Below are 72,089 nucleotides of genomic sequence, written 5' to 3'. Positions count from 1 at the left end.
CTTATTAGAATTACCTGACACATATAATTACAAGACTAGTTCCTAGAAAACAGGTAATGTTCTTGTGATAAATGCAGTTTGTGTGATAGAGTATTTCCCTGTGGTTCGGAAGCAGAAGGATATATACTTAAGAAAATAGAGAACAGCACAAAGAGAAAGCATGAATCCATGTTAGACCTGACTACCATCCTGGAAAACTGACTCTCTCTCTGCTAAACATTTCCTACATACTGCTGAATAATGTAAATTAAACTGCAGCCATACATAACTGTGTTCCTAATGTTAAGCATCCAAAGAGAAATCTTTCAATTCAACTCTGATGTGAGTTCATAGTTGAAACTGAAGACATATTGAGTTAATTTGATAATGTAAAAAGATTCCTGATGTCCTAAACTGGATAGTAGGGGTTTTTTTGTCTTGTTATGCTTGTGAAAATGAATTCAATATCATGAAAAACATTTAAATACAGATTTAAAGATTTATTAACTTAATATTAACAAATTGAGATAGGTTACTTTTTTGGGCAACCGCTCGAATTATCACCTTTCTCAAGAGGACAAATATTTACTTGGGGAAAGATGTTAACCATATCCTATCCTTTCAAACTATTTATATTAAAAACAAAATAAAAATAAAGCAAAAACAGGAACCTAATTTTTTTTTAAGTGTATGAAATAATATAGTCTATACTTCTAGTCCTCCAAGCCAATAAAGCATAATTATGAACAATTTTAAAGTAGCATGAATTTTGTCTTCACTGTACTACTAAGCACAGTGTTAAGTGTGAATCCACTGACATACATTTCGCATTCAATACTTGCCGTAATGTGCATTTCTGAAGAGGAGGGGGAAAAGTCTTGTTAACTAATTGAATGCCATTGTGATATTGTGGAATAATGAATAATCAAGATTTTATTTTAGTTCTGAATCAGAAATAAGAAGAATGAAAAATTTTTATAAGAGTAATTTTTTTCCTTTGTAAAAAAAAAATTCTTTAGTAAGTGCAGCTGAAAGCATTAGTGCTTTGAATGTAAATTTTGTCTTAAAACATTAAAAAAATAAATAAATAAATAAATCAGCTCCATAGTTTGAATTTTAAGATGCCTGAACAAGGAAGCTACTTTAAGTAAACCATAGGGGAGTCAAATCAATAGTTTCTTTTTACCCTGACAATCACGGATATTAACTGAGTATCAAGAGATAAAAAAAAAAAATTGACAAACTAGACTGAAAAAGCACATCAGTTGTGACAAGTAAATACAGGTGATGGCAGATAAAATAGACCAGAATATATGAGAACCTAAACTGCATGAAAATAATTATTTTTTCTTTCTCATCAGAGTTTAAGAAAGAAACAACAGAATTGAACTGTAAGAAATGGAGGATCCTAACTACAGGAACAATTCTATGTCTGTTAGCTTATTTGGATTGCTTATTTGTTTCAATTTAGATCTTGCTGTGTACAACCCAACAACTCTTGCATAGAATTATGGGGTTTGGAGTCTAAATCTGTATGTATCGAATTAATATCTAATTTCATGAATGCAAAAAACCCTGCTGACAATAAGCCAGAAATACTTTTCTGTTTTTATGAAAGGGAGAAAGAAGCAAGAAAAGTGAGAAGAAAGAACGAGAACGAGAATGAGAACAAGAACAAGAAGTGAGGGAAAGAAGTAGGAAGGCAGGAAAGGAAGGAAGGCAGGTGGTGTGACAACCTTGAAGCACACTCCTCATCCTTAGCAGAACAAAGGACCTTGTTATGCCTTAAACGTCTGTTTTTCGTTCCTTTGGGAGTAAAAGATAGATGACACCTCGTCTTATCTTTCCCAAAGTTTTATGGCCATGAAGGCAGACACCTTGTAAGACAGAGCAATTAACAGTGTTGCTGTAAAAGGTCTCATGGCCTAATTTGGATGACAAAGATGAACCATCTGTCGGACAACCAACTACCAGAAGAAAACACGAACCAACAGCTACCCCTGACAGGCAAGACAACTCACTTCTGGTCAGTACTGTGAACTTTCCCCTAGTTTGAAGACCCCAGACCCATTTCCAGAAGAGTCTTCCTAATTAGCATGAAGAGCAAGCAGAGGGAGGAGAAAATCCACCCTCTTCTATCTTGCATGCAAAAGAACTGGTTTATAAAACAACCTACGTATGATACGGGTTGGCAGCGTGCAAATTTTCAACGCGTCCTCCCCTCCAGAGGTCATTGCGGGACCGATGTACCTGTGGAGTGGTGATATCTTTCTCTCTCTCTCTCTCTCTCTCCCTTTCTCTTTCTGATATCTTAGTTTTCCTTCTCTCTCTCTCTCTTTCTTTTTCTTGAACATATAAAAGTAATACCTTTGTAAGTTCTGCTGCTAAAGTCTTGTTAAGTTTTGCATTACAGTTACTAATCATTGCAAATCCATTGTTTTCAGAAGGGCTTTTGTTGTCAATGTATTGATAAGTTTTGTGTTACTATAACATACTTTTGCCAAGTGACTAATTGCTGTAATTTGTATACAATCATGTGCTTTTAGTAAATTCATAATTGGACCCCCTGGAGTGATTGTCTGTCATTCACTTCACATTGCTGCTCAGAATCACCCGGAGTTAACTCATACCTGATCTCATCTGTTGAGTCAGGGTGTGTGTCGCATTCAAGAGTTAACTCATCCCTCATCCTGTCTGTTGGGACACGACATGGGTCAGGGGGAAGAGAATTAAAAATGATCCCTGAGCTGCACAGGTTACTAAGGAGAAAGCTAATAAAGAGGATGTGCTGAAGAACAGAGGAAGTCAATGTCCTAACATGGTTAAGAACTATGTAAATGTGGAGAACAAATTGGTGCACTTAGCTGCATCTGAAAGTTTTTAATGTAAATTGTCCTTGGCTAAGGAGTTACAAAGATTTGATACATACATTTGAGAATATATTGAAATATATTATGAGGAATTTTTAGCATATCCAGATACATTAATGAAGAGTATAAAAAATATCCAGAAAATTTAATGACTGGAGAAAGAATCTAGTAATCTGGAGAGATTTGCTCAGCTCACTGTGAAAGACAGGATCATTACTGTTATCTGAAAGTCCTTGTACAGAGTCAGCACCCAACTTCAAATTAATTTACTGAGAATTAACTCTTCACAAATCAGTAAGCAAAAGATTGATACTAATGCTAGTGTAATGTGAAAAACAAACAAACAAACAAACAAACAAACAAACACCTGTACAGTAAATACATGAAAGAGAATCGAAAAATGTGTCTGAAATGAGGACTGAAATAGAGACCTACCATCTAACAATGCAGTGCTTTCCCTTCACACACTCCTTTTCCAAAATAAGGTGGGGAGAGAATTTCAGTCAATGTAAGTCAATGTGAAACCTACTGTTTGCCAAAGGAATTACATAAAAACTGTAATGATCTGACTATTTTTTTTAACATTGTGAAGAAGAATGTGGACACTGAGAGTGCAGGCAAAACCATTAATTCAGTGAAGTTTTTTGTAGAAAATGCAGTAAATTCTAAACAAAACTGCATGTCAGTATAACTAAAATAAACCAATATTACTTTCTTAAATTTTCAGTGGTCAGTAGTGTACTACCTGAAGTGTTCAAAGAATGAATGCTAAGAGTGCTGAAAATATGACAAGAAATAAGCAGAGAAAAAAAATGCAGAATTTACAGGCTTATTATAGTATTATAGGCAACAAATATTCCAGTTTCCTTTGGGGAAGAAAAAGAAAAAAAAAAAAAAAGAGAGAAAAAGAATAAAAGGAAAAGGAAAGGAAACGAAAGGAAACAAAAGAAAATAAAAGGAAACAAAAGAAAAGAAAATGAAAGAAAAGGAAAGGAAAGGAAAGGAAAGGAAAGGAAAGGAAAGGAAAGGAAAGGAAAGGAAAGGAAAGGAAAGGAAAGGAAAGGAAAGGAAAGGAAAGGAAAGGAAAGGAAAGGAAAGGAAAGGAAAGAAAAGAAAAGAAAAGAAAGGAAAGGAAAGGAAAGGAAAAGAAAAGAAAAGAAAAGAAAAGAAAAGAAAAGAAAAGAAAAGAAAAGAAAAGAAAAGAAAAGAAAAGAAAAGAAAAGAAAAGAAAAGAAAAGAAAAGAAAAGAAAAGAAAAGAAAAGAAAAGAAAAGAAAAGAAAAGAAAAGAAAAGAAAAGAACACATAGTTTTCAAGAGTAGTTGGAGGAGGGGGTAATAACATTCTCCATGAACTAAAACATCTTTATCTCTTGGGTATATTATAAAGGAAAGGAAGAGAAAACAAAAGTAGCAGAGAGGATGTGAAAAAAAAAGAGCACAGGAAAAACTAGAAGTCTTCAGATGCAAATTAACAAGAAATTGTTTTTTCTCAAAGAGATTGAAGCAGGAACTCACTAAAGCACGTGAAACTGCAATATTCAAGAGCAGGAGAGAAGATCCAGTGAATAAAATTGAGATACAGTCTCTGCTTCATTCCAGTAGGCAACAGAAAATAGAAAGGGAGTGCCCTGTTCCCATTTAAACAAGTAAAACACAAAATGTCACACTTCCATAGGGACAGACATCTAAAAATTATTCCTATGCTTTTTGGATAAGTAGGACTCTGCAAAGTGTACTAGAAGATGAGGTCCACACCTCAGATATTCTTTAAACAAATGTTAATCACAGCAACACAGTCAGGTGTGTTGGCCTTGTGCTTTGCATATCCATTAAACTTCCAGGATCTAAGTCAGTGCTGGCTCCAAGCCATTGTAGTTACATCAGTATAGAATTATGTCTGACTGAATGAATGTCTATTGTTTTCACTAAACATTTTACACTCAGCTAATTTAGTGGGCATAAATTTAAGCAGTTTCATGGAATTACAGGGTTTGATATATAACCATTATCATCTAACATATTAGTTGAAAGTAGATCAAATTTTTTTTAAAAAAGTTGTTCTGTTAAACTGCTAAAAGAAGAAAAGTACTTTCAAGTTACCCCAGTTGGCATATATTTTTTTTATTAAGCAGAGGAGTATAACATGTACTACTGATCAAATGCAAAATGAAAGGGCACTCTCGATTCTGAGTAATGACTAAACAATTCAGAGAGGAAACTGCTGGGGCAGAATAAGTTTTGCAAACAGGTATGATGGAGATTTCATTATGTCTTTTTTCGTACAGGTAGGTATGTAAAGATGGCTAGTTTCAGATCTTAAATGTTTTGGTGGTCTGAGAGAAGTCATCTGTATAAGAGATTATTATCTTTCCTACATTGAATTCCACACAGCCTGGTGAAAGTTTTCTCTGGGAACATTGCCATATAAAACTCATGGCCAAGTCAAAGCACACGGCATTGGCAATTACATTATATGAGGTAGGAAGCCAGCACTGGTAGCTGGCACTACTTAAGCAATGTTATGTGTAGTTCCTATCAAATTTAAGAAAATATTTTTATCCAAAAAAGTATGGCACCATAAAGAATGGAGAAATATGTCTTTATTAAATAGTAGCAGAAGAATGACAATACCTATGTTGGAGAAAGAAAAATAATAGCAATAATTACGTCTATTGGCTCTTTTCATCCATCAGACATTGTTATTCCTCTTGAAAGGGAGGGAAGGAATATATTCTAAATGTCCATATTTCAAGAACTGTTAAATAGACATACATAAATTTCCCTAACAACAAATTTTTGGAGACTGGGAAGTTATTCAGTGAATGTGTTATTAAATCTTCACTCATATTTTCACATGCTTGCTTCAGTAGCTTAAGATACTAGACAAAGGAGTACTTCTGTATAACTCTTCCAGTACTTTTTTACCTTTTCTCTGAACCATAGTTGCCAAAATGGGGCAGAGGTTTCAGAAATATGACTTATAATTTAGAGTACATGTTAGTACAAACAGTCCTCCAAAATTCTCTTCTGTTTTCTAAATGAATAACCGGGAAAAAAAAAAAAAATATGTAATTTACCAAAGGTCACTGGCAAAGCTGAGAGCAGAACATGATTTTCACACACTGCAAAGCAATTTATAGTATTATCAATATAATTACCTCTATCACACAGTAATACTAACAAGTTTTATTTACTACATTAGCATGTATAAACCGAAGTTGTAATAATATTTGCATGTACAAAGCTTCTTAAGTAATCCATGAGAGCCCATTTAATTAGCCACTAAATTAGCATCAGAAGACTCAAGTAATTATGAGTTTTACAATGTTTCTGGGGAAAACTCTCATCTGAGTCCCAGCTGATGTAATCGAGTTGATTGCACTGACTTCGCTGGAGTTAACAGTAATAGACACCAGAGAGATTCTCAGGTCTCAACGTCTAAAAACATTTGAATATCTCCTTAATTTTAAGCAAATTAATAACCCTTTCAACTTCGTTATATCATGTCCCCATAGAGCTTGGGGTTGTTGTCATGATAGGTATAAACACCTTCTTACACTCTGTAGTAAGAAAATATGGATTAGGTTGCTAATGTTAAGGGATGGTCCAGCGTGGCGCTTGCTAGAAAACATACACACATTCACACACTTGTCCCACAGACACCCCATACTTGTGGATCCCTCCCACAAAACCAGCACAGGTCTTCTCCCCACCTGTTAGCCCTGCCGGGATCCAGGGTCTCCTACTCACTAGCTGGCCCAGCTTGAGGTTTGTTAGTAAATGCACATGCACTTCTACTTTGGGGAATATATAGCACTTCCTTTCTCATCATACGTAACATGACTAAATATACTCCTGTTTATTTAAAACTAGAAGTTTCTTCATAGCTGCATAAACTTATATTGTGGTTCTTGGATGCAGAGGTTAATATAATACAAAAGACTGACTAAATTTGCAAGAACTAGACTATTATCAGAAACTACAAGTCACCTTTCCTGTGTTTAGATTTGTGGCTATCAAATGGTGTCACAGCATTTTTTGAAGCTTAGCTATGGATTTCCCCCATAATTATTATCCTTATGCTACTTAGTTTGTACTATGTACTCTAAAATGCTTACAGTCAAGCTTCACTGCAATGTGGTATAATTATAAGCCAAAACCGGAAAAAAACATTTAAAGAATAAATAGGATTCAAAATAAGATATCATAAGATTAAGAAGATAGTAAGATGGAAAATCATTAATGTTGCTGCATGAAATAAATTTTTATAACAATGCAATTGCACTTTCATATAAAATTCTAGTCACTTACCTGTGAGAAAGATCTGTTCAAACTAGACCCAGTGCCAAGAATAACCATTAAGATTATCAGAGATTAAGATTTTTTTGCCCTCCCCCAGATGCATTCAAGTATCTTAACATCCTTCTTAAATTGTGAGGCCCAGAACTGCACATAGTATTCAAGGTAAGGCCCCATCAGTATAGCAGGATAATCACCTCTTTTGATCGGCTGATTATACTGTGTTTGATGCACCCTGGGATGTGGTTTTGGCTGTCAGAGGGCATACACTGCTGACTCACGATGAGTCTGCTCTCAAACAGCTCTTCCAGATCCCTTTCTGCACTGCTACTCTCCAGCCATTTCTCACCCAATTTATACTTGTGTATGGCATTACTCTGTCACAGGTGCAGAATCCAATATTTGATCTTGTTAAATTTTGTGCCATTAATCATAGCCCAGTTCACCAACCTACCTAAATCATTTGCAAGTACTCTTGTCCCTCAAGAGAGTCAAAAGCACCTCTCTTTTGAATATCATCAGCAAACTTACTAATGGTGCATTCAACTCCTGCATCCAGATCATTGGTAAAAGCATTGAATAGAGGTCTTACTAAAGCATGGGGTGCTGGAAAATTCTGCCAGAAATGCTGTCAGCCAGTGACCAGAAACCTCTGAACCCTCCAATCCCCAGATTAATACATGAGTGAAGCACTTTGCCAGCTTATTCAATTTTTCAGTAAAGTTGTCCCAACTTCACTATGATAAGCAAATATTCAAAGATATGAACACTCAGGTAACAATGAATTAAATCTGCAGTCCATAAAAGATGATGAATTACTAAAGTATGAAATCAACCTAAGAAAACTGATATTCTTTTATGTTTGTTTTTGGTTTTGTTTTTGTTTTTTTCCCCAACTATGAGCAGTTGTTATTATTATTGTGTAGGGATGCAGTCTTTCAGGAAATATTGTCTTCAGGAATACTTTTTCTGGAATCACAACTTCTGTGAATAATAAGAATTGTATTTCAGTAGAAGAAGTTTGCAAGAGGTGCAATGTGTATGCAATTTGTAGTAATTGTATGTAAAAAAAAAATAGAGAAAAAGAAAAAAAAAAGAAATGTAAACAGGTGCTGGAGTTCTCACACAAAAAGCAAATAATATTTTAATAATGATGTAGAAGCTGTTACCAGTAACCAGAAAGACAGTAAAGAAAGTAATACTGCAGTACTCAGTCCAAGCAGGAAATTAGTAAGTAACAAACAAAATGTCAGTAGTAGTGTAAGAGGTCAAGCAATAAAATGGCAGAATTTGAACTACTGGTTCAGGACATAAACCTGGATATTGCTGAGTATCAGAAATCTGCTACATTAAAAATGGACCAGAAATCATAAATTGATTGCAAGTATTGAGAAACAGAAGTTGTTCAGAAAGATAAAGGTGGATGGGCATTGATATAGAAATGTCTGCTGATAATATGCAGATGGAATATGAGAACTTCATTGTGGAGGCAGGCAGTCGCCTGAATTGATACAGTTGTGCTGAAACTTCAGTCCAATGCAATCTTCAAAAAAAAGTTTCCATTTCCGTATAGACTCTGCTCCATACAGCCCCAGCACTTATCTACTACAGAAATGGTACTGGGAGTGAGCAGAGAGATTGCCAAAACTTTCAGGAATTGCTTAATTTAATTCTGAGATTACAGTTTATAACTTGCTGTATTTTTACAAACTATCAAATTTATCTAAAGCAGAAGCCCTAATTTTCAATTTAGTGATATTCTTAGAATTGTGTATTTTTAAGGATTATATGTAATTTTAAGGATTATGTGTAGTTTTAGTCCTGTATGTACTCAGTTATCACCATATACCTTAGGTGTTCAAGGTTACAGTAACATAATTTAACCTCTAAGAGGTAAAATTGCAAGAAATAAAAGCACAACTGTTGAAACATCTGAATGTCGTGAGAATACTTATTTGAAACATTCAATACATCAATATCTGAGACATTTTTCTCTATGGTATGCAATTATGGGCATCAGGTTGGATGTTACTTTTACTCCACATTCAAGGTTTTGACAGAGCTGGATGTCTTCAGTCATGTCAACTAGCTATAGTTTGTGCATATAATCATTTTTACAGAAAAAGTGATTTTGATGGTCACTACTGAAAATGTTACAGGGTTAATGTCTGTTTCTGATAGAAAAGACGAAAAGCCAGCTATGACATAATGGCTTAGTTTACATGCAAAGTTTGAACTTCGTCAATAAAATGAAAATAATCTAGCAAGAACATGTCTTGTCCCAACAGATGAGAGGAGGGATAAGTTAACTCTGAACGTGACATGTGCCATGGCTCAACACATGAGACCAGGTGTGAGTTAACTCTGGATTAATTCTGCACGGTTATGCAAAGTGAATGACAGACAATCACTCCAGGGGTCCAATTCAATTACGAGTTTACTAAAAGCACGTGTTGGAATACTAATTACAGCGAATAGTGGCTTGGCAAAAGTATGTTATGATATTACAGAACTTATCAATACATTAACAGCAAGAGTCCTTCTACAAGCGATATATTGGTAACCATTAGTAGCTATAACACAAAATTTAACAAGAATCCAACAACAGAGCTTAAGATGATGTTATTCTTATATGTTCAAAAGGAAAAGAGAGAGAGTGGTAGAGAGGGAAGGAAAACTAAGGTATGAGAGAGAGACAGAGTAGGATATCATCACTCACAGAAGGAGAGACAAGGAAATAGGGATATAGAAGAAAAAAAGAGAGAAGGAAAGAGCAGAGAGAAAGAGAGAAAGAAAGAGAGAAAGAAAGAGAGAAAGAAAGAGAGGAAGAAAGAAAGAGAGAAAGAGAGAGAGAAAGAGAGAAAGAGAGAAAGAAAGAGAGAAAGAAAGAGAGAAAGAAAGAGAGAAAGAAAGAGAGGAAGAAAGAAAGAGAGAAAGAGAGAGAGAAAGAGAGAAAGAAAGAAAGAAAGAGAGAAAGAAAGAGAGAAAGAAAGAAAGAAAGAGAGAAAGAAAGAAAGAAAGAAAGAAAGAAAGAAAGAGAGAAAGAAAGAAAGAAAGAGAGAAAGAAAGAAAGAGAGAAAGAAAGAAAGAGAGAAAGAAAGAAAGAGAGAAAGAGAGAGAGAAAGAGAGAAAGAGAGAAAGAAAGAGAGAAAGAAAGAAAGAAAGAGAGAAAGAAAGAAAGAAAGAGAGAAAGAAAGAAAGAGAGAAAGAAAGAAAGAGAGAAAGAAAGAAAGAGAGAAAGAAAGAGAGAAAGAGAGAAAGAAAGAAAGAAAGAGAGAAAGAAAGAAAGAGAGAAAGAAAGAGAGAAAGAGAGAAAGAAAGAGAGAAAGAGAGAAAGAAAGAGAGAAAGAGAGAAAGAAAGAGAGAAAGAGAGAAAGAAAGAGAGAAAGAAAGAGAGAAAGAAAGAGAGAAAGAAAGAAAGAGAGAAAGAAAGAAAGAGAGAAAGAAAGAGAGAAAGAGAGAAAGAGAGAAAGAGAGAAAGAAAGAGAGAAAGAAAGAAAGAGAGAAAGAAAGAAAGAGAGAAAGAAAGAAAGAGAGAAAGAAAGAGAGAGAGAAAGAAAGAGAGAAAGAGAGAAAGAAAGAGAGAAAGAAAGAGAGAAAGAGAGAAAGAGAGAAAGAGAGAAAGAGAGAAAGAGAGAAAGAAAGAGAGAAAGAAAGAAAGAGAGAAAGAAAGAAAGAGAGAAAGAAAGAAAGAGAGAAAGAAAGAGAAAGAGAGAAAGAAAGAGAAAGAGAGAAAGAAAGAGAGAAAGAAAGAGAGAAAGAGAGAAAGAAAGAGAGAAAGAAAGAGAGAAAGAAAGAGAGAAAGAAAGAGAGAAAGAAAGAGAGAAAGAAAGAGAGAAAGAGAGAGAGAAAGAGAGAAAGAGAGAAAGAGAGAAAGAAAGAGAGAAAGAAAGAGAGAAAGAAAGAGAGAAAGAAAGAGAGAAAGAGAGAAAGAGAGAAAGAGAGAAAGAGAGAAAGAAAGAGAGAAAGAAAGAGAGAAAGAAAGAGAGAAAGAAAGAGAGAAAGAAAGAGAGAAAGAAAGAGAGAAAGAAAGAAAGAAAGAAAGAAAGAAAGAAAGAAAGAAAGAAAGAAAGAAAGAAAGAAAGAAAGAAAGAAAGAAAGAAAGAAAGAAAGAAAGAAAGAAAGAAAAAGAAAGAAGGAAGAAAAGGGTGAGGGATCCAGCCACTCTTACAGCTCCGCAGCGTGGTTGACAAGACTTGTACTGTGGGAGATTTGAGGGATTTTCTTGAAGTTAATGTGTGGATGGGTTTCTATTAGAGGGAGATTTGTTATTAAAATAGCCAGTCCCAAAAGAATTTCAAGGCCACCTTGGAAAGTTGAAAACAGGATGTAAATCAAGAGACCTATTAGCAGTGAGACTCGGGCGCCTGGATAGCTCATGAACATAGGCAATAACCAATCAGCTAATGCATGCTTGGAGCGTGGACACATGATCAGGAAATAACTGCAATAAATGTAATAAATGGCTTCACTTGAATGTAATAAATGGCTTCGCTTGAATTCATATTGGATTGTGTGGAGTCCGTGAGTTTTCGCCCTCACATGTATGATGATGTATGGCCTATGGTGTCCCATAGCGAGGATACTGGGGTTTGCAGTTCAGGAGTGCAGCGTTCTCTGGCATCTGATCCGGTTCCCGCGGTCGGACTGGTGGGCGAAGGGGTCCTCAGGGTGGTGGGTTCCCTGCCAGTGAGGTTTTAGGTGAGCTTTTTTATAGCCCTCCAAGCAGAGGTATTCTGGGGGGAGGGGGTGATTACGAAGATCGAAAAGTCTCCACAAGTCCCGGGCCATGTAGAAGGGTCTCAGCTTTTCCCCTTTGTGTGCCATGCTGGGCACATCAGAAGGTGGAGCTATGTGCCCTCCGGCACATCCCCCACCGCCATTATCGGTCAGCCAGCCTGGGCTGTGGCTCTTTAACTTGTCGTTGATATGTAAATCGCAGTTCACCCAATACTGAATGTGTCATCTCCTGCTACAATGTTTGAGGCATGATTCCTTTTAGCTTTTTACAATCCTGAGGCTGGAGGAACTAGTTTTGTCACAATGTTTCCACCATGATCAATACACAACGGCACATGACATAAATCTTTGCAAATGTGGCATGTTTCAGGACTAATCTTATACAGATGAAATAATATAAATCAAAGCACCTTACCTTAGAAAGGTTGTAGTACTATATTTTATTTATTATTACGTTTTCAATCAGTAGATGCTAATTGTTCATATAAAAGTATTTAAATCAATGATAAACACATGCAGAAATTTCTCAGAAAATTAAAGCAGTTTTTTTTCATCTGACGGACTTATGTTTTTTAACTAAGAAGAACTTTTTTCTTTGTTAATGAAATGATCATAAAATGAAGTCATAAAATTAAAACATATTTTACTAGTGTTGTTTAGAGTAATCTATAAGTTTTCTTTTGCCTGTGTTGCTTGGCTAAAAAACGGAAGTTTAGACTAGTTTCCTCAATTTCCATTGGTTTTCTTCTGTTGAAATTCCAATGAAAGAAAAGGTTGAAGATGAATGCAAGGACTTTTAAACTAGAAGTACATGAATGGTTCCCATTTCCTATTAAGACCAGATTGTTTCTGTATCTACATATATAAGAATAAGCAGTATTATTGCTTTCTACGGTAGCAGGTCTTAGAAAAAAAATTTGAGAAAATAACAGAAGTACTTCCTCATGACAGAACATAAACTGTTCAGTATTCTTAGAAATTCATGAAGCATCTGTGGTTTAATTTTTAGTTGACCTCAATACACTATGGATGACAATGTTAGATAAATATTTTTGTTAAGAAATCCAGAACAAAATGCCTTGGGATTTAGCTGCATGCCTCACAAATCTGTTCATGGGTTGTTGGGGTTTTTTATCTGTTTGTTTTTTCTTTGTTATATATTTATGCATATTTTAAAAGCAGAAGCTAATACAAATGAGAAATTCAATATACAAGATACCCTCTTTGTTCTTTTCTACAGTTTTCAGATAACATGTAGGGTCTATTCCATTTTCAGCTATTCAGTCCTTTGTTATCATGAAAAATTAATGCTGGTGAAATGATAAGAAGCTCACTTTGTCTTTCTCATTGCCATAATCCTTTTAAGATTATTGGGATAGATGAAATCTCTTAGAACTTCATTGGTAGAAGCTGGTTTTTGCTTAACACAAGGTGATTCAATCAATTATTTATAACCTTTGCTCATATGCTTCCACTTGACTCATGCCAGTGCAGAAGTTTATCTGGATTATTAAATAGAAAGAAATCTTAAATGAAATAATGAACTCCTGTCTTGTTTCTAAATTTTGTTAAACTATAATTACAGTAATATTTTGTGTTTCTTTGTAAGGAGGTTGCCTTTTTGTTATTTGTTTGGGGGTTTATTGTTTGATTTTGTTGGGTTTTGTTGCTTTAATTTATAGCTAACATGTTGTAAATCAGCATTGCCCTTACAGCATGCACACACTAAACCTTGCATAATTTTTACCTGTACTTCTTATGGTTTATAGTTTTATCCCTGCAGCTTCCAGGGGTTAACATTTTATTTTATTTCCCGCATTATACCTTACACAACAAACATACTAATTACAAAAAGGAAAAAAAAAGTCAGGAATGTTTTTGAATGAGTAAAAACTCCCTAAATTCAGACTGATCTTCAAAGCAGACAGAAAGAAGAAAGCATAAGATTCTCCAAGTTCAGAAAGCCATGTGACCACTGAAAAAGAAGTATGGAACTTGCATATCGCAAGAGGTTTCTGAAAATAGTTTTTGTCTTATCCTTCTGCTGACTGATAAAATAAGGATGTAAGTTCTTTTTGGAGTATTCTAATTTCAAAAGTCTCATAGGCTCTACAGAGAGATCTCAACAGACAGGATTAATGGGCCAAGGCCAATTGTATGAGATTCAACAAAGTCAAGTGCCAAGTCCTGCACTTGGGTCACAACAACCCCAAGCAGCACTATAGGCTCCAGGAAGAGTGGCTGGAAAACTGCTCAGAAGAAATGGATATGTGGGTGTTGATCAACAGTCGGCTGAATATGAGCCAGCAGTGTGCCCAGGTGGCCAAGAAGGCCAACAGCATCCTGGCTTGTATCAGAAACTATGTGGCCAGCAGAACTAGGGAAGTGCTTGTTCCCTTATACTTGGCACTGATGAGGCTGCACTTCATTACAATAAAAGTAATGGGCCCCTCAGTACATGAAAGACATTGAGGTGCTGGAGAGAGTTTAGACAAGGACAAAGAAGCTGGTGAAGGGTCTGGATCACAAGTCTTACTAGGAGTGACTGAGAGAACTCGGGTTGTTTATCCTGAAGGAAAGGGGACTCAGAGACTTTATTGTTCTCTACAACTATCTGAAAGGAGGCTGTAGTGAGATGTATGTTGGTCTCTTCTCCCAAGTAACAGGTGACAGAACAAGAGGAAATGATCTCAAGTTGCTCCAGGAGAGGTTTAGATTAGATATTAAGAAAAATGTCCTCAGTTATAGGGTTGTTAAGCATTGGCACAGGCTGCCCAGGGAAGTGGTTGAGTCACTATCCCTGGAGGTGTTTAAAAGTATAGATGAAGTGCTTAGGGATATGGCTTAGTGGTGGACTTTGCAGCATAGGTTAATAGTGGGACTTGATGATCTTAAAGGTCCTTTCCATCATAAATGATTTTATGATTCTGTGACAGGAATAATGATGCTATAAATATCATAGTCTCATAGGATCACAAGAAAGTTCAAACTTGAAAGAACCTCATGTGGTCATCTAAATCCAGTGTCCTTCTCAAAACAGGGCCAGCTATGAGGTTAGATGAGCTTGCTTAGGGCTTGATCTAGTTGGATCAAGGTCTTGAAAAGCCCCACGGATGGGGACTGCACAACCCCCGTGAGGGGCCTATAGGCAGCCTATTCCATTGCCTGATCATCCTCTTGGAGGAAGAGGGTTTCTTGGATATAATCAGATGTCCTTATTTTAACTTACATCCATTGCCTCTCGTCCACCGAACTTGCACCATCAAAGGAGTTAGGCTCTATCTCCTTTATGATCTGTCTGCAGGTGCTGAGCAGGAGGTGTGTGGCTGGCTGTTAGGTCCCATCACTTGAGGAGGTTGAATAAGCTCAGGGCCCTCAGCCTTTCTTCACAGGGCAAGTGCACCAGCCCCTCAGCAGATTGAAAGTACTCCACTGAATTTGCCCCGGTCTGTTGATGTCTTTCTTGAACAGAAGGGCCAAAAACCAGACACGGTGCTGAAGATGTGGTAAAAAGAGCGTCAGGTAAAGAGGTGCAGCCATTCACCTGGACCTGCTGACCATGCTTAGTACAACCCTAGTTGCTGCACACTGTTGGTTTATGCCCAACGTACCAGCACTCTCAGGTTCTTCTTAGCAGGTCTGCTTCTCAAACAGTCAGGCCACAGCCTGTCATTGCAGGGGGTTCTTCCTTCCCAGGAGGAGGACTTGACATTTGTCCTGATTGAATTTCATAAGGATTTTGGTAGCCCATTCTTGCAGTGTGGGAATGACAGGACATACAGCTCCAGCCAGCCGGATGATAAAGAAAGATCAACACTAACATGTCTATCTGGACAGTCAAAGAAGAAATAATGCTAAGATTAAATCACAACAATTAGTCAAAACATGAAGGGCCTTGGACAGGTTATACAGAAGTATGTTTTTTATGAGTGTAAGGAGTGATAGCCCAGGCCAGTGAGAATGATATCTCGGGTCAGAAAACTGTCCCTGTACGTATGATGTGTGAATGTTGGGCTTGGGCATGTGAATGAGTGGGTCGGAATGCCGCCCACAAGATATGCATGAAAACAGTCACAACATGAGTGTGGTGTGTTTGGAATAACATTTTTTGAAAAAACATCCTGTCTAACCTCTTGGTCCAGGCCCGTATCTGTAAATCTATAAATTGAGAGCTGTTAATAAAAGAGGGTTTAGCTCAGCTTAGCTCAACTCTGCCTGGCTCTGCTCTCGCTGGTAACAAGAACTCTGTGTCCTTTTGTATGTCCGCTTTTCCGTATGGATGTCTGTATGCGTTGTTTTAATTGCCACAGTCTAGGTCCTTCTGGATACCAATGATTACCTCAGTCTTCCTGACTGGCTACCAAATTTGGAGTCATCAGAAAACCTGATAATCAGGCTTCTCCTCCAGGTCACGAAGAAACCTGTTAAACAGATCAGGTCCAATGATAGACCCCTAGAGTACTTCATTTGTTGCTGGTCCCTAGACAGAGTATACCCTTTAATCTTCCAACCAGTTCTGTACCACATCTAGGCATCTTCTGATCTAGACCATAAAATCCTAACCTGGATACAAGAGGAGCTGAGGTCACTCTTAAAACTCTCATGTGAACAGGATGAGATAAATATGTTTTAAATCAGTAACTACACTTCAAATCAGGTTCTCTCAAATTATTTCTTTGGTTAGAGAAGAATGAAGAATATAAAACTGGTATATTGATGTCATCCAATCAAAAATTGCGTACAGTCAACAGTATTCTAAAATCATATTCCCATTAAAAAGGTTCCATTGACTTCCACAGCAGTAAAGGTTATGTACATCTATAAACTGAAAGTTCTGATTTTGGTAAGACAGATCTTTATACAGGCTCTTGAAATGGGAATACTTCTGAAATGAGGTTGTTCATACCTTCAACAGCCCTTAAGATTATGAACACGCTGGCCTCCATCCAACAAAGCACTTAATCACATAATTTTCCATTCATTTCAGTCTTACCATTTGGATGCCTGAATTTAAGCTTTAGTGCTTCATTGGACTTGGGTCGAACTGTTTAGCAGCACGCAAGAATGATCCTGCCTTAAGCTTATTGAGGAGATAAACACAGTATGATCTTTGGCCATAAATTATAAAGTTAAATTTTATGTGCAGGAGACATGAAATGGACCAGTCGGTAAAGAAAATGCATTGTGATAGTTTCCAGGAAAACATTATATACATAACTGTACGCTTAGCCTCTTGTTACTTGTAAAGTTATTTATTAAAGAAGAAATACTATTCCATAGTCTTTAATTTCTCCAGTTTCATTGATGTCACTGCATTATCTCTTCCATTTCCTGAGAAGGTTTTTTATCTCATTCTGAAAGACACAAAAATATATGTTAATGAAAATTCTGCTGCAGCTATGCACAAGTTTATACAATTTAAGATTGAAGTCTTTGAAGAATGTATATGATTCTATATATGATTTCTATTTCTCTGACATATATATACATATTTGCTTAATTATATATTAAAGAAGAGCAATAAGTTTTCCCCACTAGCATGCAAAAAAAGAAAAAATATGGTCATAACATAACCTGTACTGAGGCAGAACTGCATGAAGAAGACCAAAATCATAGTATATGATTTCAGCTATAAGAATTTATTGAATTCACTAATTTCTTTGCAGCTGTGAAATACAAATACTCCACTTGTACAAGTACTCCTGGCATCAAGAAGGAGCTGCATTTAAATTCTGATGCCAAGATGAACAAGTAAACACAAAATAAGTATTAAAATTTGGGAGCAACAAAGGCATGTTTAATGTTTCTTTTGGGCTTCTTAGTGACCATTTCATTAGGAAAAGCCACTTAGGTCTGCAGATAAGGAGAAGCTGTATGTGAGAAGCCTTCCTTACTGATTGAAAGAGGCACAAGGTCCCTGTCTGATGACTGACTGAGCCATAAAACACAGTTGTCAATAACAGAGGATAGTAGTAAAATTGCTGTTCTAGTAGTAAAATTACTTGATCCAGTACACTCTGAATCCAAAATTTGTATGCTGTAACTGAAGAATAAAAAGGTGATCAGGCTTATCTGTGAGAAGAGTATAGAGACGATCAGGCCTTTCTGTGTATTAATGATTAGTGTAAAGATATTGAAGACAGTAAAATAAAGTAAGCTCCACAATTGATGTACCATTCCATCAACTGATGCTAGGTTCTGCAGACAAGTCAGAGGTCTTTTCATCTATTGATGCATTTTACCAAGTGGATGTTTCAGGTCACACATACCCATGTGTGTGTATGTATATAGTGCTGCTCCAGTACAAATTACAATTTTTGGAGCAATTTACAACATTTGTAACATTTTAAATAAAAGAAAACAAAATTTAAATGTATCCAATTTCTCTGTTGACTTTAAATACAAGTTTAACCAACATCAATACATAATTCATGGAAGAAAAGTTAAAAACGGAAATGTGAGTTTTCAACATAAGGCACTATATAAGTGTTGTGAGTAAAATCCATGTTTATGTTGTCTCTAAATAACTTAAGCAGAACTCTGAAGACAGAAGGAGAAAAAGAACGTACTATACTACAAAATTTCATTAAATTCATTACATTCTACTCATTTTATTTGTCCCTTAAATCAGAAATTATCAAACCCTAGCAAAAAGTGAAAAAATCAAGTTCCCTTCCTCCTCTATTGGTTCAAAAGAAACATCAGCTTCTAGATAATTGCTTTGATTTTGTTTTCCAAGATGATGCAATTAACCCTATTTTATGTCAAATAAAGGTTAAGGAGGAGTTCAGCAGACATCAGAATATTAAAGACTGAGAAATTGTTCATACAATTCAAAAAGTTTTTCCTACTGTTTGTCATTTATTGGATTTCCCCCAATCCTAAACAATTTATAAGTTTCAAATTAGCGTTTTCAAGTGAAAATAAATATTTCCTAGACTGATTGAACCAATATACTCTACTATATTTAAATTCCAGACCTGATTCTCCAAATGTCCATATTATGATTGCTTGCATTCATCTTCCTGATGCATTTAACTTCAAAGGAACAGAACATGAGAGTAAAATTAACCAAGTGCAATAGTATTTGCAGAATTGGGCCCGTGGAGAACATGCTATTCAGTCTAGAAGTGCACAGAACGCTAAAGAGACAATAATGCAAACAATGGTACTCCTTTATGTTGAAGAAATTCAAAATGTGAATTCCTTCAGTCTAGAGGGTACTCTGAGGTAAACTACACCTGTTGAAACTCTTTTCCTCTTTGCAAAGAATATTCAAACTGTCAAAAGTGAACAGTTTATGACTTTCTTCTCACAGAATGGGTGGTGATGTTTCAACAAAAGAGATTAACAGCTCATCTGTATCCAATACAACAGCTTGATGGATAGAAGACAGCTAGACAATGAGAGATGTAGTTGATTTCATAAATGAAGAAAATTTAATCATGTTTTTCCATATTTTGAGTAACTAGCTCTTAGTTTAGGAAAAGATGAAATATCTTCATCTCCTATATACCTGTCTGATGAACCTGACCCTTTTTTTCTTGTAATGGGTTTTCCTATTGATGCCAGAAAAAATGTTTTTTTAATCTCTAACCAAAATGTTGATCCAAGGGATATTTTTTTTCTGTTTCAGTTTGCCACTGAAAAGTAGGTATTATTTCCACCTTGATCATATGGAAAAAATAAGTGGATTATATTTCTTACTTTTTTGAAAGCTTTTAACCCCTTCGGCTTTTTCCTCTTAATACTTTACCTTTGTGTTTGTTTATTTGTTTTAATATGCTATTGTCCTTCTAAGTACACATATTACTGATTGATGTGCTACCTGAAACAGCTTCTAACCAAGCTGCATGAGCTGGGCATCAGGGGGCACTGAGAGAGCACACAGCTCCTCAGCTGACTCTGTTCAGAACATAATGTCATCTGTATGGCCATCCTGCTTTCAGACCCCCTTAAGGGGATCTTGAAGATACAAATGACTCTTGTAAGAATCAAGGGTGTGCACAGATCCCTGAAGGTAGGTTTTCAGAAACGCAGTTGATGCCTACTTCAGCAACTTGGATTTACAGTAAATTTAAGCCTGAAGGATTCCAGTGCAGAAGTAAACAGAACAGCACAAACCAGTAATACACTAGAACAATAATGCTAACATAATTTCTGCTTTTTTTCTAGATATCAATATGTGTTAGAAAACAGGTTCTAGATTGGATCCCTTATTTCTTATTTGTAATCTTCTGAATATGCTTTTTATTTTTCATGTCTTTCAAATCCTAATCAAATATCCTAAAATGTATTAATTTGAATTTCAATATAGTCAGCTAACACTGGTGAAATTTTTTGAGATCTAGCATAATGTGAAATAAAGCAGAGTTATCCCATAAGGTGTTTTGTTTAATGGAACAGATGACTGATACTATGTCTTCACACACTACAATTCATGTGAATTATCGATATAATTTTAACTCTGAGCATTGTAAATCTCTGGTTTATAATTCATACAAAAGACTCTTTAAAACACAGGTGTTTTAAAACAATGAAAGGCATTTAATGTGAGTAGAACTTTCTCATGTACACAGTACAGGAGGGTTGATTTTATTAATATGTCTATTTTGTTAATTTCACGCCTGCATTTTTGTTAGCGTTTTACATGTAACAAGTACTGTCTTTGCTCCTGTTGAGAAATGATAAAGAATATTCTGTCAAGTTTCTCTTTGAAGGAAATGAAAAATTACACTAACAACATCTGAGTTTAACTGTTAAATAACTCTGAGGAGAAAAAAAAAAAAACAAACAACAACAAACTTTAAGGAGAAAAAAAAATCTCAAGCTTTTGATAAAATTGTATAAAATCTTGTATTGCTTCACTGAAATTAATACCCATTATTTGTGATCATGTTTTTTGAGTATCTGTAAAAAGACAATGTAATTTGGTTCTATCATGTTAACAATTGGTAGAAAAATCAAAGTTCATAACAAACAGACCTAAGAAAACAAACCTCAGAAAAGCCTTAGATTTTGCAAACAAACTTGGAGGCTTTGTTTGGAGGTAGCAATAAGTTTTTCTGAGATTGCAGTAAACTGGCTGATCATCCACACAGAAACTCAGTCCATCATGGGATTGTCATGAAAAAAAAAAAAAAATATATATATATATATATATATATTTTTGTGTGTGTGTGTTTTTCTCTTTTAAAACTGTGATAAGGAACATACTGACCAAATTTCCTAATTTAAATAAAGATATGCACAACTTGATAGTTCATTATTTTCACCCACCTTTATTCCTGACTATTGTCTTTGTTTTAACTGAGAACACTGGTGTTAAAATTGTTGTTGATATGAATGTCCCTAATAAGAAAAACTGAATCCGTATATAGTATTCATAAATAATTTTGCCTGCTTGCTGCTTTTTCTCTTCATTTTTTTTCTTGGAATATGTATATATATATGTGTGTGTATATATATATATGTATATTTAAAAGTGCATTATCAGGAAGTATTCATTGTATTGAAAAAGAAACTGTGGCTGATACTTATTTTTTAACACTCATGCATAGGAACAGAAAGTATTTACTTTCAGTTCAAATTCACAGTATTGCATATACATGAAGATGCCATGTGCTCTCAAAGGACATTCATTTGTGAATGAATGAAAAAAGTAAAGAGAAACTATGTAAAAAGAACTAAGCACATGGCTGATCTCTAGAGGTACTTCCTACCTTAACCTTTGGCTATGAACAAGATTCTTGTGGTAGTTACCTGTATGTTTTATATCTCCTTCCTTCGTAAAAGCATGAAATCGAATACAGATTTTACATTTTTCAGACTAAAATATAGTCTTCTAGTATGTACAAACTGTGATCAACATTTTCAGGAGCCTGAAAAAGACATTGTCTTCCATCTCTGAATTTCTTTTTCTGTAGGGATTAAGGCATACATAACACAGAGATAAAATTTGGCACTTTCCTTGTGATTTTAACAAAGCCATATTATGCAAAACATTTTTTCACCATATATGCATGTGAATGCACTTGATTGGGATGAATCCTCCTTTGAAGCCATGCATCTCTTCTTATTAGTTATGAAGGGAGTAGAGATTCATCACACCTAACTTTAGTAATCGTAAAATTAAAGAGATAATTAAACCTGCTTATGCTTTTTTCCTATATTGTCTTTGTTCAGATTATTCATGTCACCTGTTTTAGACACATTCCTGAGTGAATACAACTGTCTTATTATGCAGTTCTGTGCACGGATCCTAAAGAAAAATAGATTATTAACTGAAGTAAGGCACATCAGATAGCATACATGTCATGTAACATTCCGTGTTATATTATCTGGTGTAATCTAGTTGTCTGTATTTTCTCCATAGCTAAGAGGCAAAACCAGCTACCTCTTTTGGTAAATTCATTCAGTCTTTCCTATGTAGCTCTTTTGAGCTTGGATATGTTATATTTAACCTGTTTCTTATTGCCAACAGACACAATAAAGCAATTTGCTTTACCTATATAACTGGAATTATGTGATGTGATGTGATTAACACTTCAGACAGTTTAGACAAATGAGACAAATTCCAATGAAAGATAAAATTCTTAGAGCACAGTAACTGTAACATAGGACTAATTAAAACAAACAAACAAACTTCTATGCATTTTTAACAGTTTTACAAAATTTATAGATAAATTCAATTTTTATGTGTTATAGAATTTAGAGATTCATATCTTAGCAAACAGCGTTGTTGGCAATACTTCTGCATTTCAATATTTTAAATAGCTGTATTCAAACAGCAGAATTATTACGGCATCTGTTAAATTTCTATTTAAAAAAAACCACAACAACAAACCAAACAACGAAATTATTTGTTAGTGTTAGGACAAGAAAAAATGACACTACTTACTATAATGCAAAAATGTCACTATTTTATTTTTGAAAATTATTGTGCCCAACTATGAAAAAATGGATACACTTTAATACACTAAATTACAGACTAATCTGCAAACATCTGGAAACAAACTGTAATGCATGTACATATTAGTCGAAAGGTGCGTGGAAGTTGCACATCCCTCTGAGATCCTTAAATAGGGCAGTTGATGGCTCTTTCACACCTTCTGTGCCCCACTGTGCCAGTCCCCAGGTACATACCTAGGGTGGTGCCAAGGTGCTGACAGTCACATCCTCCCCTGCTCTGGGGTAGGATGACTTCACCTCCACCCAGCTGAGGGGGTAGGAGGGGTGAGACCCTCAGTCGATTGACAGGGTCCTCAACAAAGGAGGTGCCCAGAGAAGCAGAGAAGCTTCTGAACCATGTTGTAGTGCCCACAACCAGATCTGACCAGGCTGTAAAACAGGGTCCCAGCTGAAGACCCCCTTGGAGTGGCCTTCTCAGAGCAGTGGGTCTGTGAACTGGAGCCCTCCCCGTAGACTGGGACGCCATCTAAGGAGACTTCCCAGGATTGAGAGAGTCTCACCTCCTCCTGTAGTGAGGGGTAATTTTTCTCTGCTGGATATATCTTTGAATGAGTCCTTGTCTAACCTAGGCAAGTGTGAGCCCTTGCCTAACCCAGGTTAGTGATTATTTCTTGTAGGTACCCATGAGTGAGAGGCCTCTAGTTTTGTTCCTTGTGAGTGTAAGAGTGCACGTTGTGGATCCTCATTATTCTTATGTTGTCATATCCAAATAATCTCCTCAACAGATATCCAAACCTGTATTTTATGTTGTCAGAATGCTAAATAACTGCATAAACCCTATTTCTAGTCAGTTTATCAGCTACACTTTTCCGACTAGAATAAAGTCTGTTTTGGAACGTGTCTGCCTAAAACTGACTTTGGGGTGCTTCTGTGACAGTGTGTTATAGGAGGTGCCTTAGCAAGTAATTTAATTGCTTCATTTACTCCAGCATCTTGTTGCTATATACAGCTACTAGTAAACATTTCTTAGGAAAAAGGAAGTTCTTAGTATGTGAAAAGAATATTTTCTTTACTGCTACAGGAGGTAAACTTAGGGACTGATTTAAGCTCATCCCTACTGCTTCGCAGTAGCAATTAATAGTCTTGTGGTACACTAGCCAGTGACAGAAGCAGATAATGAAAAGTATTCTAGAATCAGTCATATCATGAGTAAAGATAAAAACTGATAAAAAATGTATTTTATTCACAATGAACATGTGTTTTTGTAGTTCATAAAATTAAATCCTTTTTTCAGTGAGAGGGATGGATGCAGTTTATACTGAAAATATACACTTTTTTCATATTAAATGCACGCTTTCTTCCCAAATCTATTACTTAGAATGAGTATATATTTATTCTTCAGTATCTTTTTTTCTTGTGGTCTCATTTGGATATGTTTTTATTCCCCTTTTTGGATCATGATTTTCAGTGCAAGAAATACTTATTCATGTGAGTTACAAGAAATAATCTGAGCTGTTACGTCTTACTAGAAGACAAAATTGATATGCAGCATGCCACTCATAGTGAGGTGAGAGTTTGACATTTAGATATACATAATCATCAATTTCATCATACAGTTTGTCTAATGATAAGGTTTTAAAATGTTTAAAAGAGCTAGAAATAAAAATCTCAGTGGAAGTAAAATATAGTAATAATTTTTAAAATTATATCCAGACTCCAAAGTCTTTCAACAGAATAAGGGATAATCTCATGGTTCAATTTAGACCTCTTTAGATGTACAGATTAATTCTATTGAGGTAACATGAATTAGGATCCTAACTTTCTTACACAACCACTCAAAGTATCTGAGTAGAAAGTTGTTGGGGAAGTTCAATAGGAGGGGTGTTTCAGAACCTCTAAATATTAATATAACGTAAACACCTTTAAGTATGGCAACAGTTCTCTGTATGAAACACCTAAAACAAAGGGCTCTGGATTGCATTAGATTTTCTGTTATCCTTTGGTTATAAAACTGTATAAAAAAGTAAAAGTAATTCATTTTCATTTTTCTTTCATAAATTACTCAAATTCCCATGATATTTTTTCCTACGAATCTGTATCTGCAAATTTTTTCTTAATTTTATTACACTAAGATGGACTACATATGTCCATGCTCTTTATCTCCCTAGTAAGAAATGACAAAATTGAGAAAATTCAGTTCACGAAAGTGAAAATAGCAATACTTCATCTTACTTTTGTTCTCATTTATTTTTCTTTTTTTGCAATAATGTTCTTTTACCTTTTATGATTTTGACAAACAAGGCCAAATGTGAGAATGACACCTCTCTGCCATCCCTTGTCACCTAATACTTCAGAAAGCAGGACATAACTTGCCTCAGCACATGCCATGCACAGTCCTTTTTCCTCTGGGGTTTGTGCAAATGACACTCACAGCAGCAACCAGACGGAGGATGTAAATTGGAATACATGGGTCCAACACTGTAGTGACTAACAACAGAATTACTGAATTAAGGTGCTTGACCTTAAAATAGGTGGCAGGGGAGGGTGTTGGTTTTGTTTGGGTTCATTTTTTTAAAAATTATTGAGTTGTTAGTCACATGGTTACTTCGTATAGGCAGGCACATCTGAGAAAACTTACACTTATCTGAAGTATCCCTTTTTAACTTTCATGACCTGTAGAAATGTCATAAGAGTAGCAGATGAGTATGGAATTCCATATTAATTCCATAACAGTGAACTTTATAATATACATTGATTTATGGAGAACCTTAACTCTTGTCTGTGCTGAAGACACTTCCTTTTGGACTTTGAGTATGACTTTTTTACTGTGATCCAAAGGGAGAACAACTTTTACCAAGGCTAAAATACTGACAACTATGATCTCTCTGTCACAGCAGTGGGCTTCCAATTAGTCCATCCACAAAACTATTCATGGAAAATCATTTAAGTTACTCACAAATATTGGAGCTTCCAGAGAAATAACAATCCGTGAAAAGGCTGAAATTTTTTTTTAAAAAAGCTACTTAATTTGTGCAGATGGAGAATTCCTCTATCTGGAAATCTGAAGGTTTGGAATTACACTGACATGAGCTCAAGAGCTCTAAATACTTTCAGACATTCGAAACTTCTTTCCCTGACCTATTAGTGTTTTGGCTTCAAAATGTGAAGCAAATTCTTTTTAAAAGACAGAAGAAATGAAAAATGTTGTACTGGCTAACCTGGACAGTGCTTCCAGAAACACAAGCTTTGAACTCTATTTCTGCTTCTCCTACTACATTTATTGTTCATGATCGTCTCATGTTCATGAACAAATGGTATTACCTTTTGAAGGTTTGTTTTCCTAAATTAAAGGAAATAAACTGACTAATCTCCATTGTATCTTATACATTATTTCTTTTATATCAGTTCATCATTTGATTTCTTATGAAATTTTACACATTTAAAAAAATAATATTGAAGAACATATATAGCAGGAACCAATAAGGTTCAGTCTGCCTTATAAATCTTAAAATCACAGGCAGAAATTAGGCATTAGGCACTAAGACATCACAATTGCACATTAAGATTTTATTTTCCTCTTTCTTCTATTATATGCAGACATTACAAAACACTACAGTGCGTATCACTTGCTCATTTAACTTGATTCATTCATTATACCTACCTGTACAAGGTAAATATGATTATCATTATTGAAGTAAAAAAAAGAGCCAGTTTAGGATTTTAATTTTTTTTTTTTTAGGGTAAAGTAGGATCCTTACCAAACTGATGTTCAGTTTCATCTAGAAGTTAAAGTTGCAGTTGACAAACTTTTCGATATTTAAATAGCTAAGCAAGGACCAAAGAGAAATCTGTAGGTAGAAATTTTGTATACAATTCTGATAAATTCTTATGCTATTTCTGGTATAAAAAGGATCACCATGCCTAGAAACAGCTGAAATAGGTTTTTCTCTGACAGGTGTAGTGCTGGAGAGGAGGTTGGGGGAGAAGTTATTTTTTTAAAGTTTTTTTTTTTTTATTTTGACAGCAAGTATTCTACTGGAACATCTAACTAGTCAGAAACAATTCATTTTGACAAAAATGTTAATAGAAAGAGATAGTTCTGCTTCCTTATATTAAAATGAGACTATTTGATAAATAGGGTTGACTTCCACTTAATTGGACTGGTTTCTAATTCACAGTATAAATTACCTATTTTTATTTATTTATTTTTTAAGTTATAATTTTTTATACTTTATTTGTATATTACACTTTCAGGAAAATAACTATTTAAGGTTTTGGTTTTTTTTTTTTCATAATAAATGTATGAAAGCTTATTCTCCTCAGGATCAGTTCTGATCAATTCTGTTTCTTCTGTGACAACAACTGGAGAGGGGACCATGGGTCATAAGGGCTGTCAGACCTGGGTGCCAACAACTGAAAAGACCAGGATGTGTATATGTTTCCCCAGAAAACTTCCATTTTCTTCAAATGTCAGTGCTTGTGTGTAGGTTTAAGTCACTCACTATTGAACATTACTACCTTTGAACCTCAGGAGCTCCTATGTCCAGTTGCCAGCAGCTGTGGAAAGCGAGAGTCTGAAGTCAGCTGTTGGAGGGACAGATTGTCTGTCTAAAGTCAGTTCTGAGAAAGATCCACAATGCTTGTATAAATCTATATCCCAGTACAGAATTTAAATCCTGGACAGCCAGAGTGATGAAACAGGACCAAGTGTCATCCATGCTGTTCACTTTTGCAAGAGTTCTGTGTGCTTCTGCCCATGTTAGTCTTTGTGGCCATGTGTCTGCTTGGTTTTTTTTTAATTTTCTCATTCTCTGCGTGCTTGTGTGTGCACCCATTGCATAACACAAATCCAGCCTGGACACTAGGAAAACCTTTGGACAGAGCTCTGCAGCAGCCTTGTCTCATCAGACTGGATTTAGTAGCATTCAACAATGTTGAAATGCCATTTGCTGTGACATAATATACAACAGTACTGATTATATTTATCATACAGGTGGCATATGTCTTTACAGTAACATTTGTTACATTATATAAAGAACACTACAAGTTTCTAATGAATTTATAACTTTTCTGCCATCCAACTTATCACCAGGCAGTCTCAGATGCCTGGACAAAAGCTTTTATTGTCTTGTTCTTTTACATGAGCAAGTTATCTTTTTCAGATCTGAGTAAATCTAAAGGAGAAAAAGAGCAGAGATGAATAAAAGACAATCATGCTGAGAACATCAATAGTATGTCATAAGTTTATGGCAAAAGATTACATTCTCACAGGACCGTGATCTTTGTCCACCCTGCTTGAGAATGTCAGTTTTTTTTCCCCTCAAGGCATAATTTCCTTCCTACAGTGGTGGATTATGTGAATGACAGCAATGAGATTACTCCATAGTATTTTAAATTAAAGTTTGGCATGTATATACACACACACTCTTATATATAAAGACACACATATATATACATAAATATATAGATATGTATATGCAGCAATCATAACTTTTTTCTCAATTAAGTGCTTGCTCACAGTTGTCTAATGAACCTCAGGTAATATGCTCATTCTCTTCTCCCTTTTATATCTTCTAATTACAAGGAAATACTGCAGTAAGATACAACAGATATACTTCACCGCATTTTACAATCAAATGAAAAAGTAAAAATAAGAAATTCACAGAGAAAAAGCACTGACATTGATATACTTATGAAGTTCTAGAAATTTTAATGCTGAATCTTCAAATATTTTTGTAGTTCTAAATAATAGATACATGTTGACTAATGTTCACTGGAAAAGAAAACAAAAAAAGCCCCACAGGTTGCTTGCGAGAACTTCATGATTTTGTTTAGCTTCATGAATCTGACTCATAGTCTAATGGTTTGAAATTAGTTTGTAGGCTTCAGTTTATTTATTACCTGTGCAGAAATTACATACTTGCAGATGCTTAAGTGGCTGCTAACATGTTACATATGGGTCCGGATGGGATGCACCCGCGGGTGCTGAGGGAGCTGGCTGAGGTAATTGCTGGACCACTCTCCATCATCTTTGCCAAGTCTTGGGAAACGAGAGAGGTGCCTGAGGACTGGAGGAAAACAAATGTCACTCCAGTCTTCAAAAAGTGCAAGAAGGAGGACCCGGATAACTACAGACCGGTCAGCCTCACCTCCATCCCTGGGAAACTGGTGGAATGACTTATCCTTGGTGTCATCTCAAGGCATAACAGGGATAAGAGGGTCATTAGGGGCAGTCAACATGGCTTCACCAAGGCGAAGTCGTGCTTGACTAATCTCATTGACTTTTATGAGGACGTAACTAGGTGGATGGATGATGACAGAGCAGTGGACGTGGTCTACCTTGACTTGACACAGTCTCCCACAGCATCCTTACAGCTAAACTGAGGGAGTGCGGTCTGGATGATCGGGTATTGAGGTGGACTGTGAACAGGCTGAAGGAAAGAAGCCAGAGAGTCGTGGTCAATGGGGCAAAGTCTAGTCGGAGGCCTGTATCTAGTGGAGTGACTCAGGGGGTCAGTACTGGGGCCTACATTATTCAATATATTCATCAACGATTTGGACGAGGGAATAGGTTGTACTATCAGCAAGTTTGCTGATGACACAAACTGGGAGGAGTGGTTAACACGCCAGAAGGTTGTGCTGCCATTCAGCGACACCTGGACAGGCTGGAGAGTTGCGCAGGGAAAAAATTAATGAAATTTAACAAGGGAAAGCGTAGAGTCTTGCATCTGGGTAGGAACAAGCCCAGGTTCCAGTATAATTTGGGGAACTACCCATTAGAGAACAGTGTAGGCGAAAGGGACCTGGGGGTCCTGATGGACAGCAGGATGACCATGAGCCAGCACTGTGCCCTTGTGGCCAGGAAGGCCAATGGCATCCTGGGGTGTATTAGAAGAGGGGTGGTTAGTAGGTCAAGAGAGGTTCTCCTTCTCCTCTACTCTGCCCTGGTGAGACCGCATCTGGAATATTGTGTCCAGTTCTGGGCCCCTCAGTTCAGGAAGGACAGGCAACTCCTGGAGAGAGTCGAGCGCAGGGCGACAAAGATGATTAAGGGAGTGGAGCATCTCCCTTATGAGGAAAGGCTGAGGGAGCTGGGTCTCTTTAAGTTGGAGAAGAGGAGACTGAGGGGCAACCTCATTAATATTTACAAATATATCAAGGGTGAGTGTCACGAAGATGGAGTCAGGCTCTTCTTGGTGACAACCAACAGTAGGACAAGTGGTAATGGGTTCAAATGGGAACACAAGAGGTTCCACTTAAATTTGAGAAGAAATTTCTTCTCAATTAGGGTAACAGAACACTGGAACAGGCTGCCCAGGGGGGTTGTGGGTCTCCTACGCTGGAGACATTCAAAACCCGCCTGGACGCCTTCCTGTGTAACCTCATCTAGGTGTTCCTGCTCCAGCAGGGGGATTGGACTAGATGATCTTCTGAAGTCCCTTCCAATCCCTAACATTCTGTGATTCTGTGATATCTTGAAATATGCATACTGCATTAATATATATACTGCGTTAAGATAATTCAGGAGCTCCTTTAATCTCTTTTGAATTCTCACCCTTTACTGTTCAGTTAAGAAAAGTTTTCCTTTCTTATACATTTCACAAGTTAATAGCTGGAGACATGTAGAGAGTTTGCTCAAAATACAGTTTCCTTCTGAGAAGTGACTGTCTAAAATGGTGCATTCTGTGTAGTCCAGTTCTCTGTGCATAAGATGTTAATGCACCTGCATTCTTACCTTCTATTTGATTTACTCATAATGATTTTGTTTGTCTTTTTCAAACACCTGTGGGCTTCTAGTGCTGATGTGTATTGTAGCAGGCAAGTTGTAAAGAACATTTGTGCTCCAAATTTTACAAGCTAAAATTAGTAATTAACATTGGTTTAAATTATGTTGTTTGTGGAATGAAAGGAAATGGATTGTGCATTATCAGTGAAGATATTTAACTAAGATGCAATTGCATTTCCCTTTTGTCAGTGTGCAAGGGAATTCTGGTAGGTTTTCTCCTGCAGTTGAGGAGAGTGTTGAAGTACACACCTTAACTAGCTTTTAATAAAATCTTTGTTTAATTTAGAAGCTACTCAGTAAGAGGAGGATAGGGTTTTTCTCACTTCGCTACTGCTGGATTCTGCCACTTCTGGCACTACAACTTGCAATCTCTTGCTTCTCTATGTTCAGTCTTTACCTCTCAGTGCCATTTGCTCTATACAAAGGACACAGAGAAGAAGAATTCTACTAAAATTCTTCAAAATTATTAGAAAAGATAATGTGAGCAACCATCTCAATTATGCCATCATTAAACAGAATTAAACTACTGAGTTTTCAGTGCTGGAGCTGATGAAAGATTTATCTTCTGTATCACCTTTTGTCAAGCAAGAATCTAGGACCAAGTCCTTAGCACACGTACTATAGTGCATGCAAACAATGACACATTTACGCAGAATTCTTCCTAAGAAACCTCAAAGCTTATCTCTAATCAGTAATTAAACTTTTCCTAGTAGTTCATTAGCTGCATGTTTGTAAATTGCTTTTTCACATCTCATAAAGAAATGACAAGAGACAATCACAAAAAAAGGATAAAATATCAGTTGGGAACCACAGTTTTAGGTACTTATGGCAGATAAAAGGAAAGTGTATAGTGGAGCTGTACTCAAAGGATTATTTTTGGGATTCTTTTTGGCAGAGATACTTGATTTTATATGTCTTTGTGCAGTTGCAAAATTCTCTTTCTCCAGGGAAAATGGTGCTTGCGATTTTTTTCCATGATTCAATCAGTGATTTTTAGCCACAGGTTTTCTCTTTGGGAAGAAGGGTGGTAGATGCATTGCTAAGACTGTCACCATAATTGTGAATTGTTGTCTACTTTTGGTATCTGAATGTTAAATTGACCTTGAAAAGAAAATATTTTGTTGGTAGCAGACATGTACATGCCTACTCTAGAATTCTCTTTAAAGTCCCTCCTACACACATTAAAAAAGCCAAAACAAAACAAAAACAAACCACAAAAACACAAACAAACAAAAACCAAAACCAACCAAACAAAATCACACAAAACAAAACAAAGCAAAACGAACAAACCTTTGTGCATTTCCTTGTCATGTTTGAGAAAGAACAAAAACCTCTTAATTGCAAATCCTCTTGGAAGCATCAAGATTAAGATATTGTGTGGCTTTATAATGCTTCTCACTTGAAAATAAATTGTTTCTGAGAGTGAAAAAACCAGAAAAAGGAAAAAGTCAGAATGTAAACATGAACCTTGAACATCAGATGGAAAAAACATGAAGTAACTGAAAATAGCCAAAAATACAAATATACATATTTATTAAAAATAATTTATAAGAAACAAAAAGAATATTTTCCATGCTAGCATTCAGCTAGTATTCAGAGGTTTGTAAACTCATATATATATGATAATGTAGGTTTTATGCAAATGTTTTTTTTGTACTCCCGACAATGATGATTAATATTTTCTGGGCCAGTGTGAAGTACTTGAGATTTGTGCAAACACTGGCTCTGTTCTGTTTTGTTTCTGAAATATAACATTGGATCTTGTTTCTCTTACTGTTGAATTTACATAATTCACATCAAAACCCTGATCACAAATATTTCTGCAAACTACACAGTATCTACTATGTGATATGAGTTTGTAGTGAATCAGAATTAGGGCAGTATTTTCTTCTATAGCAGGATCACAACTAAAAGGACTTGATTTCCCAAAGGAAACAAGTCGTCAGGGAAATATTTGCATTTTACAGTTTATATAAATCGCTTTATACTCCAGAGAAGCCAGAGCACTCTCCCTCCCATATAACACCATATAATTTGAGAAAGAATAGATCATTGGCAGTCGTTATTCATGAGTGTATATATCATTCAGTATCACAGCTCATCATAATTTATTTCCAAATTTTACATGAAGATGAAACTAATTTGCAGTGTCTCAAATTTCATGCTTAAAATTGTGTTTATCCAGTGTTTTTCATTAATATTATGAAGCGAGAAAATATGAATATCACTTTAAAATATAAAAAACATAAGTAGACTAACTAGCTTTTTAAAATTTTGTCACACAAATAGCAATTTATTAGTCACATATTTAGGGGCTAAGAAGACTTGCATAAGAAGGAACAGGATCAATTCTGGAAATGTAGTACATAAATGTTTTCATTTTACTGAAAAATCAACTTGGAAAGGAAAGCAATGTAACTATGAAGTGAACAAAATTATATTAAACCACAGTACCATGTGATTAATGCTTTAAGTTATTACTGCATTTATTAGGAATAGCTATGGACTTTTCATTTTTTCAGGTAGTAATGCAGTTATATTTACTACACAAAAGCTTCTTCCCAAAAGGCGCACTTAATAAAAAGATTAAAAAAATAAAAAGAAAAAAAACTTGTGGATTACACAATTGATGTAACAGATATTTATTTTTCTGAATAGCCCATTGATATGAAAAGGGCTAAAAATTCTGCCACAGTTTATTCAAAATTAAAAAAAAAAACCAAATAAAACCCAAGGTTTTGAAACATACAAAATGTATCTCTTTTCTTGTTTTTAAGTTATTAGTAACTTCACTGATGTCTATGGTTTTACAATCAACATTTTAAGGTGAGAAAATAATTGAGTACAATCTACTTCTTTTCTGTTGAAGAACTTGCTATACATATAGGAATGTTTCTCTCTATCCTTTACTTAAATTTTCTCTGTTTAGCTTTATGATCTGAGAAAGAAGAAATTATTTGAATGACAATTACAGAAATATTTCAGAAAAAAAAAGGGTTTATTTTCATTTGCTTATAATTGTATTATAACTTTAACTGTTTGAGCCATAAGTCTCTTGAGGATAAACTATTTTTTTCCAGAGAAGTAAAACTACTGTTTCCCAGAAAAATACATTGTTTTGGCAGTACTAAAAATAGCTAAACAAGCCACCATAACTGCAGATGTCTATATAGAAGTTCTATTAGCACCATTTAAGGAACAGAGAAGTGAACTGTATTTGGCATTTGTATCCCTGAGTCTGACTGATGTTGACAAGCACACAAGCATTCGGTAACTCACTAAGCATGCAGCAACCATTTAAAGGTCATTGAACACCATCTAGCCCAGGTGGTAGCTATTTTTTTCACAGTATTGTTCCTCCTAGTAGGACAGCATGTCTTCCCAGGAACACGACAGAATCTTCTGTGGTTTGGATCTTGAAACAGCCTGTGAAATAGTTTCTCAGGTGGAAGCAGTTTTAATATGAAGGTGAGGGAAAGACAGGTGGTAGAAGACACATAGCTAAGCTATTTAAGGGATAAGTTTAAGTGACAGGGGAAAAGTAAAGAAAAGACAAAAATAACCCAATGACACAACAAAGATAGATAGATTTTGCTAGCAAGTGTTCTGTGCAGCTTTTTAAAAAAAATAGTGTCCTTGTGGTCTAAATAAGAAACTTATCCAAAGCATGAAGTGGTTTCTTTTTGGGTTTTCTTCCCACAGAAACAAGGATGCAGGAAAAATAATTTGTATCTATGAATTGCCTTGACACAAAGCCAAGATAAAGCTAGGGTGCACTTCAAAATCCTACAGTGTAATAGGTACAGGCAAGCTGATATTTTCAGTCTGTTCAATGTGAAAAGACTAGTTGTGACTGAAAACAGTTTCACAGAAAATATTCAACTAGACCCACTCAAAATCTGTATTTTGCTGTCAACAGATATTCATGAAGCCTTTTCAGAAGACATTAATGTCATCTCTCATCCATATTTTAGCCTAGTTTCCCTGAATTATTTTTGTTATGTAAATAAATTAAATAGTGTTTAAAACCTGTCAACACAACGAGCCCATTGTTTTCACTATGTTTTAATTTACACATATTGTCTAACAGAGCAGACTTATGCTTTCTTGGCATCTGAAGGAATCACTTTGTGTCTGATCTAACACAGAACGATTGTTCTTGATTCTGTCAGGTACAATGATAAATAAAGTACAAAAATAAACCTACAACAAAATAACTGCATGTTTATTACTCAAATTATTTATATCAACTGACAATGGCTGAAGCTATCTTTTACATCAACATCTATGAAGTGTAGTAAGTAGGTAGAAACCAGTGGTACTGTTAAATGGTATTAGGAATCCATTAACCACCTATCAATGTGGTGCTAAAATAACTAACCAAAATGCACACCAATAATGTGTGGCTACCTAACCAATTGTTTTAAGGGTTTTACAAAACTAATCTGGGTATCTTATTTACACCATGTATATAGCTGCACATTGGAGTTTGATTTAAATTTCAATTCATACCTTCATACTTTCTTTTGCTAGCTGGCAAGTTTTTGGAACGGCTTTGCTACTGACATATTTTGACCAGGAAGCAACCAAGAAAGATGAAGTTTCAGCTCTGTGGCAACATGTCTTAAAATCTTTTGCTCTGTACCAGAAACATATGGAAAACAGGGCAATAACATACTAGAAATAAAAGGAAGAGTTTAGGAATGATGGATTTTGATAAAGAAACTGCATTAAGACTTTTTATTTGTTGAGTCTTTCAAATAAACTAATTTTTCATAAAGAAGAAATGTCATTGATCTGTTTGATTAAACCCTCAGATCACCATAATAATGTAAGTTAAATCTGTGGCCTTTATCTTACCAAGAAAGGTCATGATGCTGGGATCAAACAGCAGAAAGAATATGAAAGTATGGTAAATATCCTGGAAAATACAAAATGAGTCTATAAGATACTGGATGAGAGGCAAATAAGTAAAGTAAGTGAAAGTGGTCATATTTGTGTTCACATTTAAACAAAGTGAACAAAATCAAAATATAAGCATTATTTCCTATTTGAAAAAAAATATTGTTAATGATTATTCTTGAGTGAATTTTATGTAAAAATTATCAACATCATGAAAAGGTATCATGAAAAAACTACAGCACTGATTAGAACACTTTAATGCTAGTTCTATATATTGGTATAGCACAACCCTGTAACTGTCTGAAACGTAAGAAATTATTTTATTTCATTTCAGTTTTTAATCATAGAATTGCAAGATGCAATACCATTTTGGAATTATTATTCAGGTCCTTTCTGAGCCCTCAGAGGAATCTTGTCATGTTAGATTTAATCTAAATGACATGCTACAGCTTAAGCAGTTTTGGTCTTATAATGCTTGTGGGAACATTACCTTATATTATCATGGCTTCTTAGTAGTCAGTGTATAGAATATATCAATTAAAAATTAGTTTTGAACATATACTAATAGATTCCTAGATTCCTTTCTTTCCATTCTCCTTTTTTTTTTGAGGGGTGGGGGCGTTGGGGGGAGCTATTATTTTTGCTTCATGACTTGAACTATGCTTCATGACTGAAGTTCCTAGCTGGCTCATTACAGATAATTCTACTGGAAGTTTGACAGATCTTACAAGTCGTAGTACTCAAAGGCACTGAATTAGAAAGAGAAAAAAAAAAAAGAAATGGCCAAAAGATATACAAGAAACCAGGCAGCCCAGGGAAGGCATGGTATAGGATTAAAAATATGGATGGAGGGGAAAACATGATGTGGTTTATATAATATATTATATTATGTTTTATATTATATTATGTATTATATCATGTCATGTATAATGTAAATAGTTATATATATACAATATTACAATACAATGTTAATTATCAACAAATACACTTGCATTAGCTGAAATACAATTCTAAACTTTCTAAATTGAGTGTTTTATGGATTAATGAACTTTCATAAAACCATATTTCAATTATACATTCAAACACCAGAGAAGTCAGCAATTCTTATTAGCTGGGATTGCCTCCTAGAAGGCATGTGTCCTATCCAGCAAACAACTGCTGCAGAATTGATTCCTTGTTGCTCTTACCGAAGAAAGTTGATAAAGCCCCTCTTTTTTTTTTTCCCCAAACTGAAATAATGTATAAGCTCTCTGGCGTCAATCTCCAGTTTCACTTCATTCTCTGTAGTGACAGAGGTTGTTTTGAGTGGATATTGCTTTCCAGTAAAAAAAAAAAAAAAAAAAAAAAAAACCAAATACTGAAAACAAAGAATGGCCATTTTCAAATTTGGAGTAAACTCAAATGCATTTGCCTGCTAAATGCCTCCTTGTTTTGAAACTTGAACTGTCTTTTGAACAGAAATACTTTTTAGCATGACTCATTTTGTCACTGACATGTCACTTAGCCACTTTGAAATGTCAGGTTTTATCTGCCCTTCATACTGTAGTGATTTCAAAGCTCCCATCATTGTTCTTATTTTCCTTCTACATAGTTGATTTTTTTCAACTATCTGCATATGAATGTGTTAGTACATTGTATATAACTAGTACATAGTAGTGTATCAGGAATATCTTCATATTTTAAAACTTCCTAGCCTGTAGAAAAAGTTTCAGAGAACATCTGAATATTGTCTTCATCCAAGAAGCTCAAGTCCATTTCCATGACGTGAGAAGCTATGATACAGGTGGAAGTGTAGGATATTCACAGTTCACAAATGGAATTATGATAAAGTCACATGATAACAACACAAACGAAGAAAAAAAAAGAAGAATGGACTTGAAAGATCAGATTTTAATCTCGCTAGTGATGCTGTTGCCACTCTCCACGTTCCTCACACACAAACACACAGAGGAAACAAAGTAAGATGAATGTCCCACTCAGAAAGCCATTAAGAACTTGATTAATTTCAAGTATCCATGTAATTCTTAGTTTGAATGCTTGCTAAAACATGTGAGCAAGCAAACCTGCTCATTAAAAGGAAAGGCTTTTTAATAGTAAAGAAGTCAAGTCAATGAACCAAGTCAGAGAATTTTAGTACATCTAAGTACTTATTCTGATTCAGATATGAAGCATTAGATTTACTAGGAAATAGCACTAAAAATGGTTAATATTTTGCTAAAATACATTACAAAATATTATGTAGTTATATACTGTGTATAACTTTTAATGAGTGTTGAGGGTTAAGATTGTGGAGTGACAATAAAACCTTGGCAGACGTATCGTTAACCTCCTCTCCCCCCCACTTGCCCCTCCTTCTCCCTCCTTCCCACTCAGGACAGGCGATCGGGAGGGAAAGAAGGACAGAGAGAAGACAGTTGGAAAAAATTAAAGATGTTTTACTAATGCTGCTAATAAGAATAGAGAAAATAATATAAAATATACAAAACCAATCTTGAAAGTCTCAGCAACTGCAGAGCCAGCACCCAAAGTCCTGGATTAGACTCTGTAGCCAACCGGAGCTGGATTCAGTCTCTCACTAGGCCTCAGTTCGCAGTGACAACCAGCAAGGTCCTCTCCTAATGTCAGCCACAAGCAGAAGGGAAAAAGGAAAAGGAAAAAGGGACGAGATCCTCGTGATCTCCCACTTTTATATGAAGTATTCACGTGAATGGAATGTTATACACAGTTGGTCAGTCTCTTGGTCACCGGTTTCTCGTTGCCCCTCTCGTGAGATGTCCATCCGTGTTTATCAATAAGTTTGCATTCCATTGCTAGGTTTACCAAAACATGTGTGTGGTTCTCCAGGAAAATGCAGCTAATATGAAGGCTTTAGCTGACAGACAAATTCACTAAAAGAGAAACCTGTTTTTAACAAAACCAGGACAATGAGACAACAGGTCTTTTATCAGTATGAGATCCAGTTTAAGATTCAGACTTGTAAGTAGCATTTCTCATTTCTTACTTTTATTTTTTTTCCCCCAACAATTACTTTCAGGTTTCTTACCTCCTGTTCTTGTCCTCTTAGAATAATGATGTGGAAAAAAAATTATATTGAATGTGACATCTCTTCATCTGTTTGGAACTAATAATGCCTTCACAACAAACAGTTGTTTTGGTGCATGCTGGATACTGATGTAAAATAACAATGGATGGAAGCATATGGAATAGTTACTTAATGTGTGTGTTCATTTTCTGACGTAATTGGGTCATTCTTGCAAAGTTTCCAGAATAAATTAATTCAGAGGGATGCTCTGAAATTTTAAATAATAATGTTTGTCCTATAAACCTGGAAATAAGTATAGAATATTTAGTTTCTTTGAATAAAATGGTCACAGGCCACACATGTTGAATGATACATTGGTCTTTTTATTAACATTTTGCTAACTTTCTATGCTCTAGGACAAGTGTGTCAAACTCATTTTCACCGGAGGCCACATCAGCCTCATGATTGCCTTCAAAGGGCCGAATGTAATTTTAGGACTGTATAAATGTAGAAGCAGTTACATTTATACAGTCCTAAAATTACATTCGGCCCTTTGAAGGCATCCGTGAGGCTGATGTGGCCCCTGGTGAAAATGAGTTTGACACCCCTGAAGTATCGTGTAATCAATATCAGTGTAATTAATTCGAATTCTGGAAGTTTAACTCACTGAATACTTTGTTCATTCACTTAAATTCCAGACAGAAAAAAATTGGAAGTAAACTTCCTGCATTTGCACTTTGGGTGTAAAATACTAAAACAAATCAAAGGTAATACATGCTTATTAATAAATGAAAAAGTGTAGGCAAAATTAGAACAATATGATTTTGACTAAAAATGGTTGCAAAATTTATATTCTTAATAAATAAATTAGAAAATAATGTGATATCTACTGTCAAAAAATGACAGTTTACCTTGCATAAAAGTAATTGAAGATAAACTTGTTTCTCTAAGGAGGTATTCAATATTTCTGCCTGCTGTGGAAGTGTACTAGTTTCTAAGGTCTTCCATCAAAGCAGACCCAATTCGCTCGCAAATTCAATGTGTATTTTTCTCATATGATTCTCACTCTCTGTAAGTCATAAAACAAAAATAATAACAAAGCTGAAAACTATAACTAAACAAAGCTGGAAGACTAGGATATCCAAACATCTGAATTCATAAGATTGTATCTAGAGGTCATATTTTTATAATGGTAAGAAAAAGAATATGGACTGGTCACCTATTATTCATTTAACTATAAAATAATTTTGCTGCTTTCTCATGCTGGAAGAAAGGTTCCCCTTACTTTGCCTACCTCCTCCAAGATCATCAGGTTTGGAAACTGAGAGAAAGATAACTTGTTTAATGGCAAGATTAAAAATATGTATTTTGCCAAAAATTTTAAATAGAAAAAACTTTTGTGAAAGTTCTATGTTTTTATATTACCATAGTAGATATTATCTGAATTGTTTTGTCAGCCCCATTTGAAAATAGCAGTCAGGCTTTATACTTACATGAAGCTTATACTAGGTTTATGTTTTCCAAATGGAGTAGTTCTACATAAGTAGACACTGTACACATTGCATTCAAGAATAATAATAAGCAATTAAACTAAAAAAAAAATAAGGTTCCAAGTATTATAATTTAGTATTTTGATCTACTAATTTTGAAAGCAGAATATTGAGACGCTGTGCTTTCCTTTCTAATGTATAGAACACATGGCCAAAACACGTCCTATCACTTACACTTGCATGTGTTGTGAACTTCTATAAATCAGGCTGCAATGTTACAGATACTTGAAACTTTTCAAAGGCAGAAACCTATGGAAAAAACACAGTACTTTACAGTAAAAATTAAAAAAAAGTTTCAACAGCTTATATTTGAGCATGCATTCAAAACTATAATACTGTAAATACAAATTTCCATGGGACTTGAATTGCTTATTTACATAAATTTACTTTTTGTATCTTATTTTTAAATTAATAAGGCTTCTAGATGGTATCTAACTTTTTCCAGAAACAATTTTTCAGAATGTCTACTCAGGAAGCAATTAGTGCTTAAGTTCAGTCAGTGTTTAATAGTAGGCATGCTGATCTTTGTGGTTTTGAATATTTTTTCTTGTAGAGGTGATGTAGTGGGGTTAGCCAGTGCTATTGACAGTAATGACAGTTTTTTACATGACATGGTAGAAAAGTCAAATTTGTATTGGTATGAAAGGCAACGTTTAGCTTCCAGTTCAAGAATATCATAATTGCTTGACTGTATACCAGTGTTTATCATTATCATGGTAGTAGGTATGATTCATGGCCAGTCAGGTGGTGAGACATTGACTGTGCAAATGAATGTGAAAGTTACAGGACAGTGAGTACAATTTCTGTCCTATGAATATATCAAACAACACATAATTGAACACAGAATTATTATAAAGACATTTAACTTTACTGCTCTATCTCAAAGAAGATAGGATTGAAGGATAACTGAAACTCTGTAACTACATATTTTTAATATAGTGCTTGCAGACTTAAGCTGGTGAGAATATGTTTGGTCACTTCAGAATTTAATTGAAACGTATTTTGGGGGGTTCAAAACATTTTACAAGTGGCAGTTGTATTAATCTATAGACATCTGAAAGGCTAATGCTTTTTAAGCACTTATGTGTGTGAGTATATGAAGACACAGATATATATGAAGAACTGTCTCACCATGACTATGCTTCACTTAAATACTTCAAAGTTTTAATTCTGCTTTGCTGAATAAAAAATAATCATAAAACTTCCAACGCTTCCAATTTTAAATTACACTCAAAAATTACATTTACAACTTCCTTGAGACACAAGGGGAGAGATACGTAGGTAAAACAGAAAGGACACTGGACATTTTGTAAGTATATTCAAAGTATTATTGTCTCTAGGGTTGGAAGATACTGGTAAACTGTAAAAGTGAAGTATGCCAGTGGTTATTTGAAGCTTTTATTGCAGGTATGAGGAGAAGAATCTCACAATATATTAAAAGTGCTGAATTTTGAGGGGAAGACAAAAGTAACCCCAGGCTATGCCTAGAGCCTGCAATACCACAGACACACCTGTAGAGAAGCCACAAGGTTTCTAGACCTCAAAACTGTGAAGAAAGTCTTCCAAATGTTAAATGATTGCAAAGCAACATTATACTGGTCAGCTGCAGACTGAAACCCTGAGGCTTACTTTATATTACAAAGTTCTGTTGCCACAGCTTTCTCACACTGCACTGACAACAATGGCAAAAGAAACAATAGAAACCTTCTGTGACACCTGTATACTGGCAAGCCCCCCAAGTAGAATTAAATATCCCCACAGAGGACTATTTACTGCTCTCCATACTAATGCTTAGTAATGAGGTGTGTAAGAGGAAAGCAGATATGATGCACTTTAGTGATAGTAATACACCAACAGTTGTTTCAGTTAAGTGTATAGAAAAAGTCTAGATAAAAAAATTAAAATCCAGCCCCCTCTTACCATCAGACTATGGACACACAGTTCTGCATAAGTTCCTTTTCTAGTCCTTGCTTACTCCATTTCATACAACATGAAAAACATTAAAGCATCTTTTAACATGGACTGAAGAATCTTTGTCAGAATACTAAAGCTGACAAATCAAATGTGGATACAGAATATTTTCTGTTGCTTACCAAGTAAACACTTCAAATTTTATTTGTTTAACTATTAAATGATATACACATACTAAAAATAGCAGGGAAAGTGTATAGTAGCACCACAGTTAAGTCAGCTTTACATTTCAGTTTTAAGCGAAGAATAATCTCTGACCAATTTTTGAAAGACCTCTATGTATGGGAATAATAGACCTCAATCAAGACCTGTACACTGGATCTGAGTTACAGACTTGAATAATTGACCTGGATAATGGACTTGAATCAAATAAATGCTCAGTGTTTTCCATTGTCTGTTTCAAGAAATCTTTCTGATCTGTCTGTGATCTGTCTTCTGATCTACCTATTAAACTGCTTTTGTCAGTGAATTAATTGCTCTACATACTTTCTGAAGCATCTACCATCTCATTTCATTTACAGCATACATAACCTGGTCTTCTATTTCATGTCTCTGAAATCCATTGCAAGGCTAATTTCTGGAAATACTGAGGTTGCCACAGGATTTTACTGAATCTTCACCCTAAAATTTCTACAGGTTTTTTTTTTTTCCCCTGAAATCTTTTTTATCCCTATAGTAACACATCTAGTATTTCTAAAACAAACTGTGCTAAAGCTATCTCATAGTTACTAATTTGAGCTATTATCCAAATGAAAGCTCTGGAACTTCTATTTCAGAATCTTTTACATATCTGGAGATTATTATAGACAAAAACCTTGGTTTTATTTTTTTATGAGCTTTTCAATACACTCTTAGATTCATTACACACTTCATTTTAGCCGCTTTGCAGTAATTATACAAGAAGCTAAGCAAAGAGTCCCTAATATTGTGATTACTTCCATCTAGAACATATTAAAATACATCTATAGCAACTTAAATTTAACAATAATAGAAGTAAACACCAGAAAAGAAAAAAATTAGTAGTATAAAAATCTTCAATCACCTTCATCTACTTGAAATACTAAGAAGTCAAGACGTCATTCGCTGTTGTCATATGAACCATATATACAAAAAAGTCCATAGGTGTAAAGAAAGACATTAAGAAATTATAATGACTAATACATCATACAGAACTAAAGACACTGTAGAAGAGAGAGACTTTTAAAAAACAATTGTATTTTCAAGGGTTTGGAGTTTGAGGGAGAAATTTTGTGGAGAAATCGTAAGTGTCATTAGATTTGTTTCTTTCCTTGTACAGTTGTAATGATACTAATCAGAACATCATTGTATATGAGGAGATAGCGATCCACACAGAGGGCAACCTGAGCAGGCACAGGCCTGTGGGGTGCATGTATATATCCTGGTCATCAGACTCTTGGCTGCAAGGTAAGCTCAGCCAGCAAATACTGAAGGAAGAACCTGCAGCTGTTCCCACAGGTACCAGTGATTATGTCACCTGTGTATCTATCTTTATCTCAAGGCAAAACAGCATTTTCTCATTGTTGAGGGTTAAGATTGTGGGGTGACAATCAAACCTTGGCAGATGTATTGTTAACCTCCTCTCCCCCCACTTCCCCCTTTTGCCCCTCCCTCTCCCCTCTTCCCACTCAGGACAGGCGATCGGGAGGGAAATAAGGACAGAGAGAAGAGAATTGGAAAAAATTAAAGATGTTTTACTAATGCTACTAATAAGAATAGAGAAAATAATACAAAATATACAAAACCAATCTTGTAAGTCTCAGCAACTGCAGAGCCAGCACCCAAAGTCCTGGATTAGACTCTGTAGCCAACCGGAGCTGGATTCAGTCTCTCACTAGGCCTCAGTTCGCAGTGACAACCAGCAAGGTCCTCTCCTAATGTCAGCCATGAGGAAAAAGGGAAAGGGAAAAGGGAAAAAGGAACGAGATCCTCGTGATCTCCCACTTTTATATGAAGTATTCACGTGAATGGAATGTTATACACAGTTGGTCAGTCTCTTGGTCACCGGTTTCTCGTTGCCCCTTTTGCGAGATGTCCATCTGTGCGTATCAACAAGTTTGCATTCCATCTAGGTTTACCAAAACATGTGTGTGGTTCTCCAGGAAAATGCAGCTAATATGAAGGCTTTAGCTGACAGGCAAAATTCACTGAAAGAGAAACCTGTTTTTAACAAAACCAGGACACTCATGTAAACATTCTTCTACTTAACAGTAGAAATTATTAATAAAATTGTTTTCTACTGAGAGAGCCATATAAAGAGCTCTAAGGACCAAAATGCCATGAATCTCTCCACAGAGAGGAACCGGGCAGTGTGCCTTGCCCTGATCAGGTGTGTCTTGCCACCTGATGCTGCCCAATTCAGGGTTCCCAGCATATGAGGCAACATAGGATTATCTATGCTAGTTCTCTTTTTCCTTCTAATGTGAATTCCAATAAATACCTAAATATCTTTCGGCATCTGTATGTCAGTTTTAGAGATACCGAAACAAACACTACCCACAGTGCATTGCAATAGTCATAGAGACTTAATTAATAGGTAACATATTTCTGTGCAACCAAAATAAATAAGAAAATGTGGTTAGTAGATTTTACTGTATAAATAACCATATCGTATAAAAATTATAGCCTTCATATTGCAGTTTAAACTTTTACATTTTTGATTTATATATCTTATATGATCTGAAGTACATTTATAGTGAACAGTTAACCATCATTCCCACTTTAGTGATAATTGGAGGAGGACAGGAGAAATAACGTAATTCTTGGTTTAGCAGCTAAGGGAAAAACCTCCTACTCATCAAACATATATTTTCTGGTCATATTCACTTTCCTAAGAACTCAATTTCAGTATAACTTCAAGGCATTTAAAATGTTATTTTTGGTACTGTCTTCCAGTCTCCAGGCAGAAGATATTTTTCAGCCATGTTTTTAATCATATAATAAACACAAAAAGTTATCTCAAACACAGCTTAGTTTTCAAGTGGCTATTTCTGGTAAGGTGAGCATTTTATTTGAGCTTTAATCTTCATGTAGCAACATTAAGAACAACAATTTAAACTTATATTTAGGAAAACAAACAAACAAATGAATACAAATAAACAACTCCCAAAACCCAACAACGACAAAGAAAACCCCAAACCCCTGTGCTGGTTTTGGCTGGGATGGAGATAATTTTCATCACAGGACCTCATATGGTGCTATGTTTGGGTTTGTGATGAGAACAGTTTTGATAACACATTGATGTTTTAGTTGTTGTTGAGCAGTGCTTACATAGCATCAAGGCCTTTTCTGTTTTTCACACATTCCCACCAGCGAGTAGGTTGACAGTGCACAAGAAGTTTGGAGGGAACACAACTGGGACAGCTGACACAATCTGACCAAAGGGATATTTCATACCAGGTAATATCATACTCAATAATAAAAAACAGGGGTAGAAGGAGGAATGGGAGGATATTTGGAGTTATGGCATTTGGCTTCCCAAATAACCATCACACATGATGAAGCCCTGCTGTCTTAGAAATGGCTGAACACATGTCTACATGTCTGCAAATTTTAAAAGCCACAGAATAATAGAAAGAAGCATTTTCCCATCATTCTGCTGAATGCAGCAATTATCATTTGAATTATTACAACATTGTTTGTATTCTAATTACATGTAACATTGTTTAAACATAAAGCAAAGGTTCTCAGGCTCCTTAGACACATTAGATAAATCAACAGAACTGGAGAACCTGCTATACCAGAAAATGATCTAAACTTGAAAATTCATAAAATCAAATTCTGTGCATCATTTTAGAAAAAGTCATTCATTTCTCTACTAGTTAGTATTCCATAGTTTTTTTCTTGAAATTGAAAGACTATGATGTTTATCAACATGCAATGGTGTTTGTCCATTACATTGATTTTTATTATGGGTTCCCACAATTTGAAATAATTATGAAAGAAAGAACAGAAACAGATTTTTGATTGTTCATTGTTTGTGGCATCTGTAGGAAATATGTTGGCTTGACATCAACCGTTAACAGGCTTTATTTAAAATTAAGGGAAAACAGTTCCAAATTCTAAACATTGTCTATAATGGAGCTTTGTAGTTTACATAATTATATTTTGTGAAAGAAAGGAGGCAAGCTTGGTCTGACTTCATTTTTCCATTAGAAAAGATTCAACTGTCTTCATCCCATGGTACCAGCTGCACTGTGCTTTGTATGAGATCATTGTGCTTAATTTCAATAGCCTGCAGAGAGAGTTTATTTTTTAAGTGCTGTCTTTTGCAGATGTGCCAAGGGAAAGATAATTTTAGTCTCTCTAATCATATGCAGAAAGCTAGGCCTGGCCTGTTCTGAAGCTTTACTTCACACAGTGCTTCCAGAACTGCCCTGTATAGAAATCATAGTTTCAAATTAAAGTAAATTTCAAGTCAGTCTGTTTCCCATAAGGATTCTCCAAAAGTACTTAGAATTTGCACTAAAAATGAATATTTTGTTACTCAAGGGTATATTAAATGCTATTTGAAAAGAACATGTGTATAGACTTTGCAAATATAAGACCAATGTTTTTAAAAATGGTATTAAAGGGTGATGACAGGAAAATAAAATTTATCTCAAAAAAACATTCAGACACAAACCTTGTACCTTCACCAAGAACTCTGGGCACTATGCCCAGCTCTATAGTGAATATGACAGAACAAACTTTATTTTTCCAAGGTAAAATCTTACTATTTGTGTTAGGGTAAATGCCTACAGAATAAAGTCTATGCATTTGTGAAACTTATCTGTTTATCTGAAGGAATATTGCATATAATTCCTTCATCACATAGGCTCAAGAATAAGCCCAATATTTTATTTCTTCTTTCTGTTAGAACAAGGGATAGTCTTTGAAGTAATGGCTACTGAAACTACCTTTCTATCCTGTGAATTTTAGATGGAGGTTTTAAATGTCTGCCTTGGCAATACATATGCTCAATCAAGTAATTTTTACTCCCAAACTTTGCTCATTTTTAAACATAAAACTTCCTTATAAAACTGAAAATCAATTTTGGATTAGTTATTTCCTGACTTTTTTTTTGTGAAATACTTAGAAAAAAAATTAATTAACTAAATTGCCCAATTGGTAAGACATGTAAATAATAAATTTATGAAACTATCACTTTTGATTTGAATAAAATAAGGATTAGTAATAAGATGTCATATGTACTAAGATTAAAATAATCTCTGTGATTTTTTCTTATTCCAAATAAATATTTCTGATAGTAACTTTCCTTTTTCCAAAGTCAAATTTGTTACTGTTTTAATTAATGACAATATAACTTCTGTGGACTGTACATGACTGTGTATAGAAGTATTTGAAATGATCTGATTAAGATTATGAAAACAGATTGGACTAAAGAAAGGGACAGCAATGGAGGGGTCAATCAATTTATTGTATGAATCAGACAGCAAGACAGACCTGGACCTAACGACAAAAAAAAAAAAAAAAAAAAAAATCACAACATAGATACAAACAGCAGCAGTAAATATGGCCACATATAACATGCACTATAATAATAAAATTATTATGCAAAAAGACTACCTTAGTTTGTACAACATCGATGGCAGAAGACAAAGCAAGCTTTCTAATCTTGAAATATTTTTTGTGCCTTGAAATGAAGGAGCAGAGAAATAATGAGACAATTTTTTAATGTTAATCCTTTCTTAGAGGATTAGAAAGTAAAACTAGTAGAGCAGATCCTGACTATTTCTTAGACCAAGCCTTTAATCACACTATAATGCTGCTGAACGTAGCTTGGTCTGATACTTATTTAATTATAATTAAATGCTTGCAATGCATGTGTCAGTGACAATATCCCTATTGCTAGGCATCAACACCAGGATAAACGTCTAATGATGATTTAAGACTGAAGCAGATGGGAATTGTCCTGAATGTAGTCTCTGATGGGGAATATCTGAGAACACAGATTGCATGGCGAAAAAAAAAAGCTAATATTTTATTACCTATAATTGGCAAAAGTGTTGGAATGACAGACCTGGGACATTTTTGGTCTTTAACGATTTATAATTGAGAAATTTTCTGTAAATTGAAGTGTCCTCTGTATCTTAGGTTATTGCATTGCAAAGGGAAGTATGTAGGGAAATCATATTTCAGCAACATTAAAACAGAGCTCCTATGAAAACCTTAATTTTCAAACAGTGTAATGTGGTTAAAATATGTAACATTATTTATTAACCGGTGACTGAGAATCTTTTCTTCGGATTCTTGAAACAGAAGTACTAGAAAAAGAACAACTGAGGTACTAACAAGCTGTTAGTTCTTACCTCTGTCGTCAGAGTGGTTCTAAAGAATGTTTATCAATATTGTGATAGATTATATATATAATTGTCAAATATGGGTTCAGTGAAATGCACACTTTTTGTTTAAACCACAACTAGGAAAAACGTTTTTCAATCTAGGAATCTCTTGCCATAATGTAGTAACTGTGCCAGTTATGTCCTTCCACCTGCTGCCTCAGTGGAGACAGGGGATGAATATCCATGCGGTAGCAAAGACAAAAGAGTTATCTATGTGTTGAAAACCATGGAAGCACCTGAGAACGATAATGCAGAACTAGGGCTTCTGCCTCCAAAAAGGTGGTGGGATCTATAACCCAGTTGAAGTGCATCTACACCAATGTATACAGCATGGACAACAAATAGGAGCTGAAAGCCATTGTGAAGCAGGGAAACTGTGATCTAGTTGCAATCATGGAAACATGGTGGGATGACTCCTGCAGCTGGAGTGATGCAGTGTATGGCTATCAACTCTTCAGAAGGGACAGGCAAGGAAGGAGAGAAGGTGGGTAACCCTGTATCTTAGGGAGGGGTTTGATTGTATAGAGCTTGATGGTCATGACAGGGTTGAGGGTTTAAAGGTAAAAACTAGGGAAAGGCCAACAAGGCAGATATCCTGGTGGGAGTGTGTTACAGACCACCCAACCAGGATGAAGAAGCAGACAAAATACTCCATAAGCAGCTATGAGAAGTCTCAAAATTATTAGTCCTTGTTCTCATGGGGGACCTCAACTTACCAGATGTCTGCTGGAAAAATGACACAGCAGAAGGGAAACAGTCTAGGAGGCTCCTGGAGTGTGTGGAAGACAACGTCCTGATACAGCTGGTCAGTAAGCATACTACAGAAGTATCACACAGTATCACAGTATCACAGTATGTTTGGGATTGGAAGGGACCTCAAAAGATCATCTAGTCCAATCCCCCTGCTGGAGCAGGAACGCCTAGGTGAGGTCGCACAGGAATGTGTCCAGGCGAGCTTTGAATGTCTCCAGGGAAGGAGACTCCACAACCTCCCTGGGTAGCCTGTTCCAGTGCTCTGTTACCCTCAAGTTCTTTCTCAAATTTAAGTGGAACCTCTTGTGTTCCCATTTGAACCCATTGCCCCTTGTCCTATCATTGTTTGCCACTGAGAAGAGCCTGACTCCATCCTCGTGGCACTCACAGTATCACAGTATCACAGTATCACAGTATGTTTGGGATTGGAAGGGACCTCAAAAGATCATCTAGTCCAATCCCCCTGCTGGAGCAGGAACGCCTAGGTGAGGTCGCACAGGAATGTGTCCAGGCGGGCTTTGAATGTCTCCAGGGAAGGAGACTCCACAACCTCCCTGGGTAGCCTGTTCCAGTGCTCTGTTACCCTCACTGAGAAGAAGTTCTTTCTCAAATTTAAGTGGAACCTCTTGTGTTCCAGCTTGATCCCATTGCCCCTTGTCCTATCATTGTTTGCCACTGAGAAGAGCCTGACTCCATCCTCATGGCACTCACCCTTTATATATTTATAAACATTAATAAGGTCACCCCTCAGTCTCCTCTTCTCCAAACTAAAGAGCCCCAGCTCCCTCAGCCTTTCCTCATAAGGGAGGTGCTCCACTCCCTTAATCATCTTTGTTGCCCTACCCTGGACCCTCTCCAGCAGTTCCCTGTCCTTCTTGAACTGAGGGGCCCAGAACTGGACACAATATTCCAGATGGGGTCTCACCAGGGCGGAGTAGAGGGGAAGGAGGACCTCTCTCGATCTACTGACCACCCCCCTTGTAATACACCCAAGGATGCCATTAGCCTTCCTGGCCACAAAGGCACAGTGCTGGCTCATGGTCATCCTGTTGTCCACCAGGACCCCCAGGTCCCTTTCCCCTACACTGCTCTCTAATAGGTCATGCCCCAACCTATACTGGAACTTGGGATTGTTCCTGCCCAGATGCAGGACTCTATACTTTCCCTTGTTAAATTCCATCAGGTTATCCCCCGCCCAACTCTCCAGCCTGTCCAGGTGCCGCTGGATGGCAGCACAGCCTTCTGGCGTGTCAGCCACTCCTCCCACCTTAGTGTCATCAGCAAACTTGCCAATAGTACACTCAATTCCCTCGTCTAAATCATTAATGAATATATTGAATAATATTGGCCCCAGTACTGACCCCTGAGGCACTCCACTAGATACTGGCCTCCAACTGGACTCCGCACCATTGACCACCACTCTCTGGCTTCTCTCTTTAAGCCAGTTTGCAACCCACCTCACTACTCTATTGTCTAGACCACACCTCCTCAATTTAGCTGTGAGGATGCTGTGAGGGACTGTGTCAAATGTAGTGGCAGAGCCCCCCCCCGCCCCAGGGGGATGGGGTTGTCACCAGCCTGTCTGAGAGGTGAAGCCAGAGACAAAAGAGACTAAAGGAGCACCATTAGAAGGTAATAATGAGTGAGCAATCGCCGGACACATGCGTGCAGAGCGCGTGGACAGCACATGCAGCCTATCATGTTATTGTATAACACGAGTTACAACCAATCACATTGTTGTAAGGCGCGTGGACAGGGCAGCTTTGCTATAAAGCTAGCCCGGTCCGACAATAAAGCGAACTCTGTGAACATCATATTGGTGTGTCAGGTTCCGTGGCTCGCATGGATAAAGCAACACTTTGGTGACCCCGACGTGATACTTCGTATCGAAGCAAGATCGCCGGAAGTGAAGACGCGAGGACGCCACCTGGGGGCGACACCAGCCCAGCGCTCAATCATAGCGGAAAGTAGGCCTACGAAGAAGCAGGTGGCATGGGAAACACGGCATCCGTGGAAGAAAAAATAATAGTGAGAAGTATTCTGCAGCTGGCTGCAAGAACAGGAAGAATTTTGGAAAAAGACGCGGTGGAGCGCCTTTTACTATTCGCCCAGCGTAAGGGCTGTGTTCGTTCGACGGACGAATTTTTTTCTCCCGGTACATGGGAGGACATAGGGACCGAACTATGGGAAGCGGTTACAAGGGGGAGCCGCGAGGCTTGCGATCTCGCTGGACCCTGGCGGGAGGTCAGGCAGCTAATGCAGGAAGTCTCAGAGGAGCCGGAGCTGGGTGCCGTCCCCTCGGAGCCGCCCGCCGCGAGCTGCCCCCCCTCCGAGGACTCCGAAGAATCAACACCGCTGGTATGTCCCGTATCAGATCTGGAGTTCTGGGGCGGAGAGCAAATTATACCCTCTGCGCCCGTTGAGCCATTGCCTGGCTCCGACAACGAATGGCAGCAACCGGCAAGTTTCAACAAGCCAGGACAAGTTAATGCAGCCGACGTGCCTTTGCCGGAGGACCCGATGGAACACCAGGATGGAGCACCGCAGAATCGCCCTGACTTCCAGGAGAGCCACGTGCAGAGCCTGAAGGACTTACTGAGACGGCAGGAGAGCCAGATGCAAGAAGTTCTAGAAGCTATGAAACGACTAGATGGCGGTAACAGTAAAACTTCGCGGTTAATAGCATATAAAAAGGCGTCAGATGCAATTAAGGACGGGCTAGAGGCAATTGGCAGGGAATGTGAAAAACGGGGAAAACAGGAAAGGGAGGGGGTGGAATTAGACCTCACTCCCGAGGAGCTCCGTATTAAAAGGGAGCGAATACAAAAATGGGCTAGACAATGTGTTGAAGATGGGATGTGGTCTATAAGAGAAGCAGATGAATATTTGAGAGCGCGATATGGAAAAGGGCTGGAGACTGGGTTAGCAGATCGGTTTGCAAATATGCGTCGACTTACTGATCCACAGGGAAACACAAGGGAATTGTATAGCAGTGATAATAATGATAATTTGGGTGCTGCCCCTGTGCATCAGGGTAGAGATATTCCTCGAGATCATTCTTATAATGCAGGGCAACGTTGGCAAGGGGTAATCAGAGATGCAACTATTGAAGGGATCATGTTACCTGGTAGTATTACAGCAGTGCCAGTGCACATAGATAATAGAGGACAAAGGCAGTGGTCGCCTTTTGATTGGAAATCGGTTAAGCAGTTGCAAAGTGCAGTTATGCAATATGGTATGGATAATAAGCATGTGATGCAGCTAATCAATTCATTTTTCAAGGGGCAAGTACTAACTCAAACAGATATTAGGGCATTGATGGAGTTATTGCTTCCTCCAACGGGGTATTTGCTGTTCTTGGACAAGTGGCAGGGGAAAGTGGAACTGGCAGTATTAGAAAATGTTCGTTTACCAGCTGATGATCCGTTGCAGTTAGCTAGCATGGACCAGTTATTGGGTCGTGGGCAATATGCGGATGGTGCTACTCAGGCAGCACTTCATCCAAGGATTTTGCAGCAAACGCAAGGGCTTGCCTTGGCGGCAGTGAAAGAATTGCCAAATAGAGGTAACCCTGTGCCACCCTATTCTACAATAGAGTGGGATCCTGGGGAACCATATATGACATTTGTGGATTGTTTAAAAGAAGTGATAGATGCCTCTCCTAACGTGACTCCAGAGGCAAAAGCTGCTGTGGGGAAAGATTTGGCTATGATGAATGCAAACACCCAATGCCAACAGATATTAGCCGGTTTAGGAAAAACTGCTTCTTTAGCAGAGATGGTGGAAGCTTGCACACGGGTACCAATTATGCAACAGGAGATAGAAAAAGCAAAAATACATGCTCAAGCCCACGCTGCAGCCTTGGCTGCAGCACTTAAGCCTGCAATGAAAGGCCGAAGCCCTTCTTCTTGTGGCCTAGCATGTTTTACTTGCGGACAGACAGGACATCTTAAAAGAAACTGCCCTCAATATGCTTAGCAGCATTGCAAAAATGGCATAACTCTCCAGTTAATCTGGTAACAGATTCTCTTTATGTTGTGGGAATTGTACAAAGAATACATAGAGCACTTTTGCAGCGAGTTTCCAATTCCTTATTGTTTGAAGCATTGTTAGATTTGTGGAACGTATTAGATTATAGGACAGCACCAGTATTTATCATGCATATAAAAAGCCATACTAACATACCAGGTGGTCTAGTAGAGGGAAACAGCATCATAGACAAACTTGTGGCAGTAGCAGATATATCCCCTTTTGAACAAGCCAGACAAGCTCACGAATTCTTTCATCAATCCTCAGCAGCACTCCGAAAGCAGTTTACAATTACAAAGGAACAAGCTCGAGCCATTATTGCAGCTTGTCCTGATTGTGCCCGCATAGTCCCTCTCCAACAAAAGGGAGTAAATCCTCGGGGCTTGCAGCCAGGTCAGTTATGGCAAACTGATATTACTGAATTTGCACCATTTGGCAGACAAAAGTACATTCATGTCTCCATAGATACCTGTTCAGGACTACTGTGGGCCTTGACCTCAGCAAATGCAAAGGCAGTAAAACGTCATTTACTACAAGCTTTTGCTGTCATGGGTGTCCCTACACAAATCAAAACAGATAATGGTCCTGCATACCACTCTGACAGACTTGCAGCCTTCCTCACCCAGTGGAAGGTACAACACCTGTTTGGAATCCCTTATAATTCTACTGGCCAAGCAATTATTGAGCGTGCACACCGTACATTAAAAAATCTTTTTTGTCTGTTTTGAAAAAACAAGGGGGAATTGGTGTGAGCCCAGAAGAGGTATTGATGAAGGCATTGTATGTGCTGAACTGGCTTAATCCTAAAAGTGAAACTGAAATGGAACCGGTTGTTATGCACCAAATCAAAAATGTCAAAGATTTTTCCGAAAATGTGCCTAAGGTTAGTGTGTTTAATCCGACAACACAACAATGGGAAGGTCCTATGTCACTAATAACCTGGGGAAGGGGATATGCTTGTGTTTCTACAGGTAACCACAAAAATTCATGGATCCCAGCAAAGTGGGTGAGACCTTGGCTAGCTAACAAGAGAAGAAACCGATTGCGGTGATGACAACCCTTAACCTCAGACATGTTATCGCTTTAAGCAATGAATGTAGCCAATGTTGAGAATACCACTTTGTAAAACAGAGCAGCAATTAATCTTTTGTTATTGGACATGTTCACAGTTATGAAGAGTTTGATTGTATGTGTTGTTTGAACTTAAAAGTTAAAAAGATAGAAGATTTGCAGAACAAGAAAATAACAGAAGATATTGGGTTTTTTGGGGTGAATGCCTTGTTTGGTTAAAAGGAATATTGAAAACAGGTTTGTTCTTGTTAATTGTAATTGTATTAGCCTTAATGTTCTTACCCTGTATTTCACACTGTATTTAAAACATGATACGGCGTATTGTTAATATTAAATAAAAGAGGGGGAGATGTAGTGGCAGAGCCCCCCCCCGCCCCAGGGGGATGGGGTTGTCACCAGCCTGTCTGAGAGGTGAAGCCAGAGACAAAAGAGACTAAAGGAGCACCATTAGAAGGTAATAATGAGTGAGCAATCGCCGGACACATGCGTGCAGAGCGCGTGGACAGCACATGCAGCCTATCATGTTATTGTATAACACGAGTTACAACCAATCACATTGTTGTAAGGCGCGTGGACAGGGCAGCTTTGCTATAAAGCTAGCCCGGTCCGACAATAAAGCGAACTCTGTGAACATCATATTGGTGTGTCAGGTTCCGTGGCTCGCATGGATAAAGCAACAGTCAAAGGCTTTACAGAAGTCAAGGTAGACCACATCCACCGCTCTGCCATCATCCATCCACCTTGTTACATTCTCATAAAAGGCTATGAGGCCTAATGACCCTCTTATCCCTGATGTGCCTTGAGATGACACCAAGGATAAGCTGTTCCATTACTTTCCCAGGGACAGAGGTGAGGCTGACCTGTCTATAATTACCCGGGTCCTCTTTCTTGCCCTTTTTGAAGACTGGAGTGACATTTGCTTTCCTCCAATCCTTGGGCACCTCTCCCGTTTCCCAAGACTTGGCAAAAATGATGGATAGCGGTCTAGCAATGACCTCAGCCAGCTCCCTCAGCACCCACGGGTGCATCCCATCTGGACCCATGGATTTATGGACGTCCAGACTACTTAATTGTTCCCTAACCCAGTCCTCATCGACTAAAGCAAACTCCTCCATTAACCTGGCTTCATCCGGGGTCTCAGGGGTACAGGGTTCCCCAGGACAGCCTCCAGCGGAGTAGACAGAGACAAAGAAGGCATTCAGCAATTCTGCCTTCTCTGTGTCTTCTGCCACCAGGGCACCCACCTCATTCATCAGTGGGCCTACATTGCCTCTGGTATTAGTTTTATCTGCTATGTATTTGAAAAAGTTCTTCTTGCTGTCCTTGACCTCTCTCGCCAGCTGTAATTCTAAGGAGGCCTTGGCTACCCTAGCTGCCTTCCTGCATCCTCTAACAGCAGCCTTATATTCCTCCCAAGTGGCCAGTCCCTGCTTCCATGACCTGTAAACTCTCCTCTTCTGCTTGAGCATACCCAACAGATCCCTATTCAACCACGCAGGCCTCCTGGCTCCCTTCCTCGACTTCCTACGTGTGGGGATGCTCTGATCCCCAGCATGGAAGAAGCAATCTCTGAATGCAATCCAGCTCTCTTGGGCCCCTTTTCCTTCAAGCAGTCTTGCCCATGGGATTTCCCCCAGCAATTGCTTGAAAAGGCCGAAGTTAGCCCTGCTAAAGTCCAGGGTTGCAATTCTACTTGCTATTCTGTTCCTGCCACACGAGATGCTGAACTCCACCATCTCGTGGTCACTGCAACCCAGGCAGCCCTCAACCTTTACTGCTTCGACCAGACCCTCTTTGTTAGTGAGGATGAGATCCAGCAGTGCACCTCTCCTGGTCGGCTCCTCCACCATCTGCATGAGGAAGTTATCATCAATGCACTGGAGGAACCTCCTGGACTGTGGTTGGCTGGCTGAATGGTCCTTCCAGCAAACATCAGGGAAGTTAAAATCACCCACAACAACCAGGGCCTGTGACTGTGAGGCCACTCTCAGCTGCGCATAGAAGGCCTCATCAACTTCCTCAGCCTGATCTGGTGGCCTGTAATAGACACCTACAACAGTATCACCCCTGCCAGCCTGTCCCTTGATCCTGACCCATACACTCTCAACTCGTTCCTCATCCGCTCCTGGGCAGAATTTAGTACATTGCAGTTGCTCTCTCACATAGAGTGCAACTCCACCACCACGCCTGGCTGGCCTGTCTTTCCTGAAAATGGCGTAGCCATCCATGACCACATTCTAGTCATGTGAACTGTCCCACCACGTTTCTGTAATTGCCACCAGATCATAATCTCCCGACCGAACATAGGATTCTAACTCCTCCTGCTTATTCCCCATGCTGCGCGCATTGGTGTACAGGCATTTCAGGGAGCGAGCAGAGCACACCAATTTCTCCCTAGGGGCACAGGAGGCCACCCGGTCCTCATCTGTTTTAGAATGCTGCCCCACTGGGGCAAGCCCAACTACAACCCCATCCCCCTTCGAGCCTAGTTTAAAGCTCTCCAAATGAGCCCAGCTAATTCCTGCCCCAGCATCCTTTTGCCTCTGCGAGATAAGCCTTTCCTGTGTAACACTGTCCGGACTGGAGTCTTATAAAACCAGCCATTATCAAAAAAACCAAAGCCCTGCCTGTAGCACCAGTCTTGGAGCCAACCATTTAGAGATTGAATTTTCCCATTCCACCCCACATCGTCACTTGAAGAGGGAAGGAGTGAAGAGAAGATCACTTGAGCCCCTGAATCTTTCACCATCCTTCCCAAGACCTTGAAGTCATTCTTCATTCCCCTCAGACTACGGGAAGCAACTTTCTCCCCATCTGTCTGGAAGACCAGCAGCGGGTAGTAGTCTGTCGGGTGCACCAGTCTGGGGAGCTCTCTAGCAATATCCTTGATCCGGGCTCCAGGTAGACTACAGACTTCCCTAAGATGAGGGTCAACCCTGCATATTGGGCCCTCTGTTCCTTTCAGAACGGAATTTCCTATTACAATCACCCTTCTATCTTTCTTATCAGAGGTAGTCTTCAGTTGTGTAGTCAACCGCCTCTTCCTATGTGATCTTGTAGGCAGGCTTGGCACCACCTCCTCACCTACCTCTTCTTCAAGATCCAGGGCCTCAAACCTATTACGGAGGGGCACGTGGGGAGGCAAATCTGGCAGGGAGGGGGGCTGCCTGTGATGCCGAACTGGAATAAGCTTCCAACCCTCATCTTCTTTTAGGTCATTTACCTCTGCCCGACAGCGACAAGGGTGGGGCTGTCTCAGGACCTCCGCCTCTGTCCGGGAGGGCAGGAGGTCCATCTCCTTTTCGGGGGTACCTCCCTGGGGCCTTTCCGACCGGCACGTAAGGGTGTTACTCCACCAGTCGATCTCCCTTTCGCACTCCCTGATGGACCTCAGCGTCTCAACCTCCTCCTTAAGCTTCACAACCATGTCGAGCAGATCTTGCACCTGCTCACACCTCACACAAGTAGAGTGCTGGCCTCCCTCCTCCGGCAGCAGCAGGCTCTGGCGCTCCTTGCAGCCGGAGACCTGAACAGCCACCGTTTGGGACAGAACTTCAGTCTGCGTTGCCACAGTCTTTTTGAGACATGCTCTCCTTCTGGAGGCGACCATGGTCATCAGCGGTCTGGGACGCTGGCAATAAATCGGTGGGAATGACAAACAACAAGTGCTCTCCGCACCCCGCTGCGCTAGCTGCCGCACCCGCTGCGCTAGCTAGTTGCTCCTCTCTGCACCTGGTGGGCAGCGACTAGTCGCTGCCCTCCCAAAGGTTTTTTCAAGGCAAGGGGAGGAGGTGTGGTCGCCGTCACCGTGGGAACGCCCCCCGCCACGTCAGCCGCTCTCTCGCAATGGCTACCGGGGCTTCGGGGGGATCAGGACCGCCGGGAGTCACGCTGTCCCTGTACGTTTTCCTCTGGGCTTTCTAATCTCGGCTAAACCTCGTAGTCAACTGAACCTCGCCGGCTCTGGCTCTCGCTGCGCTGGCTCCGATCAGCTGACTCAAAGTCACCCCACCGAACCTGTTGTTTGCAAACAGAAGATGACTTGTGGGTGATGTGGTAATTGGAGGTCATCTTGGACATAGCAATCATGAAATGATAAGAGTTTTTGATTCCTGGAGAAGTAAGGACAGCAGAACTGCTACTTTGGACATGCAGAGGACAGACCTTGGCCTGTTCAGGAGGCTGGTTGACAGAGTCCCTTGGGAGGCAGTCCTAAAGGGCAAAGGAGTCCGGGAAGGCCGGTTGTTCTTCAATAATCTTAAAGCACAGGAGCAGGCCATCCTCATGTGTCAAAAGATGAGCTGGTGGGGAAGAAGACTGATCTGGCTCAACAGAGAGCTTTGTATGGAACTCTGGATAAAAAGGAGAGTTTATGACCTTTGGAATAAGGAGCAGGCAACTCAGGATGACTACAAGGATGTCGTGAGGTTATGCAGGGAGAAAATTAGAAGGACCAAAGCTCAACCAGAACTTAATCTGGCTACTGCCATAAAAGACAATTAAAAAAAATCTTCTATAAATACATGAGCAACAAAAGGAAGACTAAGGATAATCTCTATCCTGTATTGGATGTTAGGGCAACATAGCAACATAAGATTAAGAAAAGGCTGAGGTATTTAATGGCTTCTTTGCCTCAGTCTTCAGTGTAAGACCAGTTGTTCTCTGGGTACCCAGACTCTTGAGCTGGAAGACAGGGATGTGAAATAGAATGAAGCCCTCATAATCCAAGGATAAATGGTTAGCAATCTTCTACACCACTTAGAAACACACAAGTCTACGAGGCCAGGTGGAATCCACCCAGGGGTCCTGAGGAAGCTGGTAGAAGTGCTCACCAAGCCACTTCCCATTGTTTATCTGCAGTCCTGGCTAACTGGGAAGGTCCCAATTGACTGGAGGTTAGTAAATGTGATGCCGATCTACAAGAAGGGCCAGAAGGAGTATCGAGGCTACATTAGGCAGTGTTGACAGCAGGTCAAGGGAGGTGATCTTTCCCTTGTGCTCAGAACTGGTTGAGGCCACATCTGGAGTATGGTTCTCAGTGCTGGGCTCACAAGTACAAGAAAGATAAGAACTGACTGGAGTGAGTCCAATGAAGGTCAATGAAGAGGACTGGCACATCTCTTGTATAGTGAAAGGCCAAGAGAGCTGGGACTGTTCAGCCTGGAGATGAGAAGGCTCAGGAGTGATCTCATCAGTATGTATAAACACCTCATGGGAGACAATGGAGAGAGCCAGACTCATATCAGTAATGGCCACCAACAAGAGGCATTGGGCACAAATTAAAAATCAGGAAATTCCACCTGAACACAAGAAGACACGTTTTCATTCTGAAAGCAGTTAGACACTGAAACAGGCTTCTGAGGGAATTTGTGTGGTCTCCAGCTGCGAAAATATTCAAAACCCAAGACGACACAGTGTCAGACAACTTGCTGTAGCTTCCTCTTCTTGGAGGAGAGGAGCTGAACTAGGTGAGCTCAAGAGCTCTCTTCCAACCTTAACTTTATTAAGACCTGTCAGACTTTTACCCTGATGACCCTGCTGGCTGTAGTTAAGTAGCATAAAAGAAGAAAACTTTACTTTTAAAAATTTAGGAGAAAGACAAACTTAGATTTAGAGACCTTTTTAGTAGGGCAAATGTAATGAAGAAACACACATAAACAACAGCAGTTCATTCTTTTCTCCTCATTCTTTGTGTAGCTTTTAGCAAAACCTTTGAAGATATGCTCTTATTTTATTGAATAGCTACCAAAGCTCCTCAATAAGGCACTAAACCGGTTTTTACTATGGTAATATGTGTGTTTATGCATGAACAGAAAAATCCTCATATTCTGCAGTTTTCTCATTGAAATTGTCCTCTTACATGAATACCTTAAGTTAATTTTAAATACATAACATTTTATTGTGGAAGAAGTCATATTAATAGTTCTAATAGTCACAGTTTAATTTGGAAGAAGTAATGGAAGTCTTCCAAGATATTAATTAGCTATTTTGCTGACACTAAAACTGTCTGGTGTAAATACTTTCAAGTGTTTAATTAAAAGCTACAGTAGAGTTTCCCCAAAACATAATCCTGTGTAACTATTTGGATACTAGAATATTATATAACCTTCAATGAATATGGAAAGAAGCCTTGCAATGAGACTAGTGCACTCCTTCGGCTTTCTGGGATACATGCTCTCCAGTCATCCCTGACTTTGTCACGGGTAGCATTTCTCCCAACATTGTGCTATTAGACACAGAGATATGGAAAGCTTCAGAGCAAACCTTGCCAGGAAAGATCACAGCAGATAAAGGATTACATTAAAAAAGTGAAATATGTATTCTACATATTATTTTATACATTTTATATACATATTTTTTGCTGTATCTGACTCAATTCGCATATTCAAGACAAAAGGGAAAAATAATCGGTAATTTATATGAACTATGTTTTTTGAATTGGAAGTTCCAGAAGGAAGAGAGTAGCTTAATTTTCTCTAAGAGAACAGAGACAAAATAAAGTATTTGGGCTAGATGATAAAATTATGACATACCTTGTGATTTCAGGATAATTAAGAAGTAGAATTTGGAAATATTCAGTTATATTTTGTATGCTTTTGCTTTCTTTTCATTCAGATATTTAGCTTAATTCCTTTTCTTCTGAGCCAGCTACAGAGTTTAGATTTCATATTTAGGAGTGTTTTCTTTTCATTTTTCTTGACTAAAGAATTATCTTCAGCAACTCTTTTCTTTTTGTTAATTGAAGTTTTTTAATCAATACGGAAAGAATTGCCACCTGTTTGATTTGACAGTCACTCACAGAAACCAAAAAATTGAGAAACAGGACCTAGTGTCTTCCACGTGAGTCTAAAAATAATAACCTTGGATATTTCTTCTATTTGCCTTTAAGTGTCAAAAGCTACATCATAACCTTGGAGGCAGCATGAATGATACTTCAGCCTTTCTACCCCACCTTTATAGAACTTCGGTCTCTTGCCCCTTGGTCTGTTGTTTATTTAGAGGACAAAGCCAAGCAACCAAAGGCATAAAGGTAGTGTAAATTAATCACATACTAAAAAAAATAAAGAGCCTTCTAAATATTTATATTATTTTTTGGTGCATATTCACAAAAATTTTATTTTTTCTTCTTTTCTGCTCTTCATCTAGTTATTCAATCACAGATTTCAGGACTATTCACTTGCTTACATTTTCCATTTTTATTTGAATGAATGTTAGATAAATGACTGACCTTTCTTTGGAAAAAAAAAGGGTTTATTTGGAGTAAATTCTAGTGTAAAACATTTTCAAAGGGTTGTCTAAATCCTCACAAACATATCTATTATGACAGACTGATGTCAGTACTTCGCATGTGGCTCAGATTTACATGTAAGCAAAAAAAAGTAAACCAATCTGGATTCAGACTGGCTGTTTTAATCATCAGCTGGCTAAGACTGCTAAACTATACATTTCCTGAGGAAAGATTATAGAGTAAAAAGCCCTAATCCCCTAACCACCTCCAGATTCTCATGAATTAATGCATTAGTTCATAAATAAATTACATACTCAAACCTCTGCCTAAACAAATGTTCGGTCATTTGTTTGCATCCCTATGGATATCTGAGTATTCACTCAAATTTCTTTTATTAGTAGTCATCAACATCCAATGGAACATTGAACTCTCTCTCTGCCCTCCGCCCATATATACACAACACACTGATACACTTTTAGTAAAACAAAATTAATGGATGGATGGCAACAAATGGACTACATTTTTACTATTTCCTGAAATAACACTTATTAGTTATTGATAAATAAATGTTAAAGGTTATATTCTAAAGACAAAAAGATAATGATACTTAGAGTACGACAATTTTTAATGGTATTTTTAATTTTTTCTGTAACTTTTTAGAGGTCAATGATACAACATTCTTTACTAGTTTTCATATTCCATGCTATCTGATAAAAAGAGACAAACCTGTCAGTATTCAGTCACTCAGTTCGCTGGAAGATGTAACACATTAAGCAGCCTATAATATTGGTAGGCACTGTTTCAATCATTGGATGTCTTTGGAAAGAGTAATGAGATCAGTTCTATGTACCCAGTTACATTCTCAAAGGTTGGAAATTATTTGGTGATCTTAACATCAGTTTTATTGTCTCAGGATAACGAGAAAATTTGAAGCCCTGGAGAGAAGTAGAATTTCATTTTTTGGTTTCTTTTTTTTTTGACATTTGCATTTCCAGTCATCAAATTCTTACACACCTACCAGGTAGGCTGAACAAGAAAACTTACCAAATAAAGATTCTCTCTTCTTTCCATGATAATTCAAGATATGTTATTGTTTTTCTTTTTAAGTTGAATAAATGAGTAGAAAAGGACTTTCAAGAGTTTAATAAAATGTCTGAGCTTGCTCAACCAATTTAATTTAAAACCACAGATAACTATATTCTATCCAGTGAGGGTGAAGAAAGGAAATAGTAGGTACTTTTAAGAGGTGAGTGTTTTTCAAAATGAAACATAAAAGAGCTGACATTAACACCTACATTCAGGCTTCTGATCCACAAAACACTGGCCAAATAGGAAATGTGCTTCTCTGACGTGATGGCTTTTATAACCTCTACATTGAGATTGTTGCTTTCTGATATGTCTCCATAACAGAGTGAATGCCGTTTACAACATAAAGGTGATTATTAATTAGAATACATTTACAATGTGCAGTTTACTGGTTGTATCTTCGTGTGTTACTGTCAGCACAACACTGTTCATAAAACAGGAAAAATAGGAAAATAGGAAAAATAGGAAAAAATAGGAAAAATAGCAAAAAATAGGAAAAATAGTCAGATAGATAGCAGGTCATTTTACATTTAGCAGAGGTGTAATGAACATAAAATTCATACTGACAAAATCATTGTGTTGTTTTTTGCTTTACTTGCTTTTGTTGACATTGTTATTGGACATTTTCCTCTTCCTTGGATTCCTGCAGTTAACACCCACAGGTACTTCCTTGTTACTTTGCTGGTAATGCTTCGCTTTAGGCAGTCCAATGCCTGCAAGAAAAGTTTTTCTGATGTCTTGAAGGTCAGAGTTAATGTTATGTTCAAGTGTTGGAAGATGATTAGAATGAAATAAAGAGCTTGTTTATATTCTGTTTTGGAAGTAAAAGGTTTACATTTATAATACAATATGATTGCTGAACACTTAGCTAACAGTAACAGTGAAGAACCCTGGCTAATGCCAATCTAAATATTAATTATATTTTGCTAAAAATTTCAGATCAGAAGTTTAATTTCAAAATACAAATTACCTTACAAATGAAAGGAAGTTTTATGTGGAGCTTATTTAAAGAAAACATTTATGGTTTTAGAGAAACAAAACTATTGGAAATGATAAATTTTTATTTTGGCCAGTGGCTTCCTGAAACAATTAAAACATTTTTATTTTGATGTGCTGGTTGCTCTCACTTCAGAGAAAAGAGAAAAAACTAAATTAAAAAAAAGAAACAAACAAACATGAACAAGTCCTCAGCTGTTATGAACCATCACTACACAATTAACGATGATGGTTTTTATACCCAAAAAGAAAATGAATGAGCTGTAAAGCAAAACGAACAATCCTGAGAAGCTGGAGGATACCAAAGGCTTATCAGTCTTGAGAACAGTGAAAATAAAATAACATTAAGTTAGTGTATTTTTAAATTTAAACTGTTGTCTTATTATTGTAGGCCTAAAAGCAATAATATGAGGTGCTGAAAACTTTCATACAATTAAATTTTGTTTTAATGTATACATACAGGTCTTCCTATTAACAGTATTATATAAATGAGAAGTGGTTATTGGTATCAGCAGAATTACTCTGGTGTAAAGTCAGTGGAAGTCAGAATGATCAACTTACTAGGAAAAAATGACTATATTAAAATATATATATAAATAAATACATGTCTCTGTGTGTCTGCCATACATATATTGATTGTATATACGCACCCTCATGTATACAAAGTATGTATCAAGATTGTAAAAGTTTGTTGGAATTACGAATAAAAAAAAATAATAATCAAAGAGCTGTGTGTAAGTAGACTGGTAATATAGAAAATTTTCCACTATTAAGTCCGCATTCCTTGGGTCTCTTTAATGCTGTTCCCTTGGGCTGGAGTCCCTCTATGACACTTGTCAAAATCTGTGTCTGCTAGTTTATGCAAAAGAAAATTTCCCGGTATGTTCCAAACAGACAAGACACTAACAGAGTGGGTGGTTTAGTAAAAAAGCGCTTTAAAGATCCCTCATATGATCCATGGATATTTAATTAGCTATTTTTTTTCTGAATGGAGATACTTAGAAATACTGTATATTAACCATTTACGGTATTTTAAAATGCTGTGTATTAAATACATATATATCCCCCCATCAGCCTCTTTTTCAGTGCCCTAAACCAGTCTCTGGATATTCACCTGCCACTTCACAGGTTTTACCTTCTGTCTCAAAAAAGGAGTGAAGGATCTCTTTTGAAATGAGATTTTTAAAGTTAATTTAATTTGTCAGTGTTCACAGACGTACGTTTATGCATCAGAATAGATATAATGCAGAGTCTGTACAAAACACATGGAATGCTTATAGGTAGAAACCTTCATATCTGGAAATTTCAGTCTAAGAAACTCTTAGGCATGACAGTAAATCAGAGGTACATCAAAAGAATGCAATTGGTTTCAGCCATGTTTCAGATGATCTGAAACTAACCTGTATGATTTGTGTGTTGGAAGAAAGTATCATGGAGAGAGGAGAGTACCAGATTTTCAAAGTCCTGATAAATTTTTGTTTCATTTGGCAATCAGCCTAGTTCTTAGAACACTGTAATCTAGGACATACAGTAATATTATTTATTGGTTTCTAGTAATATTTACAGTGAATCAACACCAAAAAAGCACTGTTACCTTCAGTAGGAATCTTATATTCTAAATCTTCTAAGGTAACAGCCAAGAACAATTAGCCTCAGTCAGCTTTTGATTGTATTAAGTTCAATAGTGCAAACTCACCCAGAGCAAAAGTCACCCTCAAAAAACTGAGCAGCATACATATACTAGAGTATATAAGGTAGTTGCCATTGAAAAAAACCACATTTTCAGCAAAAGAACTAGAACTTCCAAGACCCGTTCAAAAAGACGAAATGTTCCTAACATTGACTAACAACGCGTTGTCATCGCCATGTCAATCTGCAGCTCAGGGTACATCACACATATGGCTCACAAACGTCCAGAAAACTCATGGTCATGAATGTCTTTCAAATTATAAATTACATAATTAGTTAAAGAGTAGCACCAAGCTATTATATAATGTCATAAGATAGAAAAACAAAAAAACAACAGCAAAAAATAAAAAACAAATCAAACCAAACAAAAAATCACCAAAGAAAACCATCACCAAAAAACAAACAAACAAACACAAATAAAAAACCCTGAACACTTCATTGCATTGCAGAAATACAATGTTTTAGGAGCTTTGCTGAGTCAGATTACTGAAGGAATATGCTTGCCTCTGGTGGTCTACCACTAGCAAAAGTACCTGTCTTTCTTCTTACAAGGATCTGATTCAAAGATCTTTGAAGTCACTAACAGTAACTATCTGTTGTCAAATTAGATCTTTATTTTCTAAAAAAGGGACTATGATATAAGGACAAATATTATCAGTGTTAATTTAAGTGTTCAAAATGATTGTGCTTGAACTTCACTAGGAAATTTTATGATAAATTTTCATTCATAAATAGTGCCTGGTGCCAGAACCACTGCGGTGTTACACAGCTAATTGAGACAAAACCGCAGACATTAAACTAACAAAATACATAATGAGAAGCTGCTGGGAATTGATACACACAAGGAGTATGTGAGTTTCATGTGTATTGGGATGTGTTAGAACCAGACAGGCACCTAAAAGAAGGATCTTTCTAAAGGCATGTTTTCTGGGATTGGAAAAGTAGAAATATTCTAAATACTGCATGCAAAGTGAAATTCAATGTATCTATTTTCTACCTTGGGAAGCAAAGTAAAAGTGAGTGAAATGACAAAAGCCCTTGAAACTTTGTGTTCTTCCATTTCAAAAGGTCAGAAAATTGTTTTCCAGAGGGAACAAAACATAATTAAGTGGCTACATATCTGAGTTGTTTACACACTGTAATACCATTGAGATACTGACTTCTTGTTAGACTGAAATTAGACAACCAGGGTCCTCTTGTATAAAACGAAATCAAGAAGTTCCATGAAAATATCTCATTATTAGACCATTTTCATCATTATTTTGTAGAGAAGCTAAGAAAAGGGTAATGCACTAGAAGAAAGACAAGCCTCCAGCTAAAATTCCTCAGGTCATTGTGGTCAAGTTTGCCGGTCATTCTCCAGCCTATTCCTTTTCTTGGAAAAGGAAAAATAAACCTGAACCATCACCCTTATTCTTAAGGTATATAGCTATTGCATGCTTCATTAGTTCCTGCATTAAATGTTTCACAATGTGTTTGTTAGTTTAAAAAACATTTACAAAAGAGATACTGTAAAACTGTCACAAAAACAGTTGTCTCTGATTAAAATAAAGCAGATATCAGAAAAAACCCTACTAAAATATTAACTTTCGAACTGATTGGAAAACTGAGACAAATAAAAAGTGACAGATGAGGAAAAAAAAAAAAGCATTTTATGGTAGAGTTATGTTCAAGAACTGCTTTAAATATTAGTAAAAGTTCTTCTTCACTTCCTCATCTATTTTGTCCTAGTAATAGAAGATTCTTATTAACTGTCTCCTTGCTATTCATGGTCTTTGGATATACCACTATTTCCTCAGTAGTTTTTAGTATGTTTAGGATTCACAGATAATCGCCTTGAAACAGTTTGTGGGTGTGCATGGTAGGTGAACTTACGCAGCTCTGAATAGTCATTGTTGGAAACCATCATAGTGGGGAAATATTAACTGCCATAAGTTTTCCAGAAATTTCTTTATTTCACAGTGACTATATAATTATTCAAATCAAACTTTTACCTACAAATTCACAAATTTGATCTGATATTATATTAAACAGAGATCCCCATTTCTAATACATGATCTCAGATGAAGATACTGCAGAACAAATTTAAGCTCTAAGTTACCAACCTTCTTCAGCTAGGGATATAGTAGATGTAGCAACACTAGTAGCAACACAAAAAATCCCAGGCTTTTTGGAAGACTCTTTTTTGCCACGTAACTCATCAGGCATGACTCAATATACACACACACAAAAATATATGCTATGAAGTGTCCCATCAGAGCTCAACTAATACTGCAACATATATAACATCTGTGTACTTTCTTGTGATTGTCAGATATTATCTGATTAACTAAAAAGGATGCAAAATTAATCCTAATTTTATACATGAAAGTATTATATTTTTAAAATAAATTAACATTAAAAAGAACACTAAAAGAACTTATATTTTTAGTTAGTCACAGTTCATATCTAAGTGCTGTGTCTATAATAATAATGATTAAATGCCTTGCTAGCGTTACTGAAATTTAAGCCCTGCTTAGGTATTTAAACTTACGTAATATGTATGATAATGGACACCAAAAAGTAACTTTATTGATTTTCACTTGGTTATTCCAGCTTTACTGTCATGTAAATGGGATTAAAGCCTGACCCGCAATTTATGATGCATAAATCTATATTTGTATCATGGGGATTCTCATATTTCAAAGAAAATATTAGAGTATTTCAAATTCTTTACCCATGTGGATTGCAATTTTGTTTCCTTTAATTTTCCGATGAAATAAATAAATTCCTGTTGCCCACGGAAATGCTCTTGTTAGCTATAGTACTGCGTATTTTTATTGGCTCTTAGGAGGTAGAAATTTTGAGGTGTCTACCTTAATATTAAAAAAGTCCAGTAGCTTCATGGATCCATCTCATACAAAAAGTCTAAGGAAGGTCAAACAGAAAGCTGAACCAGAGAAAATTAATTTCTTGTTAAGAAAGGAAGAAAAATCACTGTTACAAAATATCTGGTTTGTATTGAACAAATTGGCTCACCAATCATTATAGAAAGTAATAATGAAGCCTTAAAGTATATTATTTAATAGTTAAGAGAATACACTTTATAAATGTTTTGTAGTTTCCAAGAGTAGTTTACGAGATTTCATATACAAGATGAGAATTCATTTGTGGAATAGTTTTATAGAATCTAAGAAGACAAACATAAATTAGAACTAACACAAAAATAGTGACATATATGGGTTATTGACAAGGCCAAAATATTAATAGCAGTCTGTGGTGGGCTGACTTTGGCTGACTGTCATATGCCCACCCATTCACTCTCCCGTTGCATTAAATCAGAGAAAATAAACTGTTAAGTTTTAAGTCATGTCCTGTAATAGTCTGATATGAAGTCTGATAATCACTATGCCTATCTTCAAACTCAGATAAGGAAAGAACTTATCCACATTTGACATATTTAGAATAGTCATACTGGTACCTAAGCAATCAAAAATACACAAAGAATCTATCTACTTCAAAACGTATTGCATGTTTTATGGTAGGAATATTTACATAATATTTCACAGAAAAAAAGAAAAAAAAGAACCATTTAAAAGACATGGAGGTAGCAAGTACTCAAATAATATGCTGTGATTATTCTGAAATATGCATATATTTCAGACATATAAATACAGATTCAATATACGTATTCAGGAAGATACAGGACAACTGGAGGCAATGAATTTAAAAATCCTTGATTTACTGTTTCTTCACCTTCTCTCTTCTTGGTTGTCTTCTAGGTACTCCATACAATAGAAATAAGTGGAAAAAAAGTAAATAATGATTAAGCAGCTACTATTGTGAAAGGTTAATGGAAAGCGGTAAGCAGAAAATTCCTTAAAATGTCTTTTTTTCAAGGAATTGTTTAAAATTTTGTAATAACATGCTATCTTTCTAGCTTACAGCGAAGAACATTTTTATCACCTGTTTAAGTAAATTTTAATACAATAATGTAATCATCAATATCAAACCCAGAATGTAAAAACACTTGGTTATGTTGAAGAATACCTACCCCACAAATACCTCCATTGAAGCTTGTGTTAATTGTGATGAAATAACGTCGTCCATTTGAACATCATAGCAAAAAATTATAGTACACATTAGAAAATGTCACATAACTTGAGCAAATATAAGAATCTTTCACTGTGTAGTACACTCACTGGCCTATCTCAAGCTGATCTGATGTTTTGAGTAGCAACCATGTTTTCACTTGGGATTTCTAATTAGCTGGTATAAGTTTGTATGTTAAGAAACGTATCTTGCCAGTTAAAAATGACTGATCAAGACTGAAGATTTTCACATTTTTGTAAAAGACTGACTTACATTTTGCAGTGAGCGGAGAGGTGACCTCAGGTAGTGAGCTGAGAGAATAAATACATTTCTGCAAGACAAACTGAAACTGATTTCTCAACAGTTTTCTGTTCTGTGAACTGCATTTTCTTATATCTCCCCAAAGCTGCTGATGTTCACTGTGCACGTAGAAGTAGACATTTATATCTATATAAAAAAATTGTGTAAATCAGTAAGTTACTTAAGTTGTAGATCCTACTAAACAGACATTGTGGAAAGATCAATTTCTTCCTCTTCAGTTGTCCAAGAGATCAGCTGCTTGGGTGGGTGTGTGTTTTTTTTTTTTCTGATAAAAACAATCTGAAACACTTTGATATACTTTTAACTACTAGTTTCAAATATCTGTGTAAGCACTTCCTGGAATTTCTTGTTCAATAAACATGACTGTCTGACCTCAGCCAATGATAAAATCTTTAGGGTCAGTTGTTACAGAAGAGAGAATTCTTTCAGCATTTCTGTCTTCTGTCCAAAACTGTCTATGTAGCAGGAAGACTGACAACGCAAAAATTGCAGCTTAAAACAGGTCCTTCTCTTTTGAGCCTCACGGCCTTGCAAGTATTTATGTTATCGGTTGGTTCTTCAAGGATCTTCCTGTGTTATTTTTGAATTCTACTGAGTTGAAACACGGCAGAAAGTCCATAAAGTCAGGATCAAGGGAACAACCTGACATTCTTTCTAACTTCAGAAAATTTATTTTTCAGTTTCGCTCATATACAGTCTTCGCAATTTCATTTTGCAGAAAATATTAACAGCTCAAGTGTTTGGCCTGATGAAAATAGGAAAAAAAAAAAAAGATGAAATGTGGAGAGTTTTTGGCTGTGTGCTGTGAACAAGCCAGAGCTTGATTTGGCTGTGGTGCAGGCTGAGACCTACACGGAAGGATTTCCCCGAGACACCAAAGATAGAAGGGAAGTAAACAGAAGCTGCTCTGCCCTCGACCCAGGCTGCAGGAGGGGCGCCGTCGCCGCTGCGCATGAGCAGTCTGTGAACAGTGCCCTGCACCCAATCACCATAGTGGGGGGGGATGAGTGACTGTAAGTGTAACCAATTGTAGCCTGCGCTTGCCGCATGGCCTTTTGGTATAGAGTATATAAGGCTTGGAAAAATGTGGTCTCAGGGACATTGATATTCAGTGTTGTTAAGAGTTCATTAAAGAGTACTGATGTTAAATTCATACTGAATTAGACTCCCTACTCTCGCCCGACCCGCCCGTGCGATCAAAGAGCTTCTGCCGGCGTCTGCATTCATCGCTTTTATTATTACTTCAATGAAAGTAAAAACATAGTAATAACTGACTGTTTCATGTAATAGAAATTCATTTCAGGAATGAAATGAATGAAGTTTGCAAACATATTACCTATTTACTACTGAACACAAATCACAGGAATGGGTGTAAGGAATTAATCATATTTATATTCATTTGTTTTACAGACCATGAGCAAGACCGTGAAAGAGAGACCATGTCTCTGTTGTCTGAAATTACTTAAATATTAAACTATAATAGTAGAAACCTCTGGAACAAAACAAATGGTTTAGTGCTTGTGTTTTGTTTTGTTTTGTTTTGATTTGATTTTGTTTTCTTGTTTCTTTGCTTTGTTTGTTTTTCTGTTGGCCTCTCTGTAGCAAATTGCAGTGGAGCCCATAGGCTGGGCTAATTTTGGTTTCTTGTCAGGGCCGTTTGAATTAAAAGTTGTGATGTTCCTGATACTGCTGATGGCTTTTAATGATGTTGTTGTTTGTGGAGTAATCACATATAAATATCTAAAGAGAATAATGTAATTTGGCAGAAAAGATAATCTTCCTTACACATAGGTATATCAAGGATTATTAAGTAGCAGACACATGAGAAGCCACTTTCTCAAAACTGTTGGTGATCCATTTGTGCATTAAAACAAACTGCAAAGAACATTCTGTCTTTGATATTGAAATTGACCATCAAGGCAAAAGAAAGTTAGCAAGTATGACTCTGAAATACAGCTTTATAATATATTTCATGCTGTTACTTTTTTTTTTTTCATTTGTATTCTGTTTCTCCTACTTTTGTTATTTATTATGAAATATAACAAAATATATAACAATATGACCAATAAAAACTCAATTATACTTTCGATGTTTTTGAATCCAAACTGGTCAGTCCTAAGATCTGTTAACTGGCTAATACTGTGTTCAGGGTTAAGAATTTTGTATTTGTTCTGGTTTTGTTAAAAAACAAGTTTCTGTTTTAGTGAATTTCCGTGTCAGCTAAAGTCTTTTTACTAACTGCATTTTCCTGAAAAGCTAGATACATGTTTTGGTAGACATAGCAATGGAATGAGAGGTTATTGATAAGAACAGATATGCATCCCGCAAGAGGGGCAAAGAGAAGTAGTGAACTGAAACTGACCAACTAAGTATTCCATCCCATTCACGTGATACTTCATATAAAAGTGGGAGATCATGAGGATCTCAGTCAATTTCCTTATGACCGACATTAG

This window comes from Patagioenas fasciata, chromosome 4 (genome assembly GCF_037038585.1).
Source record: "Patagioenas fasciata isolate bPatFas1 chromosome 4, bPatFas1.hap1, whole genome shotgun sequence".
Lineage (NCBI taxonomy): Eukaryota > Metazoa > Chordata > Aves > Columbiformes > Columbidae > Patagioenas > Patagioenas fasciata.
This window is presented reverse-complemented; position numbering follows the sequence as displayed.